The sequence below is a fragment of the Tachypleus tridentatus genome, chromosome 11 (assembly GCF_004210375.1).
Source record: "Tachypleus tridentatus isolate NWPU-2018 chromosome 11, ASM421037v1, whole genome shotgun sequence".
In the NCBI taxonomy this organism is placed as follows: domain Eukaryota; kingdom Metazoa; phylum Arthropoda; class Merostomata; order Xiphosura; family Limulidae; genus Tachypleus; species Tachypleus tridentatus.
This window is the reverse complement of record NC_134835.1, coordinates 34,688,914-34,761,002: the sequence shown is the minus strand read 5'-3', so window position 1 is coordinate 34,761,002 and position 72,089 is coordinate 34,688,914. Positions and strand designations below refer to the sequence as shown.

General features: G+C 34.2%; 1 protein-coding gene across 1 annotated transcript; it reads right to left on the bottom strand.

Annotated features, from left to right (window-relative positions):
- Positions 1-32,248: 32,248 nt before the first annotated feature.
- On the bottom strand, positions 32,249-70,473 carry LOC143231910 (retinal homeobox protein Rx3-like). Its single transcript, XM_076466736.1, has 3 exons — positions 70,011-70,473; positions 47,578-47,870; positions 32,249-34,252 (listed from the first exon to the last, which is right to left on the bottom strand). Exons 1-3 carry the CDS (start codon positions 70,348-70,350, stop codon positions 33,683-33,685), a joined length of 1,203 nt encoding a protein of 400 aa, XP_076322851.1. The 5' UTR covers positions 70,351-70,473; the 3' UTR covers positions 32,249-33,682.
- Between the last annotated feature and the right edge of the window lie 1,616 nt (positions 70,474-72,089).

Sequence of the window (72,089 nt, the reverse complement as noted above, 5' to 3'; positions counted from 1 at the left end):
TGTATTAGTAGAGTAACGGTATTATTATATTAGTAGAGTAACGGTATTATTGTATTAGTAGAGCAACGGTATTATTATATTAGTAGAGTAACGGTATTATTGTATTAGTAGAGTAACGGTGTTATTATATTAGTAGAGTAACGGTATGATTATATTAGTAGAGTAACGGTATTATTATATTAGTAGAGTAACGGTATTATTGTATTAGTAGAGTAACGGTATTATTATATTAGTAGAGTAACGGTATTATTATATTAGTAGAGTAACGGTATTATTGTATTAGTAGAGTAACGGTATTATTGTATTAGTAGAGTAACGGTATTATTATATTAGTAGAGTAACGGTATTATTGTGTCAGTAGAGTAACGGTATGATTATATTAGTAGAGTAACGGTATTATTGTATTAGTAGAGTAACGGTATTATTATATTAGTAGAGTAACGGTATTATTGTATTAGTAGAGTAACGGTATTATTGTATTAGTAGAGTAACGTTATGATTATATTAGTAGAGTAACGGTATTATTGTATTAGTAGAGTAACGGTATTATTGTATAAGTAGAGTAACGGTATTATTGTATTAGTAGAGTAACGGTATTATTATATTAGTAGAGATAACGGTATTATTATATTAGTAGAGTAACGGTATTATTGTATTGGTAGAGTAACGGTATTATTGTATTGGTAGAGTAACGGTATGATTATATTAGTAGAGTAACGGTATTATTGTATTAGTAGAGTAACGGTATTATTGTATTAGTAGAGTAACGGTATTATTATATTAGTAGAGTAACGGTATTATTGTATTAGTAGAGCAACGGTATTATTGTATAAGTAGAGTAACGGTATTATTGTATTAGTAGAGTAACGGTATTATTATATTAGTAGAGATAACGGTATTATTATATTAGTAGAGTAACGGTATTATTGTATTAGTAGAGTAACGGTATTATTGTATTGGTAGAGTAACGGTATGATTATATTAGTAGAGTAACGGTATTATTGTATTAGTAGAGTAACGGTATTATTGTATTAGTAGAGTAACGGTATTATTATATTAGTAGAGTAACGGTATTATTGTATTAGTAGAGTAACGGTATTATTATATTAGTAGAGTAACGGTATTATTGTATTAGTAGAGTAACGGTATGATTATATTAGTAGAGTAACGGTATTATTATATTAGTAGAGTAACGGTATTATTGTAGTAGAGTAACGGTATTATAGTAGAGTAACGGTATTATTGTATCAGTAGAGTAGCGGTATTATTATATCAGTAGAGTAACGGTATTATTGTATTAGTAGAGTAACGGTATTATTGTATCAGTAGAGTAACGTTATGATTGTATTTACAAAGGTTTGTTTGTAGTAACAGAATAAACGTATAATTGTATTAACAGAGTAACGGTATGATTGCATAAACAGAATAAAGGTATTATTGTATTAGTAGAGTAACGGTATTATTGTATTAGTAGAGTAACGGTATGATTATATTAGTAGAGGAACGGTATTATTGTATTAGTAGAGTAACGGTATTATTATATTAGTAGAGTAACGGTATTATTGTATTAGTAGAGTAACGGTATTATTATATTAGTAGAGTAACGGTATTATTGTATTAGTAGAGCAACGGTATTATTGTATTAGTAGAGTAACGGTATTATTATATTAGTAGAGTAACGGTATTATTGTATTAGTAGAGTAACGGTATGATTATATTAGTAGAGTAACGGTATTATTATATTAGTAGAGTAACGGTATTATTGTATTAGTAGAGTAACGGTATTATTGTATCAGTAGAGTAACGGTATTATTATATCAGTAGAGTAACGGTATTATTGTATTAGTAGAGTAACGGTATTATTGTATCAGTAGAGTAACGTTATGATTGTATTTACAAAGGTTTGTTTGTAGTAACAGAATAAACGTATAATTGTATTAACAGAGTAGTGGTATGATTGCATTAACAGAATAAAGGTATTATTGTATTAGTAGAGTGACGGTATTATTGTATCAGTAGAGTAACGGTATGATTATATTACTAGAGGAACGGTATTATTGTATTAGTAGAATAACGGTATTATTATATTAGTAGAGTAACGGTATTATTGTATTAGTAGAGTAACGGTATGATTATATTAGTAGAGTAGCGGTATTATTATATTAGTAGAGTAACGGTATTATTGTATTAGTAGAGTAACGGTATTATTATATTAGTAGAGTAACGGTATTATTATATTAGTAGAGTAACGGTATTATTGTATTAGTAGAGTAACGGTATGATTATATTAGTAGAGTAACGGTATTATTGTATTAGTAGAGTAACGGAATTATTGTATCAGTAGAGTAACGGTATTATTATATTAGTAGAGTAACGGTATGATTATATTAGCAGAGCAACGGCATTATTGAGTAACGGCAATTATTGTATCAGTAGAGTAACGGTATTATTATATTAGTAGAGTAACGGTATGATTATATAGCAGAGTAACGGTATGATTATATTTAGTTAGCGAGTAACGGCATTATTGTATTAGTAGAGTAACGGTATGATTATATTAGTAGAGTAACGGTATTATTATATTAGTAGAGTAGCGGTATTATTGTATTAGTAGAGTAACGGTATTATTGTATTAGTAGAGTAACGGTATTATTGTATTAGTAGAGTAACGGTATTATTGTATTAGTAGAGTAACGGTATTATTGTATTAGTAGAGTAACGGTATTATTATATTAGTAGAGTAACGGTATTATTATATTAGTAGAGTAACGGTATTATTATATTAGTAGAGTAACGGTATTATTGTATTAGTAGAGTAACGGTATTATTGTATTAGTAGAGTAACGGTATTATTATATTAGTAGAGTAACGGTATTATTGTATTAGTAGAGTAACGGTATTATTATATTAGTAGAGTAACGGTATTATTGTATTAGTAGAGTAACGGTATGATTATATTAGTAGAGTAACGGTATTATTGTATTAGTAAAGTAACTGTATGATTGTATTAGTAGAGTAACGGTATTATTGTATTAGTAGAGTAACGGTATTATTATATTAGTAGAGTAACGTTATTATTGTATTAGTAGAGTAACGGTATGATTGTATTAGTAGAGTAACGGTATTATTGTATTAGTAGAGTAACTGTATGATTGTATTAGTAGAGTAACGGTATGATTATATTAGTAGAGTAACGGTATGATTATATTAGTAGAGTAACGGTATCATTGCATTAACAGAGTAAAGATATGATTGTATTAACAGAGTAATGGTATGATAGTATCAGTAGAGCAACGGTACGATTGCATTAACACAATAACGGTAAACTATTATTTATATCTTTCATATTCACTGAAACACAAATCGAAACGCTCCTGAAGAAGCTGTAAAGCGAAACGTTGAGTGTCTAATTAAATAAAACACCATAGTGGTGTTATGAGATCGTTTGTGTCAATATATGACCTCTACACACCAATATGTCTTCTCCAGACCAACATGTCTTCTGCAAACCAACATGTCTTCTCCAGGCCAATATGCAGAGCAGGAATTAAACAATAAGATACAAGTTTCATATCCACACTTGGCATTAAATAACTTGGAAACTCTGTGATCGTTTGTCATGAAGCATTTTAGAAAACCCAGAACTTTACATAAAAATCTAGTTTAATTATTCGTCACGTGAGCCACGTTAATGATGATTTTTGTTTTTGTAAGATTAAACATTTAAATGTTTCTCCGTATTATCGAAACACGTCACTTTTACACGTCAAAAGTTGCGGATTCTGTTTAAATAGTCTTCATATAAAACATGCAATGTTCAACCTAAAGAATTTGGTATCCTGTTTAGCAACTTGTTACAAATCTATAAGGATGTTTGTCATGTGACACAAGGTAGATATCCGATGCTTATCATGTGACATGATTTGGAGCTCCGATATATGTCACATGACACAAGGTTAAAAGCCAATGCTGTTACGTGATAAAATTTGGAAATACAATATATGTCACGTGATACAAGGCGGAAAATCCTTATATATTACGTGATCTTATATGTATCATATGACACAATATGGATATCTTATACTTCTCTAGTAACACAAAGTGGATATCCGATATCTATCACTCAACACAAGGTGGAGACACGATATCTCTCATGTGACGCAGAGTGGAAATCATATATATGTCATGTGACAAAAGGTAGAGATCCTATAACTGTTATTTGGAACAAGTTAAAATTTAGTCCAATGATTGTGAAAGATACAAAAATCAAACTTTGTAATTTTACGTTGACCAACAATTAAATTTTTTTCATAAGACACCGCAACATGTCTATATATTTTCATAATACACAACTAGGTCTCTATATTTGTTTTGTTTTTTTTCAGTTTCGCGCAAAGTTAAACGAGGGCTATCTGCGCTAACCGTCCCTAATTTAGCAGTGTAAGACTAGAGGGAAGGGAGCGAGTCATCACCACCCACCGCCAACTCTTTGGCTACTCTTTTACCAACGAACAGTGGGATTGACTGTAACTTTTAATGTCCCCACAGCTGAAAGGGCGAGCACTGAAACATATTTGATTTCTTGAGTCAAAATTTCGATGTTTTAATTTCAAACAAATTAAATATTTTTATATAAACGCCTTTTATGTCGCGAACTATGTTATTACACGCGCTTTAAAAGTTGCCGTCACTTTTGAAATACGAAGAGTACTGTCGCCCACCAACAAGTTTGAAACCGAAACTTTAATAAGAATGTAAATAGTGTAAAAACGGCTCGTTTGAGTTGAGAAATTGTTTTTTACGTAGAGGAGTGAACAACGTTTCGATCTTCTTCGGTCATCGTCAAGTTCACAAAGAAAGAAAGAGGAAACTGACCGGAAGCTGACCACATGTTTGAAAGGGGTTGTGTAACTGAGTGTCATAATGTAGAGGGCGTGCTTAGATGTTTGAATATATAATTTTATATTATTTATTTTTATTATTTATATTATTTTTTAATATAGGTATAAAGGCGTTCCTTTATATTGGTTTATTTTGGGTTTAAGTTGTTGTATAAGTAAGGCTTCTTTAATTTTGCGTTTGTTTATGTTTGTTTCTTTATTTAGTATTTGGGTGTTTTCTATGGTTATGTTGTGTTTATTTGACTTGCAGTGTTCGAAAACGCGTGAAGCTGACTTTTTATGTTTTTTAAATCTGGTTTCCATTTTTCTACTTGTTTCTCCAATATAGAAATCGTGGCAGTTATCACATTGTATTTTATAAATAATGTTAGTGTTGTGTTTGTCAGCGTAGTTTTTACATAGTATAGACCTCAGTTTTGTGCCTGGTTTTTAAATAAATTTGGTATTAACTGGAATGTCATATTTTGTTACTAATTTTTGCCAAATGTTGGTTATTTTTCTGCTGATGTTTGGAATATATGGTATGCAGCAGTATATGGTTTCGTGATTTTTTGATTCGTGAGATATATTTACTTTTATTGGTTGATTTTGCTTTCTGTCTAGGTGTGTGCGTATAATGTTTTCTACGGTTTGTGGAGAAAACTTACTGATGTTGATAAAGTATTGTTTTATTTTGTCTAATTCATCGTTAATTTCATCCTGTGAGCACAGTTTATGGTTGTGTTTATTTGGTTTCTTAGTATGTTGAGTTTTGTTTTGTTTCATGTGCTGAGTCCCAAGAATGTATAGTCTAGTATGGGTGATTTTTCGGTGGATTTCTGTTTTGAATTGTATATCGGTTCTTGTAATCTGGAGGTTAAGAAATGATATTTGATTGCTTTCTTCCTGTTCACATGTAAAGTTAATGTTGATCTTCTCAACCTAAACCAGCTGTTTTTACATATATATTTCTCTACATATTTTTTTTTTTCGACATCACTGATTTAATAAGAATTCATAAAGTACTTTAGAAGTGTTCGTTGCATACGTATTGTTAAGTTATAGATATATATGTTGTGGACCATAAAATTATCCTTGGTTTTACTTATTGAACTGGAATCTTCAGGTAAACGCACGTTACTCTTAATTCAGTGAAAACCAGTGACAAGGAAATGTCTATTAATTGATTCGTCATCTGTCATTAAATTAGAGACATTTCATTCGTCGTCAATAATACTGAATTGGAGCAAATGAGAAAAAAAAAACTATGGAAAATAGTATATTATGTAGGCCTTTTATAATGTAATGAATATGGAACAAGGGTGTTTTAGTAGGTCGTCACTCGCCACAGTAAACCTACTTTTATATAAGTGTTTAAATAATATCCGACGCACTCGCTAGTAAAGCGGTAAGTCTGGGGAATTACAACGCTACAATCAGGTGTTCGATTCCCCTTGGTGGGCTTAGTAGATAGCCAAATGTAGTTTTTGCTATAAGAAAACACACATTAAGTATTAATGCTCCTAATTTTTCCTTTTACAAATATCTACCTCTTTAAAAATAATGTATTTTCCTCATTACCAAAACTGTGAATTTCAATGAGAAGGTAATAAGCGAAGAACATCGCTGAAATTCGTCATCAAAATGATGATAGAGAACTAGAATATAACACGTTATCTTTAAACAGCTTAATCTGCTATGAGATATATGCACTGTGTCCACAGCAGATATTGAACCCCAATGTTTAACGTTATGAGCTTCCATGCTTGCCGTAGAACCACTAGGAGGTAATATGACGTCTGAGTAAATTAATAATACCAGTGCAACATATTACTTAAATGCATATGGTCAATCCAGCATAACTAAACAGAATAAACAAAAGTTAACAGCCAAGATGGACCAATAAGTCAATTGTTGTCCCTAAACATCATGTTAAGTGTACTAACAAACAAATATGAAGATAAAAAATGCATATATGACCAGTTTTGTTTTCATGTAGGTTATAAATACATTAACTTGTTTAACCGTATATATGACCAGTTTTGTTTTCATGTAGGTTATAAATACATTAACTTGTTTAACCGTATATATGACCAGTTTTGTTTTCATGTAGGGTATAAATATATTAACTTGTTTAACCGTATATATGACCAGTTTTGTTTTCATGTAGGTTATAAATACATTAACATTGATGTTCTAACGCATTTTAGCGGGATTTGTTCTCATGGCCATATTTTATTCTGTATATGTTTAACAAATACTGACATAAAAATGTTAAATATTTATTCTGACTTTCCAAGAACAAATATTTAAAAATATAATTTAATCACTAAAACTTCTCTTCTTTCTATATTGTAAAAACCACGGGGATCGAAAACCGATTTTTAGCATTATTATCCCACTGTATTACGCTGAGCCTTCTGAAAGGGGTCCTGGTAATATAATGTGTACTTTACCATAACATTCATTCATACCTTTGTTACTGGTGTGATAACGTTTTATTTTTTATTCATAGTGCATTCATTCAGTACAATATTCATGAAAACATGAGCACTTCTCTGTTGTATTAATTCATGCAAAATAAGATTTGGTTTTCCTTGAGTTTCCTTGTTTCAGTTGGATTCTCATGTTAAAACACAACAATACAACATAATGTTTCAGTTGGATTCTCATGTTAAAACACAACAATACAACATAATGTTTCAGTTGGATTCTCATGTTAAAACACAACAATACAACATAATGTTTCAGTTGGATTCTGATGTTAAAACACAACAACACATAAAACAAAAAAACGTATCGTAAATGAAACATTTTTACTTTCCTATTTTTAGTCTATTCTGTGAGAAGTATTTACGTTTGAAACAACAAGGAGTATAATTTTTAGTCGTATTTTATGAAAAGTAGTTACGTTTGAAACAACATAAAGTCTTGTTTTAGTCATGTTTGTTCCCTACTGGTACAGCTGTAAGTCTACGAATTTACAACGCTAAAATTAGGGGTTCGATTCCCCTTGATGGACTCAGCAGATAGCCCGATGTTGCTTTGCAATAAGGAAAACACAATTTAGTCATGTTTAATGAAAAGTGTTTACTCATGAAACAACATGAAGTGTCATTTTAGTTTCGTTTTATGAGGTATCTATTTTAAGTTATAAGAACTTATCAGGACTAGGCTAGGCTTTTAACATTATTAATTTAAAAATAATATTCGCTTTTTATTTTTTTGATATGTCCATATGATAACTACGTTTGCGATTACTTTTTGTTGTTTTTAGTAAATAGGTATTCTTAAAAAGCTCTGATATTTGACGTTATACACTTTTCTCCATGAAACTCGGAATATATATACATATTTGTTTATATTGTACCTTCCCCATTGAGAGGAATCGAACTATTGATTTTAGTGTAATAAGTCAGTAAACTTACTACTAAACAATTGGGGGCCAGTATATGCGTGTTATGTTGCTTTGTTAAGTTTATTCTAATGTTGGCCTTTTTTCATCGCTAAAATCAGAAGTTCGATTCCCCTCAGTAAGCTCAACAGATAGCCCGATGTGGCTTTGCTATAAGAAAACGCAAACAATTGTTTTTTTATCAGTAACCCTGCATGATCGAGATATATTCTGGTAACTCTGCTTAGCTGTCTTATTGTAAGGCAAAGCTTCAAATGTGATCGTGATAGATCCTACTGCCATGAAGATAGATCCTACTACCATGAAGAATTCTTCCATTGACAACAATATATACTCCTGACAGATGGACTACTATAAACGTTTTCCGAATATTACAATATCTGTTGATAAACCTGAATTTTAAAATTAACTATAAACTTTGTCTACACTTCCTAAATAATTGGGAAATATAATTACATCGTTTTGTTGTTTTTATTACATGTTTTAACTTCCTACGATTCAGTTTCTAGGACATCAGCGTTTCGGTACAACTTTTGTTTCACTCTATATAAGCCATAAGAATTTAAGAAAATCACGTCCTACTTATATTCTTCAATCTAAATATTTTATGATCTCTGTACGTTCCACGGATAAGGATAGACAATATTTGCAGTAAAAACAAACAAACTGATATTGATATAAATTCGATGTTTAATAGTTGTTTACCCGCCAAAAAACAACAGAGAATAATGAACTAACTCTACGGATTACACAAAAATGACAGTGAAACACTGTTAGCCCTTCAGGAAACTTATACTAAAACGATAATATAGTTTGAGAAATAATCTTAATATGACTATTTGTTTGTTTGTTTTGAATTTCGCGCAAAGCTACTCGAGGGCTATCTGCGCCAGCCGTCCTTAATTTAATAGCGTAAGACCAGAGGGAAGGCAGCTAGTCATCACCACCCACCGCCAACTCTTGGGCTACTCTTTTACCAACGAATAGTGGGATTGACCGTCACATTATAACGCCCCCACGGCTGAAAGGGCGAGCATGTTTGGTGCGACCGGGATTCGAACCCGCGCCCCTCGGATTACGAGTCGAACGCCTTAACACGCTTGGCCATGCGGGGCCCGTCTCAATATGAAACTTATCAAACACGTGATCTGATATGTGATAGAATGATAAACCTGAATATCTTGTATCTAATTATTAGATTTGTTCTAAATACGAGTGCAACAAATATATATCTATGATATTAAAGCACAGAAGATTTACACGTTCATTGAAATTTTAAAATAATTTATTTTACTTCACAAAATAATGTAAAAAGGGTATTATACCCTCTATGGCATCAAAGAGTTTATACTGAATTTAATAATGTAAAAAGGGTATTATACCCTCTATGGCATCAAAGAGTTTATATTGGATTTAATAATGTAAAAAGAGTTTGTTTTAAATATTTGTGTTTTATATTTATGACAAAGCTACATTGGAGCTACACTGCAAACGAGTAGAAACAGTCAGCAACATCATACCACCCTCTTCTACCCATGCGGAATTGATTGTCATACTTATAATACGCTAGGGGTATTGAAACCCAATTTTCCAGAGTTAAGAACCTTCAAACTTACCGGCCCCCACCTGGCTCGGAGGCATGTCTGTGGACTTACAACGCTAAAAGCCGGGTTTCGATACCATGGTGGGCAGAGCACAGATAGCTCAATGTGTAGCTTTGTGCTTGATTCAAAATAACATGAAACTTGCCGCTGTGCCACTGTGAACCGGATGCTCACAAGCAGTGCATACGTTTAATGTATAAAGAGACTAGCGAAAACAGCCAAATAAAAATACGTTTATTAAATGACCAGTGATGTGTAAGGTATTTTAAACTGTTAGCAAAACACTTTTGAGGCAAATTTACCAAATTTTGACCAAGACAAACTTAAATGTTTGGATTTTTCTGGCTTTAAAGTGAAGTTTAGTTGCAAAAGGAAAACGAAACATGGGATACAAATGTTATAGAAGTATATCACTGAGTTTTACAGTAGTTTTATACAAATGACCTTTCTTATGTATCGTAGTGTCTTCTCAGATAGCTTTTAGCTCGAGGAAATAAGATTAGAAAAAAACAACTCGGAATTACTCAGACTGGTATGAACCTGAAACACACCGTTTACTTTGTCTAAACTATAAATCTGAAACACATTGTTCACGTCCTCGTAACCATATATGCAGACTCATGAAAGCTGGTACCTTAAAATATATTGAGTATTTTATGAAATTACCCGAAAGATTCTCAAACTTTGTTTATGTACAATATTTTTATCTCTTGTTTGAATTAGCAATGGACTAAATGTGATCTGATGGTTAACGTGTCCGGACTGGTCACTCTCCACACTTTCATATTTGGGCGCATTATAGAAGTGACAGTTAGTTCCGTTATTTAGTTCAAAGAGTCAAACAAGAGCCGTGTAGCAGGCCCGGCATGGCCAGGTGGTTAAGGCACTCGACTCGTAATTCGCGGGTTCGAATCCGGTCGCACCAAACATCCTCGCCCTTTCAGCGGTGGGGGGGGAATTATAATGTGATGGTCAATCCCACTATTCGTTGGTAAAAGAGTAGCCCAAGAGTTGGCGGTGGGTGGTGATGACTAGCTGCCTTCTTTCTAGTCTTACACTGCAAAATTAAGGACGGCTAGTGCAGATAGTACTCGTGAAGCTTTGCGCGAAATTCAAAACAAACCAAACCCTTATAGCAATTTAATCTACCTGTTTTATGAGGTTCCGTTCAGATTGAAAATAAATACCCATGAATTTTAGTCATAAACTTGCCCCACAATTTCTTTATGTATTTCTCATTTTATGTATATTTTAATAAGAAACACACCACTAATTACATAGGTTTTATACTAATAGAAATATATTTTTGTTCGTGGATCTTACGAAACAACACCTTTTCCCCTAGAAATTAGAGAAACAAATATAAGATAAACGTTGTAGATCTTATAAAAATGAATATACCATATATTTTAGAGTTTATACTAATATCAAGCAACCTCCTTTGGTTCTTAGATTTAACAATAACAAACATACCCTTTATCTTCGGATATTAGATTAAAATATAATCCTTTCCTTGTTGGATGTTACAACGCAATTTTGTGCGCTCATTAGATGGTAATTGGTTTGCAGTAAATTCACTCTCCATTAAGGATGTTATTAAATATAAGTAAAGTAGTCACGTGTTTCACAAATTGGTAAGTTAATGCAATCATTGAAAGCGGAATGAGAGCTAGTTTAGGCTTAATTTCCGTCCAGAATGTCTTTGTTAAATTGTGAGACTCTCCATTAACCCACGTAAACATTAAATTTCCTGATTTTAAGTTCTTTAAATTAAATCTTAAGGTCATGGAGTTTTCAATCAAGGAAGACATGTGAGAACGTACAGTCAGGTTTTCAGCCTCACACAGCCTTAATTAAGCCTGCTTAAAAATCCCCTTGTTTTCTCAGTTTGAGGATTTCTCCTCTTTCATTTACGAGTACCAAGTCGATATTAACGTGTTAAATAGAACATCATAGTTGCATTTGCACACGTAATATTCTTAACCCTAGAGAGTTTACATCTTGTATTACATTGTAGGATTTCGGTAATAATGAAATTATTTCTTCTTAATACTAAGTATTTTTAAGGTCCAATACTGGTTCAAATAGAATACTATGGGCGGAGGGGAAGACTATTAATTTTATATCCAAAACCTATTGTATAAAATTACCTATTTCTATGTGTTTTGTCTAATTTACCTACAGGCCTGAAAATAAAATCTTTATTATCTTAATCGCTTAACAAATATTACTTATGGATTTTTTTCTCGGAAAAATCTGAAGTTATTCCAAGTTTCTTTTCCTTTATATTACGACTAAGAAACAGAATTTGTTTTGTTTCTTTTTAGAATTGAGCACAAAGCTACAAAATGGGCTATCTGTGACATGTCTACCACGGGTATCGAAACTCGCTTTCTACCGCTTTACCACTGAAGGAACAAGAAATATAATAAATATTCATTTTCAAATCAAAGGAGTCTTCTCTTTCAAATGACGTTTTTTATTATTATTATTGTTAAACAGATGCGTAATGTTCGTGTTTTGTATCGACTGGCTGAACTATCTTCTATAATCCGCCTGAAATATGCAATTACACCAGGATTTAAAGTCCGATTTCGTAAAAACGAGCCGAACTGCGCACGTTAAATATAAGGTATTAGCGAGTGCGTCGGCTATACTGAAAAATTCGTTTAATCAGCACATAAATTTTCATCGTGTCGAACAGAATAAAACTGTGGCAGTGTGCTGTTTTATTCTGCCCTTCGGCGAGGATTTTGCGAAAAAGAACTTCGATCAATCACATCAAAACCCGAATATTGTGTGTATAACCACTCTTCCATATAATATAAACACGGGCCTTTTATGTTTCCATCCCAGTCGTATGTTTGTCTCTTTTCATCGTATTTTATAAACTGGAGGAAAGACTAGATTAGTCGCCCAGATGGAGTAAGGTACACGTACTTCCAGAATGTTGTCGATGTTTTTACAAGAGGATTAACTAGTTTGATTGTTAGGCAAGCAGGTTGTATCCCAGGATTCAATAAGAGCCCCGTCGTTTTGGAAACGGGGCGACTTTCAAGTGGATTCTTTCATCGGGTACGTTTGTATCGTATTTTGGGAACTGTTGTTCGAATTTGCTGATCTTTCCTCTAGCGTGCGGAGTTCTTAAGTTGCAAAGCAAACAAATTTCAATTGGTTTTTCTGTTTGGCGTTGGCATTTTGTACTCGAGTACGACGTATACGACCCCTTCTTCCTTCTTGAATTAATATTTCAATGTTCCTCACGAATGTAAGAGCTTATAAAAAGGTGTTATTTGGAAGTCCCGGTTTGGCAACAAGAACGAACGTAAACTTGACACGTTCTTTAATCCATGACTAATGGTAGTGTGGTAATTCATTTTACCTGTGAGTAATAAGATTAAGGACTGTTACACATGAATCGTATGCATCATAATAATTAGATTCACAATAAACAACTAAAATATTTTTCCTAAACTTTATTAGTTTTGCTTTTATTTTGATTATTCGTTCGCCGTGTGTTCCAGGAAATTTATCAAAACTTTAAATATTTTTTTTAAGTAGCCTTAAAAGGCATATTTGTTATCTTGGACTATAAGAAAATATATAATCAACATCTAGCGAAACGCTAAATAACGTAAAACCATCAACACCTAACAAAACACCACATCACACAAAAAAAATCCAAGTTTAGTAAACTGGTAAAGCGTCAACGTTAATTTTTGAAATGTGTAATTTAATTTTGTGTATAATTCAAAAGGCGCATTGAAACTTAAACTATTTTTAAACTCACGGCCCGGCATAACCATGTGAGTTAAGGCGTTCGACTCGTAATCTGATGCTCGCAGGTTCGAATCCCCGTTGTGCTAAACATGATCGCCCTTTCGGCTGTGGGAGCTTTATAATGGTCAATCCCACTATTCGTTGGTAGGAAGTTGCCGGTTGGTGGTGAATGACTTCCCTCTAGCCCTGGCCCGGCATGGCCACGTGGGTTAAGGCGTTCGACTCGTAATCTGAGGATCGCGAGTTCGAATTCCCGTCACACCAAACATGCTCGCTGTTTCAGCCGTGGGAGCTGGTCTTACACTGCTAAATTAGGGACGACTAGCGCAGATAGCCCCTGTGTAGCTTTGCGCGAAATTCAGAAACAAACAGAAACAAATCCTCTAGTCTTACACTGCTAAATAAGGACGATTAGCGCAGCTAACCCTCGTGTAGCTTTACGCGAAATTAAAAAAAAAAAATTAAACTCATGTTTATAAAATGCAGTCAACGTAACGTAGGAAAGACGGAATTGCAAAAATTGTATATACATGTACAGATGAACTGAAAATATTTATTGAAGACTAACTATTATTGTTAACCTTTTTTTTTTTTGCCCTGTGAAATATTTAAAGCCCAGTTAATAAAACTTTGTTACTGAAAGGGCAGGGTAAACACTGAAAGTGTGTGTCAATTTATTATATTTTTATTCTTCATATAAAATAACCCCACTTGCCGTGATTCAAGTGATCACTGTACAACTAAAAATGTGACTCTTACAACCACAGTATAACGGAGAAATTTTCTGAAACTTAAAAGAAGAACAAAAACGCGATATAATTTTCCCCGTTTCTTTGTAACCATCCCAAGTGTTAGATATTTGTCTTTTATTCTTAGTTGGTACTTTTGTACACTCAATTCATCAACAATAACAAAAAGAAAGAAGAAAACCAACGAAGCTAAAGACAGGAGACCTTTTATATTGTGCTTGTTAGAACAAAGTTAGTGAATTACCTAGAAAACGTGCCAACCACTTAATGATTCGTGTTCTGTATTTTCTGATTAGAGTGTGGTTATTTAATTACACCCTGACGCTAACAATGTTTGACAGTGGTTTACTACCTATTCAAACTTTTTAATTCTCTATCTGAAGTGCATGCGCTTTTCAAAGGACTAAGAAGTGGAAGCGCACGTCATTATGCTCTTCTACTTTAGTCCACTTGTAATTCGCTCGCTCGAGGATCTTAAAGCTAGGATTGCCCGGACTGCCGGTTCTTCACTTGCCACATCACTTTCAATAAGAGTTTTTCCAGCCGGCGGCAGCATTCACCGAGAAACAGTCAGTTCTCTGGGCATGCTGTTCACCGCCACGGCGGATTAGGCAGTTGCTAACAGACCTCTCTCGTCCGGGCTGATTCGATTTTAATTTCGGAGCTCGTCACCATCCAAGCAGAAAATGACTTTAAATGGGCGCCATTATCGACGCTTAGTGTCCAATTGGAAAAGTGATGTGTAAATATCCATTCCATTAGGTGCGCTATGGAGCATGCGCTGTCCATCCGAGCGTTTTATGACTGCAGCTCGGGTCGGCTGCAGCAGCTTTCAGAACTTCCGGCTTAGGTCAATATTTGAGAAATCCTCTGACTTACTAGAGCGAACAGGAAGCAAAGCTGACAGGGATAGCTCTTCGCTACTCGATCTGAAACTTTCCAAAATTAATTAAAACGTCAAGTCAACAAGGGGGCGGCCGATTAGTGTGAGCCGAAGGAACAGAGGTTCGATGAGCCGTACTAACGTAGGTTCAGCTGATTCAGACCTACAAATAAGCACACGAGTTCAAGAACAGCGAGAAATCCTCGTATAATTTCTACTGTCTTAACACCAGCTTTTCACACGAACGAAAGGCAGACATCGGTGTGAAAAGTTTGTTCTATTTTAGAACGACAAATAAGAACAGGCGATAAGTATGAGAAAAGAACATGAAGGGTTACATTTCAAACTACTAATATTTAAGAGATATATTTAATGTCGTCATGATTTCTAAAACACATAGAAACAGGATTACATTTCAAAATAATAAACGTTTAATGGGTACATGTAATAACACCCTACAAAACACCAACTTTTATATACACGTCTAATCTAGATATGTAAAGGTTACATTTTCATATTAATAAAAAATTGATAGATCAAGATAAACTAACAGAGATTGCTTTGGTATTCAAATACCTCATTTCGTCTGTAAGAGAGAGGCTCAAACGTCTTCCTTAACCCTAATTACTTTTATAGCTACTCCATGGTAGAGAATGTTCCTATCCGAAACAAAGACGTTAAGACTCCAGTCCATGGGGTCGATCCTGCTAGCTTGTGGATGGAGACATAAACACATTTTCAAACATGATGCCTCAAAGAGGCGGCAGGAACATAACATTTGAAGCCAGATAAAAATTTAATGATTCAGAAAAACCTACTCTTTGGTCCTCGTCACATCTGGATGACCTTCCAAATACGTTTTAACCTCGTCCGGGTCACCCCGAGTCCGCATGTTAAGTTTGGTCCTGAACTATAGGAAAGGTTCGCGAAGAAACAAATAAATTTAATATAAAAGTCAAACCACACTAGTGCTGAGATGGTACATAGAACCCGGTGTTAAACTACGACTGAATTGACACCAGCAGGTGAGAAAGATCACATATTCCCTCTGGACGGAATCTCCGTCCATCGTAGGTCAACCCCTCAACTAGTAATGTGTCTCAGGACGGCTGGTGTGGGTATTAAACACTTTTAACAAAATAAAGCAGAGAACAAAGCTTCTCCCGTTTTAGGTCATCTTCAAGTTAAACTAAGAAGGTCAAAACGTTGTTCTCTGCTTTATTTTGGTGAAAATGTTATTACCCATACCAGCCGTCCTAAGTGGGTTTTACTTCAAGTGGGTCTCTCGTCACGAATTAGTCCCCAAACTAACAGCTAATAGACTGAAACAAGGACACAACAGCGTGTTGCAACCATATAAATACAGTCCAAAGCGTGAAACCGCTGAATCACACTGCCATCTCAATTATAATAATATAAGATATAAATTTATACCACTGTACAAAATATATGTTGTTGTTTTTTTTATAGCAGGTGTCTAAACTAGATACGGAAAAGGTTAACTTTCAGCGTACTAAAATTATATATTTATATTTGATATCACCGTACCAAATATGTAAATGTTTTTTAATACAGACATCTTACTTGAATTTTGAATACTAAACAATAAATCAATTTTTTTTAATTATATATATATATCTGGAGTGTAGAGGTCGTTTTTCTAAACTTTTTATCAGAAGTAATTAGTTATTGAGTTCAATAATAAGTTGTTAAATAATGATCGAAAACTAATATTAGTTTTGAGTAAGAAACTATTTTCTAGTGAAAAACTAGTGATTAAAATATAAATTAACATTATATTAATTGTAGTAACATAAATGTAATATTATTAGTGACAACTGTTATAATGGTAGACTGCTAAATTATGATTTAATACGTAGTTTATTTATTTACGTTTTACTTGTTTGTTTTTGAACTTCGTGCAAAGCTACACGAGGGCAATATGCGCTAGTCGTTCCTAATTTAGCAGTGTAAGATAGAGGGAAAGCAACTATTTATCACCAGTCACCGCCAACTCTTGGACAACTTTTTTACCAACGAATAGTTGGACTGACCGTCACATTATAACGTCCCCCACGACTTATCTGGTTTAGTATATTTCTGTCTCTATTTTTTGGTTTTCAATATGTTCTGTCCCCATTCTCAGGCCAGCATTGCGTCACATCCTTAGAAACTAAGTTCCATCATGCTAGTGGGATTGATTGTCACATTATAACGTCCCCCACAACTGATCTGGTCCAGTATATTTCTGTCTCTGTTCTTTGGTTTTCAATATGTTCTGTACCCATCCTCAGGTCAGCATTGTGTCACATCCTTAGAATCTAAGTTCCATCATGCTAGTAGGATTGACCGTCACATTATAACGCCCCCCCACGACTGATCTGGTTTAGTATATTTCTGTCCCTATTCTTTGGTTTTCAATATGTTCTGTCCCCGTCCTTAGGCCAGCATTGTGTCACATCCTTAGAAACTAAGTTCCATCATGCTAGTGGAATTGATAGTCACATTATAACGTCTTCACTGCTAAAAGTGCGAGCATATTTGGTGAGACGGGGATTCGAACCGCGACCCTCAGGTTACAATTCGAGTGCCTTAACCACCTCGCCTCACCTTTTACATTTGTATTACTACCGTCTGAATGTCCTTGAATTCATCTATTTCTTAAATAAAAAAACAGCCAACATTTTTTTTAAAACTTGCTTTCGTTGTTTAAACGCCAAAGCAGCGTAATGGGTAACCTGCGCTCTGTCCATCGCAAGACTCGAATCTCGGATTTTAGTGGTGGAGTTTTTTTCTAGTGAACTAAGCGGAACAAGAAACTACTTCCTTTTATTGTACACTGTCAATAATTATCTTAATTTTAAACAGATGGTGTAGAATAAAGGCGGTTAGTCAACAGCACCCACCGCCAACTGTTGAGTTACTAAAATTTAATAGTGGGCCTTTTCCATCGCTTTCTAGTGCACTCACGGCTCCATATCACGAAGGGCTTCATAAATTATTTTTTTGCTGGCAAGGAGCCTGAACCTTGGATCCACAGATCCACAATCAGTCATTTATTGTGTTATATGCAACGCTCGAAAAGATTGCATCCATTTTTATTTTCTTTTTCCTTGTTCATCCAGTCGCCGTTTGATTTTTATAACGTTTTATGTGATGAGTTTTATTAAAATCAAATAATATGTTTTGGTGCAATGAAAAAAAAAACGTACACAACTTAATTAGAATCTAACGATTTAATCATAAAAACCGTTGTTCACGTAACATGATAACGGGAACGGCATTTAATCATTAGTATGTCTGTTGTATCTCAGCTGGTCTAATGAGCTGAAGGAAAGACTTCGTCGACGCTGGATCTAACAATGTTGGTGTGTTTGATATAATATTATGCATTTTTCTTTAATTTCTCTCTTTAGCTCTTGGAATTATCCCTGCATACGTCTCGACATCTCCATGACGTGCACTCAACGTCTGACAAAATTAAACAACTATACAGTTGATATGTTCTCACTGTCACCGATTACTAATTTTTAGATAATCGTTTTCGAATTTCGCACAAAGCTACACGAGAACTAACTGCGCTAGCCGTCCCTAATTTTGCAGTGTAAGACTAGAGGAAAGGCAGCTAGTCATCACTACCCACCGCCGACTCTTGGGCTACTCTTTTACCAACGAATAGTGGGATTGATCGTAAATTATAACGCCCCCACGGCTGAAAGGGCGAGCATGTTTGGTGTGGCGGGGATTCGAACTTCCGACCCATAGATCACGAGTCGATCCATATAGTTACTAAGTAGTTGCCTTTATTCTAAAGTTACTCGACTTTAATATAAATTATTTTGCGCACGGTTTCCTTTTTTTTTCAGTGTGTTTCTTTCATACACCGTCTCACGTAGGACTTACAAAGTTAAAATATACAGCTCGTTTTCCCTCCAGATAGCTCAATGTGACTTTGCTCTAAAAAAGAATCAATAGGTACGTGAAACTTCACTGTTTTATAGCGTTTTAAAATACTTTGAGAATACTCTGGAAATTCTTTGTAGTGCAACAAATAGCTAGACAGTTTGTTCGTTTTGTTTTTGAATTTTGCACAAAACTACACGAGGGGTATCTGCGCTAGCCGTCCCTAATTTAGCACTGTAAGGGTAGAGGGAAGGCAGCTAGCCATCACCACCCACCGCCAACTCTTGAGCTACTCTTTTACCAACGAATAGTGGGATTGACCGTCACATTATAACGCCTCTACGGCTGAAAGAGCGAGCATGTTTGGTGCGACCGGGATGTGAACCCGCGACCCTCAGCTTACGAGTCGCACACCCTAACCACCCGGCCATGCCGGGTCCAGATATAGTATAAATGATAAACATATCATGCACTTACATATATTGTCAACTGAACGGTTTGGTTTGTTTTGCATTTCGCGCAAAGTTACTCGAGGGCTATCTGCGCTAGCCGTCCCTAATTGAGCAGTGTAAGACTAGATGGAAGGCAGCTAATTATCACCACCCACAGCTAACTCTTGGGCTACTCTTTTACCAACGAATAGTGGGATTGACCGTCACATTATAACGCCCCCACGGCTTGGAGGGCGAGAATGTTTAGCGCGACGCGGGCGCGAACCCGCGACCCTCGGATTACGAGTCGCACGCCTTACGCGCTAGGCCATGCCAGGCCGTCAGACGTACAATAAACCGCTTAGTGTTACGAGTAAAATAATATTCGTAGGATTGGGTTCTATCACGCCGTGGCGCCCTCTATTGAAAAGCTTATTGGTTAGTAAGAGTAAATAAAATGCTTAAACGATCTTTGGCATAGATATTGGGTTATATAATGCAAATACATTCCTTCAAAGTACATTGCGTGTGCTTACCATGTTCGCTTAAATTTTACTACACACAAACTATACCGATTCCAATAAATATCAAGCCCGACTGTGACCTGGTGGTTACCTTATCAGAGTTTGGGCTCGAGAGTTTCGAGTTCGAGACTTGATGCTAACAAACACGTTTTGCATTTGCTCTTGGAGACGGTTAAGCCTGAACCATAAATGTCTTTGATAGCCGTTTAGCTCATTGTTAAATATCAAGGAAAAACAAAACAAAAAGAAACACATTAAATCTTGACACTAGGCTTCATGAAAAGAAAATTAATGTTGTTAGTTATGCTGGAATTTGTAGATATTTTAAATGTGATCTGTAATGCCACAAGCTGATTTGACGAGCATGACAAAGTCCCATAAAATTGTTAATTACAAGTTTATTTTTAATATAAGAAACGTTAATAAACAAATAATTATAAATATATATATATTTACATAATACGTCTAAGTATGCAAATTAATTTAGAACAAAAATGAAGAACAATATGTAATTAACTAGTTGAAACTTTCCAAACATAGATACCCCAAAACATTTTCTGCTCGTCTTTCGGCCATATTTGTGTGTACAGTTAACGGAAAGTAACGTTAGAGCTTTGCGCAATGGACGTCTATTCACGTTTTTTGAAATGTGGCACTTCTCGGGTATATCTCCAAGTTCAGAATAGCTAAGGCTGCCCGCATCTTAGAAAGCTAGTTAATCTCCGGGCGGGCACTGAGAAGCAAAGAGGTCTAATCCTTGACAGGAGAAAAGAGCTGTCGATGTATATCTCCCTACGTTAAGACGAGGGACTGACGAGATTCGACAAGTCCAGATGGATTCGGCGCCTTTGCTAAATTTTCAATACTGATAAACGTGTGTTTATAAGAGACATAAAAACAAGCGATGAAATGTGTTTTACTGATAAACGTAACAAGGCTGAAATGTGACATAAGAAATTTTCATAAACTAAACGTATGGTAGTTAAACGAATCGAAATAAATATCTTAATTATGTTAATTCTGTTTCTTTAACGTAGCACTATTAATAAGTAACGATTATTTGTTTCATTTATCATAATGTTACTACCTTGTTATTGATAATGAAATCCATTTTGTTAAGTGAGTAATAATTACCTAGTTATCTATTTTATAAATAATATACTCGTTACCAGTGTTGAAATTGTGATGGTACTCTGTACCAGGTATTGTTTGTTTGATTTTGAATTTCGCACAAAGCTACACGAGGGCTATCTCCGCTAGCCGTACCTAATTTAGCAGTGTAAGACTAGAGAGAAGGCAGCTAGTCATGACCACCTACCCGCCAACGCTTGGGCTATTTTTTTTACCAACTAATAGTGGGATTAACCGTAACTTTATATGCCCCCACGGGTGAAAGGGCAAGCATGTATGGTGTGACAGAGATTCGAATCCGCAACCTTCGGATCACGAGTTCCATAACCAGCTGGCTATGCAGGGCCAATTTTTATATATGTGTTGTTGTCGTTTTCAAATTTCACTTAGATATTGTTAACTGTCAGAAAACTTGAATCTTAATTATAGAAAACAAAGCATTGGGAACTATGTTTTGGTTCTGTTTTACCCAAATAACGCTTAGAAGCTACGTTTTGTAATGTATAGAAAGTTATACATTACTGGCTTTGGTTTCTCTAAGTAAGAGTTGAGAACTATGTTTTGGTTCTGTTTTACCCAAATAACGCTTAGAAGCTACGTTTTGTAATGTATAGAAAGTTATACATTACTGGCTTTGGTTTCTCTAAGTGAGAGTTGAGAACTAAGTTTTGGTTCTGTTTTATCTAAATAAGGCTTAGGATCTAAGTTTTGCTCTATTATTCTTTAACTAAATAATGGTTCGAAGCTATATGTTTTTGCATTTGTTTTTTTAACTAAGAGTAAGAAAATAGTTTTTTTGTTTTATTTTAAACAAACATTGAAAACTAAGCCTTTCAGCTTTGTTTTCTTTAATTAAATACTGGGAGTTACGTTTTTGCCTTGTTCTCTAAATGAGGTTTAAAAACTACTTTCCTGGTTTTGTTTGCTCTAAATAAGGAAAGAAATCTACGTTTTAAGTTTTATCTAGAATGGATTGCGAACTACATATTTTGTTTTCTTTTAAATAAGGGTTGCGAACTACATTTCGGCTTTGTTCTTTAAATATATAAAACTTGGGAGCTACACTTTGGCTTTATTATTTTCATCATGTATAAAACTTGAGAGCTACGTTTTGGCTTTGTTCTCTAAGAATATATATTTTATATTTTACGTTTATAAGTAACGTTTTGTTTTTCTCTTCTTTAATTGGAACTTAAGAGATATATTTTTACTATTTACCAAATAAGTGTTGCACGTCTTAAGAGTCATACTTGATTTTTGTTTTTGTTAATTAATGCTAAGGATTACAACTAACTTGTTCGGTCACTTTTTTCCACTAATAATAATGCTGGGGAGTTAGTATGAAGTTTCTTTATTACTTATAAGCATGATTTTAGCGTGAGAGGATTTCAAGTTTAGAATTTGTCACGTAAATTTCCAGTAAAGTTAAAGACTGTAAACTTTACTATAAGCATGTCTTTATACTTTAATAATATCGTAAAATAAATTATTACTTATGAAATACATTACATTAGGAGAGCAGCAACGTATAAAAATATAATTCCCCTTTAATAACGAGATTTTAACGATTACCACATAGAAACTCAGAGCATACTTTGATTACAAGTGCAACTGTTTTAAGTTTATACACGTGGCACGTGGAACAAATAGCGGTACTTCTAGCTGTTGTTCATATTTATTTCTTTTCTATAAGCACAAAAGCTCAACACAAAAAGCAAATGAAAACTGTGTTTTGAGAATAACTGAGAACAGAAATGGTTATTTTTTATACTTTTTCTATAACACTAAGTGAATGTCTCTTAAGACAGAAAATTAGCTAAGCGGTGAAACCTGGTAACTAAATATCGCATAAACAGTTTGTTTGTTTGTTTTTCTTATAGCAAAGCCACATCTGGCTATCTGCTGAGCCCACCGAGGGGAATCGAACCCCTGATTTTAGCGTTGTAAATCCGTAGACATACCGCTGTACTAGCGGGGGGCCGCATAAACAGATATTCTGAATTCTGTCTTCTTATTTTTCTTCAGAATAATTTGAGAGAGACACACGGTTAAATGGTTAATATTAAGAGTTAATAGGAACCACAGCTTTCTGCACAAAAAACCGTAGACCTAATTCTTCGATAAAACATATAAAACACGTTATTGTTTTTCCGTTTCTCTAGGACTTCAGCCTTCACCAGCACTCAAGCAACTCCGTACACGTACGTCATCAACTGTATTGGAATATAGCTCCGAACACTAACCAGCCCGCTCCAAACCTCTGGCGTGCTCTGCACCGCGCAGTGTCACCGAATTACGGCGTTTCATAATTGAATTTGTAGCTAAAGCAAGCAACACAACATGCCATTACTCCTTTCAAAACATCTATTAAAATCACTGTGAGGAACTTAAATTAAGTTTGCTAACGTCAAACGTCGTCCCGGTGGAGCGATTAATAGCTAAACGTGCAACCAAATAACGGTCCCTTGCAGTCCATTCGTTGCTTAATGGATTCGATAAAAATACCCCAGGGTGACCATTCGAAATAGATTGACTAGGAGTAAATTAATCTTTGTAGCTAGTAGCTTACGTCGAGTGTTCATTATTGGTATGGAAAGGACATCTCACGAGGCGGATTGACCCTTAATTGGATGAGAAATAAGCCGAGAAGTTATTATGAATGTAACGGCGAATTTATATCATTTCTGCATACATAACGTGTATGTTTGTGTGTGTATACATATATACAAACATATCTAACAAACGTTAAGTATATCATTGTTTTTTAAATTTACATTCCTTACATACTGATTCGTGCCCCGGCATGGCCAGGTGGGTTAAGGCGTGCGACTCGTAATCCGAGGGTCGCGAGTTCGCTTCTCCGTCGCACCAAACATGCTCGCCCTTTCAGCCATGGGGGCGTTATAATGTGATGGCCAATCCCACTATTCGTTGGTAATAGTGTAACCCAAGAGTTAGCTGTGGGTGGTGATAATTAGCTGCCTTCCATCTAGTTTTACGCTGCTAAATTAGTGACGGCTAGCGCAGATAGCCCTCGAGTAGCTTTGCGCGAAATTCAAAAAACAAACAAACAACTTACTGATCCTCTATAGAAGATAAACTATCATCAGTGTTACTCTGAGCATTTTGTTCTGTATTTTATCTGTTTAAATACTCTTGTAATTTTAGTAACATCCTCTCTTAAACTGCTTCTTAAGAATATGCTCCAACATTATCAGTACAAAAGACACAATGCTTATTATGGTTTGCCATCGGAAGCGTTCTTATAATTTTTTATTCTATTACCAACTGATATTTTACAAACCAAGAACAGAGCATGAAAATGTCTAAAAGTTCGAGCAACATGTTTTCGGATTATGCTTTAAATCAGATTGATAAAATTATTTCAAACTTACGTTTAAATCGGTGATATACTTAGTGCCATATTAAAAGTATATAAAATGTGAAATGTGAAATAAAACCTTTTTTTTTTAACAAAGTGAGAACTGTAGTTATTTATTGATTTCACACACTGAAAACACAAAAAAGGTTGTTTTAGCGCATTTTGAAGAGCGAAGCTGGACAAATTAGATACCGGAGAAAGAATTATTTTACAAAGCAGAAAAAGCAGTCGTTTCGTATCTCCTGTCGAGAACAATTGCATGTACTGTTTGTTGTTGGTTGCCCGTAAGTCTTTGTGCGTTTATTTATTTACCAAAACAGACTCGTAATATTTTACACTAAACAAGCTAATAATTGTAATTACTTATCAAACAAGATGTAGTGTATTGTTTCTATATTTATATCGCAAAGCGAGCACCGTAGTGTTTATTTGCACACTGAAGACATTAATCGTTGTTTAACAAAACGAACGCTGTGCATGGTTGTTCGAAGTGACCGAAGTTTTTTTATATCACAAATTTGGAAAGAGTAAATAACGGTTTTTAGTTGTTTATATCATAGGTTAAAGACAAAATTGCTCAAATTTTCAACGACAAGGTCATTAGTTTATTAAATAAAGTAAAGATACATTTATTTACTGAATGACAATTTTGTCCTTTATGTCACTCAGCGTAAAGTGTAGACAATTTTGATAGTTTGAAAGCACGATAGCTGCTTTAGTACAAAATGATGATCCAGTATTGCGTGCTTTTATTTCGAACTAGCTTGTTTTGAATTTCGAGCAAAGCTACTCAAGAGCTATCTGCGCTAGCCGTCCCTAATTTAGTAAGGAAGGCAGCTAACCATCGCCACCCACCGTCAACTCTTGGGCTACTCTTTTACCAACGTATAGTGGGATTGACAGTCACAATATAACTTTTCTACGGCTGAAAGGGCGAGCATGTTTGGTACGGCCGGGATTCGAACCCACAACCCTCATATTACGAGTCGAGTGCCTTAACCGCCTGGCCGTGCCGATTTGTATTACGAAATCTTACGACTTTAATTGTTTAAAAAATTTAGCGCTAGGTGGTTTTGTTGTTGTTACACACATACCTTTTAATATGTGCACACTGTCTTGAAATTGGTAGTGTATAAAAAAAAATAGTAGTTCAGATCTACCCATCATCTCACAGAAGTCACTGTCCACTCAGCTTCTGTGTCAATACCAGAACTTATCAGTTAGGTTGAACAATAACAGAAGAAGAAAGAAACGATTCATTGAAACGTTGTTCATATCTGTATTGTAATACTTTAAATTATAACTTAAACTGTTTAATTCACAAGCGAAAATTTATGTTTTTTACATTAGAAAATTAAGAACGAAGTTGCTTTTTAAGACGTTTCGATTTAACTTATGAAGAGATAGAGGTTCTGAAACAGTTATTCGTGGGTTAGTTGATTCATTTATGTACAGCGTTTCGTCTCTAACACTGAGGCATGGTCACGTACTGCATTTTAGATGCAAGCACAGTCAAATTGCAAATATATGTATTTTAATATACGTGACTGCGTCTTACTGTTGGAGACGAAACGTTGTAAAGATATAAATCCACTATTTCACAGATAACCGTTTCGAAATTTCGTTTTGCTAGTAAGAATGTAATTCATTTAGCAGTGTGAGGGTTATGCATTTAAAAAAAAGGTTTTTTTATTTAACAAAATTATGAGGGTATTTTTTTTAAAAACTTTGAATTGCAACTGTTTGTACGATAAAATACACATCGAAATACTAAATTGTGCAGAAAATGTATTTCTGTTGTTTCTTTTACCAAGTGAGAACTGTAGTTTTATATCACAGAATGATTTGTTTGTTTGGAAATTTCGCACAAAGCTACTCGAGGGCTATCTGTGCTAGCCGTCCCTAATTTAGCAGTTTAAGACTAGAGGGAAGGCAGCTAGTCATCACCACCCACCGCCAACTCTTGGACTACTCTTTACCAACGAATAGTGGGATTGACCGTCACATTATACACCCCCACGGCTGGGAGGGCGAGCATGTTTAGCGCGACGCGGGCGCGAACCCGCGACCCTCGGATTACGAGTCACACGCCTTACGCGCTAGGCCATGCCGGGCCATGAATGAATGAAGTACACAGTTGTGGGTTTAACAAAACACAAGCCATATTTTTAGTTCGCGTATGCTTAAGTTTGTTTAAAATTAAGCAGAAAGCTACGCAATGGACCGTCTGTGATCTGCTCACCACGAGTATCGAAACCCGGTTTTTAGCGTTGTAAGACCACAGACATACCGCTGTGTCCTTGGGGGGGGCATATGTTTAAATCTGTAGTCATTGATTTAATAAAATTAAAATTGAAATCGTTTAAATGATAACATAGAGATTGTAGCTGTTTCATTAGCATGGTGGAAGTTGTAACTGTTTACGTAGCAAACTGGTCATTGTAACTGTTTATTTGACAAAGTGTATCTTGCAAATTTTTTATTGATGATGTACAAAATTGTAACTGTTTAACTAGTAACGTGAAGCCAAAATGAAATTGGCAAACAAAGTGAGCGTTCTGTCTGTGAACTTTCACAAAATTAAGGGTTATGTTTTTACGTCAGCCAGAGAAGACAATAAAGTTATTTGTAAGAAATATTTTTATCACAATGTCAACATCTAAAAGAGAAGTCAATAACGTTTTCTGTATGACATATTGTTTATTACAATATCAAAGTCATTAAGAAAAGACAATAAAGTTTCTGTACAACATGTTGTTTATCAAAATTTCAACACATTCAAAGCTTTAGTACGGTACAGTTGCAACGTTCATGTCACACTATGTTAACACAACTCGATGGGAAAACATTGAGGTGAAATACACGCATGAATAACATTGACACAATTGATCCAGCAGGGATCGTTAAGCACTATTGTTAAACTAAAACATGAGATAAAACAAATATTGAGCAAGCAACTAAACTTACCTGAGAAATTAACACGTGGTAAGTGATTGGTGGGGCAAAAGTTATACCTTGACCAAGCCAGACGCTGCGCTCCAGTGTCACAACGGTAACTCTTAATGTTTCTAACACTAAAGATCGTATTTCGATACCCGTGGTGGGTACAGCACACATAACCCATGGGGTAGTTTTGTGATTAACTACAAACATATGAGCTTAGCACTAACCTTAAACCTGAAGGTTCGAATACCTTTAAATCACTCTGTCTAGTGAAGAATCGAGAAGAAAGAAGAAACCAGATCGAATCACCAATATTTTATTTCAACTCAAATAACATACAGTTTGTAAAAGCGTATTTTTATTTAATTGTGTATTACTGTTGTATACTGTTTACTAAATGATGTGAGAAATATAATCGATATTATCCTTTTATAGGTGGTATTAACAGTATATGTTCTTTGAATTACACTGTTGAAATAGAGGGCGCTGTGTAGGGGTTTTCATACAGTATAAAAAAAGAACAAAAATGACGTCACGAAGGAAAGAAGTGTGAAAACCTAGGATCTTTCTCTCTATTATTGTGGTCGTCTAACTTATCGGAGCACGATTACCCTCTCTCCAGTGCTTGGTTGTTGTTGTTTTTTATTTGGTGGTGCCCCTGGGGTTTTAAAATTAATACCATCAAATTTATGCATATGATTTGTATACACGATAGAATTTTATTTGTGAATACAAGAGCAAGGCTTTGTTCAATGAAATTTCATAACTTTATATATATATATATGCTTTTGACAAGAGTTGATCTCTCGTTGTTAAATGCTCAGAGTTGCCTTGCATCAGCTTAGAAACGAGAGACATTATCCAAGTAATAACCAACCTTATAAGACTGAATTTACTATTTTACTTCTTTAATTGGACTCTCAACGTTTCGCTTTATATCTTCTTCAGAGCCGTATCACTAAAACACAAACCATAAACGACAGTACAAGTGATTTAAATGATAACCTGACTGACGTTTTGCAGTATAAGTTGTCCCTCGTTTAGTTGAAACGGTTCTGAAGAAGTTTTGCAGTACAAGTTGTCCCTCGTTTAGTTGAAACGGTTCTGAAGAAGTTTTGCAGTACAAGTTGTCCCTCGTTTAGTTGAAACGGTTCTGAAGAAGTTTTGCAGTACAAGTTGTCCCTTGTTTAGTTGAAACGGTTCTGAAGCAGATGTGAAGCAAAGGTTGTTTGTTTGTTTGTTTCTGAATTTCGCGCAAAGCTACACGAGGGCTATCTGCGCTAGCCGTCCCTAATTTAACAGTGTAAGACTAGAGGGAGGACAGCTACTCATCACCACCCACCGCCAACACTTGGGCTACTTTTTTATTAACGAATAATGGGATTGACTGTAACTTTATAATGCCCCCACGGCTGAAAGGGCGAGAATGTTTGGTGCGACCGGGATTCGAACCCGCGACCATCGGACTAACTTGTGGGAATACTCGGATTATTTAGTAATATGCTTTAGAGATAATATATAGATATGTAAAAAACATATAAAACAGCTCTGACAGACCTCGTATTAAACAGCCATGTTGTATATGACGGAGTGGCAGCACTGTAGACATGTTACTGTAATGAGTTGTACACAATTTAAAACAAAGGGGGCTCTAACCCACTTCTTGGTATTCAGATACGTCATTTTCTTCTCTTTCTTCCATTATAATTAAAATCCTTTAGGAATCAATCCGAAATTCTGGCACCGTGTGAAATGAACAACGAACATGCACAAATAAATTTTTCAACGTTCATAATATGTATTGTATACAACATTTGCCCGGCATGGCCAGGTGGTTAAGGCGCTCGACTCGTAATCCCAGGGTCGCGGGTTCGAATCCCCGTCACACCAAACATGCTCGCCCTTTCAGCCGTGGGGGCGTTATAAAGTTACGGTCAATCCTATTATTCGTTGGTAAAAAAATAGGCCAAGAGTTGGCGGTGGGTGGTGATGACTAGCTGTCCTCCCTCTAGTCTTACACTGCTAAATTATGGAGGGCAAGCACAGATAGTCCTCGTGTTGCTTTGCGAGAAATTCAAAAACGAACAAACAATATACAACATTCACGCATAATTCTGATACTCTCTTGACGATACAGTATTAATAATTACAAAAGCTGTCCAAGAAAAAATATATATATTATAATATTTAGCATCAATGATATTAACGTCTCGATGTTTCGGTCTCGAAATTTCAATTATTAAACAGTTTTGGGTCTTTATTATTGTTGGGTTTTTTCCTATTAATTCATATGTATTGATAGTTATTAAGTTGTTGAGTTTTGTGTGTTAGAAAATACATTTTTATGCGTACAAGAATGAATAATATTTTTTTCAACTTAACTGTACTTAACATGTAGTTTCCGAGTGATATTTATAACCAGAATTATTCGATGCACGTGAATCGCCCTTTGCAAAACCGTTTGAACACTGATTCGAAAGTACTTGTTACACATCACTTATTTTAATTAACAGAGACCTCACGCAATCACAGCATTAAGCTTTACTATATAGAGCTCAAATAAAATGTGTCACTAATGCACCATACAGCTCAGAATAAGTAAGTGAAAAATTAGCCAGTTTCACAACAGATATACATAAACACTGTTGTGTAATATATAGAAACTTCGAAACAATGTTTATTATCATTTTAAGTTTTTTAGATGTACCCACGTTATCCCAATCCACGTTTATCATAAGATCCTTTATGTACCGAGTTACACGTGTCGATTTCACTCACACACTCTCGTTCACAACGAACAACGAGTTACGAATATTTGTAACTCTCTTTGGTCTGAACCGCAACTATCGAGAGAAAACTTTTCGACTCAGGACAGGAAGACTGATTAATCAGCAAACCAAAGTCATCAAATTTAAGGCCATGCATGCCATTCCTAGTCTGGGTGCTTTATAGTGCTGTAAGTAATAAAGATGGCTGCACCTATAAATGTGCACCCACTACTTCGTAATTTAATCAAATAAAAAAATAATTCAAAGAAAACTATTTCCCGCCATTTTGGCTTTTGAGAGCCAACGATATTTCTGGGATCTTCAATCAACACTTTTCTCAGAACTCTTTTAAAGGTGCGTAGTGTTGTTAGGTAGTTATCACCATTAGATTCCATCAAGGAACATCGGGCCGCAATCGCTTGCGGATTCTTCAACAGGTATTTAAGTGAGCCCGCTGCACCGAGCCGTCCCTAATTTAGTAGTGTAAAACTAGAGGGAAGACAGCTAGTCATCACCACCCACCGCCAACTCTTGGGCTACTCTTTTACCAACGATTGACCGTAACATTATAACGCCCCCGCGGCTGGGAGGGCGAGCATGTTTGGCGCGACGCGAGCGCGAACCCGCGACCCTCGGATTACGCCTTACGCGCTTGGCCATGCCGGGCCGCGTAGTGTTATGAAACATTTTATTTATTAACATAAATCTTCCACTCTACCTTGGTCTCATCACAACCCAACCCAACCCCGAGTGTTATGCTGCACTCATTGTAACAAGACATCCACATAAACGGATGACAGTAAGCTTATAACAATATTTTTATTTAGGAAAATTCTAGTGATTTTGTTGATATTATTTGTTGAAACAGGAGATGTCCACAATAAATACCAAACAACTGTTCTTCAGTACAATACGATGCATGTTTGCGAAAGTAACAGCGCTGATGCTATGTTAGGCCTCCTCCAGCGAACTTTGAAATCAGAAACAGTTCAAAACTTCCTTAGCATTTTGTTTGTGACTATGAAGTTGTACTTTTAGAAAACCCTGTTTATGTACCACTGAACAAATAAAGTAAATAATGCGTAATATGAAACGCGTAAACAGGATCAAGATATGTTAATAATAAAATATATATATATATATTAATGAAATTAAATAATGACATTGAAATGAAGTTAAATAAGTAAACAGACAAAATCACGAGGAAGGACTGCGTCAAAACCGGCAAATACCAATCTCTGCTCGCTGGTACAGCGGTAAATCTAGGGATTTACAACTCTGAAATCAGCGGTTCGATACCCCATGTGTAGGCCCGGCATGGCCAAGCGTGTTAAGGCGTGCGACTCGTAATCTAAGGGTCGCGGGTTCGAATCCGAGTCGCACCAAACATGCTCGCCCTTTCATCCGTGGGGGCGTTATAATGTTTCGGTCAATCCCACTATTCGTTGGTAAAAGAGTAGCCCAACAGTTGGCGGTGGGTGGTGATGACTAGCTGCTTTCTCTCTAGCCTTACACTTCTAAATTAGTGACGGCTAGCACAGATAGCTCTCGAGTAGCTTTGTGCGAAATTCAAAAACAAACAAACAAACGATACCCCATGTGACTTTGCTATTCGAAAAAAACACAAACACAAGCTCCAATTAAAACTAATTTTTTCTAAAATGCACGTAATTTGTTTAATTTGAATGTTTTGTTTATGGCTTAAAAATTATAGTTATAATATTTTTACCTTTATATATTTAAAGGACCATTTTCCCGTGACATGTTTCTCATCCCTAGTGGCAAAAGGTGTAAATTTTTCTAAACGTATTTAAATTGAGGTTTCGAAACGAAAAACTTCTGAAGAGGTCGAAACTTTAATATACAAAATACATATGGATATACAATATAATGAACCAAATATTATTACAGAGAAAAATCATTACTTCAAAGACAACGAATACCGAACAAAAGTAGAACTAAGAACTCTGAGAACTCACATTTGTTGGAAACTTATTCGTACATGTTTTTTTTCATTCCCTTGCAATTTCTCAGGAGTATATCATACTCTTATAATTTCTCAGGGGTATATCATACCCTTATATTTCTCAGGGGTATATCATACCCTTATATATCTCAGTGGTACATCATACTCTTATAATTTCCCAGGGGTATATCATACCCTTATATATCTCAGGGGTATATCATACCCTTATATTTCTCAGGGGTGTATCATACTCTTATATATCTCAGGGATATATAATACTCTTATAATTTCTCAGGGGTATATCATACTCTTATAATTTATCAGGGGTATATAATACTCTTATAATTTCTCAGGGGTATATCATATCCTTATATTTCTCAGGGGTACATCATACCCTTATATTTCTAAGGGGTATATTATACTCTTATAATTTCTCAGGGGTATATCATACTCTTATAATTTCTCAGGGGTTTATAATACTCTTATAACTTCTCAGGGGTGTATTATACTCTTATAACGTCTCAGGGGTATATCATACTCTTATAATTTCTCAGGGGTTTATAATACTCTTATAACTTCTCAGGGGTGTATTATACTCTTATAACGTCTCAGGGGTATATCATACTCTTATAATTTATCAGGGGTATATCATACCTTTATATTTCTCAGAGGTATATCATATTTCTCAAGAGTATACTGTTTTTGAAACATTTTCGTAGGTAATGACATTATCACTAATTTTAAGAAACTTTGTACATTAACATAATCTTTGTCTCTCACACACACATACAATACACAGTAATAAAAACAAACTCAGTAGTACAATACACAATTCCCTCAATGCACAATATTTCCATTTCTTAATTATTGTTTTTGTTCACTTCTCAGATCACTAGTAATTTACCACTAAGTGTTGTTTTTTATCTGTTTGCATTTTTTCTTTTGATGGTGATATTCTAGTGTTAGCAGCATTATTAAAAACAGTACCTGAATAAATTAAAATCAGTCATAGGCAACTTAAGCGTTTTCTTACATGTGTTGCAGGAAATAACCCAGATATATGTATGAAAACTTTCACTGTATGTGTTCTGTGTTTAGTTCTGTGTCGAAAGCGTCACACAGACACACACAATAACCAGCTTTACGACATGGTACAATAACACAATAATTATTGTGGACAATGAATTGTCAGTTGGGAAAGAAAAATTTGAACGGAAACATGGACAAACATTTTCACTATGTACACTGACGTTTGTCGTCCTGTGGTGATACAACTTTTAAATAAGTTCTGAAGTACTCTTTCACTGATTGATGTGCAAGGTTTCAAACAGACGTTAACCTCTTACTTATTAGATCAACGTGCTCTTTTGCTCTTATTCTTAGAGCCACAATGCTGGAACTCCTTGGATCTACTGGATTAGAGTCAGTGACCTTCAGGTCCGCACAACTAACGGACAAGTTCAAAGGACTAGGAGTAGCTCCCAGGGTTCCTGCAGAGATGGATATGTTCCCTGTAGGCAGGCCGCTTATGGCCGCTGAACATGGAACCGTCACAGCCGTCGGCACAGAAGGCGTCAGATAGCTAGGATACATGGATTGAGAATGAGCCAGAATTCCTTGTAGTGAGTGAGAAAAAGGCGGGCCCATTAAAGGTGGGCTCAACCAAGTATCCAATGACATCGGCTGCAGATTCGCTCCTGTCAACACAGAGGAGGAGTTTATCCCGAGAGATGACGACAGGCCAGAAACGCAGCTCGGAGATGTAGCACAAGTCATTCCGATCCCGGAGTGAGGGCAGTCCGGCGAACTGGAGTGTCGTAGAGACCTAAGAGCATTTTCACTCTCCAGTTTTTCCTGGCGTCTCCACTTTGCTCTTCGGTTTTGGAACCAAACCTGAAATGAATACCAAACAGAATAATCGCTCTGTATTGGTACGGCTTTATATTTCGTAATTTTCACATTTTATGTCAAACTCTGTAGCCTTCAACCACTAAAAAATTCTGGCTGGTTTGATTTACGTTAAAACAAACAATTGACTTAAGCATGTCCTAAAAGAAGTGTATAAGATTTTAAGTGTTTTCCCACTTAAGATGTTTCCACGAATATTTCTTATACCAAGTAAACAAATATATCAAGTTCGTTATCTTCAGTTAAAGTATCTTTATATTAATTTTTCTATAAAGTATTTATTACTATAATAAAGCCTTATAGGCCTGACATAGCCTGGTAGCTAAGGCACTCGACTCACAACCTGCGGGTACGAATCATATCACCGAGCATGCTTGCCCTTTTAGCCATTATGACATTATAATGTTACGGTCAATCCCACTATTCATTGGTAAAGAGTAGATCAATAGTTAGCGGTAGGTGATGTTGAGTAGTTGCTTTACTTCTAATCTTTTGCTTCAAAGTTAGGGACGGTTAGCGCAGATAGCCCTAGAGTAGCCTCCATAATTTTCAACAACAAATAAAGCATCCTAAAGCTTCAGTTACAACACAAAAAGAAAAAAAGCTTTATATGTATAAGGCAGACTTGGTTATACATTATATATATATATATATGAGGCAGACTTTAATATACATTATATATATAAGGCAGACTTGGATATACATTATATATATAAGGCAGACTTTAATATACATTATATATATATATATATGAGGCAGACTTGGATATATATTACATATGTATAAGGCAGACTTGGATATACATTATATATATATATATATGAGGCAGACTTGGATATATATTACATATGTATAAGGCAGACTTGGATATACATTATATATATAAGGCAGACTTTAATATACATTATATATATAAGGCAGACTTTAATATACATTATATATATAAGGCAGACTTGGATATACATTATATATATAAGGCAGACTTTAATATACATTATATATATATATATATGAGGCAGACTTGGATATATATTACATATGTATAAGGCAGACTTGGATATACATTATATATATATATATATGAGGCAGACTTGGATATATATTACATATGTATAAGGCAGACTTGGATATACATTATATATATAAGGCAGACTTTAATATACATTATATATATAAGGCAGACTTTAATATACATTATATATATAAGGCAGACTTGAAGATTCTTTCATGATTTTGTACATTCAGATGTATTTAAAATACTTCATACATAATTATTAAGGTACTGAATCAAGAACATGTGCAATATATAACTGTTAACTATAAATACTTTTGTTTCACACTGAACTACAGTCTTACTGCCGTGTTTATTACACAAAGAAACCTGGGTTATTTAGCATGACATCACTGTACACTTGCTGTACATTCGAATTTAAATCATTATCTGGACTACATTTCAGGACACGGGGTGGGTAGCTAAGTAATCAACGCCCTCAACTCGGGCTACATTTGTGCCATAAAATAGTTGTGTTTCACTATCCCTTTTATAATGTAGCCACGGGTTAAAAGTCAAGAGTGTGTGTCTTTTCTGTTTCTTTTTTTTTTTTTTAATCAACAGGTCAAGAAGCTGAACTACTTGGACTTACAATTCAGGCACATTAACCCCTTGACCACGCCCAGTCGTTTTTGAGAAACATTTGAATGATGGCGAACAATAACATAACACATGTTCTTGGGGTCAACATGGGACCTATTGGTCAATCTCGGCTGTCCAATTTTTAAACTAAACTAAAAGTATATATTATTATTATTATTAAGCTTTATCTTAAATTCACTTAAATTACTGGCTCCTCTGTATCCAAAAGCCAACTACCCTGTTAGAAAAATAAAACTGTCTCAGCTGAAGATGACTACTACTCTGCCAAAAGTTATCTACTACTACTCTTGCTGTTAAGTATGAAAAAAAAAAAAACAGCAAAGATGATGGCCGACATTGGATGTTTTTAAAACATTCAATAACACAATAATAGATAAGCCTTAAATTAAAAATATATCTATATTGTATATACTTTTAAGAAGATTTAAATAAATACTCCCAAACACCATTTCACGTTGAATTATTTAAGTTAAAAATCGCCCTTAGTTTTATTCAAGTAAATACTTGAATTAACATCAAACTCTTTTCTACTCGCGTATTTTTTCGATTTTGGAAATTTCTCCACAAATCATTTTTTTTAAATAAACTCTTGTGTTTTTCCAACTCATTTTGTTTTCCAGTCACATTTGAATAAAGAAAGTGCAAAGTTTGTTTCGGATTGTTACGCAAAGCTAAACAAACGATCAACTTGTCATCGCTGTTCTAATTTTATGATGATATACACTGTAAGGAATAATTAATTTTTTTTAATAATTACTCTCAGAGATATAGTCCTAATGTTTGACAGTTTATCATTTTCAAATTGCTACTATTAATTATTTATATGAACATTTATGCTGTTAGCTGGTTGGATTTCGCTCAAAGCTCCTCCAGATGTTATAAGCGCTAATTATCCCTAATTTTCAAGTGATAAACTATAAAGAAAAGGCAACACCACCCACCATAAACTCCTAGTGTTCTTGACAGACCTATTAGTAGGGGCCCGACATGGCCAAGCGTGTTAAGGCGTGCGACTCGTAATCTGAGAGTCGCGGGTTCGCATCCCGGTAGCGCCAAACATGCCCGCCCTTTCAGCCGTGGGGGCGTTATAATGTGACGGTCAATCCCACTATTCGTTGGTAAAAGAGTAGCCCAAGAGTTGGCGGTGGGTGGTGGTGACTAGCTGCCTTCCCTCTAGTCTTACACTACTAAATTGGGGACGACTAGCACAGATACCCCTCGAGTAGCTTTGTGCGAAATTCCAAAACAAACAAACAAACAAATAGTAGGATTTGCCCGTCACTCTTATAAAGCACCCTTGGCCCCGGAGTATGCGTTTTTTTATTACTATTTTATTAATTAGAATAATTCTTCAACAACACGTGAGCGTGCATTTAGTATACCACGAGAGTGTTATTGTTTCAATGCGCAATAACATAAATGTACCTGAAAACTATATCTGGCTTACCTCACCTGTCTATACAAACTTGTTTCGACAATCTAACACTAACGTAATTGTCTCTGACATTTGATAATAAAGCTCTCAATACAATATGAGAAAGGCCCCGGCATGACCAAGTGGTTAAGGAGCTTGACTCGTAATCCGAGGGTCCCGGGTTCGAATCCCCCGTCGCACCAAACATGCTCGCCCTCTCAGCCGTGGGGGCGTTATAATATCCGATCAATCTCACTATTCGTTAGTAAAAAGTAGCCTAAGAGTTGGTGGTGGGTGGTTATGACTAGCTGTCTTCCCTCTAGTCTTACACTGCTGAATTATGGACAGCTAGCGCAGACAGTCCTGGTGTAGCTTTGCGCGAAATTCAAAAACAAACAAATAAAAATATAAGAACATTTTAGCCCCCAAGTGGCATGTTTGTGGGCTTAAAATGCTAGAAATCGAGTTTTAATACTTATGGGGGACACAGTGCAGATAGCCCATTATTTGAGAGCTCTGTGCTTAACTTCAAATAAACAGTACGAACATTTTAAATGTAGGTAATAAATAGACACTTTGTGAAAGTAACGAGCACCATCTTTAGTATAATTGATATTGTTCTCATAAATATAACTACAATTTATATTTATCTAAATACACTGTACCACACTGTTGCAAGTAAATAAACATCACTATTTAATGTTTTGTGACTCCAATTATTTCCACCCATAATAGACGTATTATAATTCTCTTATAATAGATAGAGATATAACATTGCTCAACAATAGACGAAAAAGTAAGGTGTGTTTGTTTATTTCTGAATTTGACTCAAAGCTACACGAGGGTTATCTGCGCTAGCCGTTCCTAATTTTGCAGTGTGAGACTAGAGAGAAGGCAGCTAGTCATCACCACCCACCGCCAACTCTTGGGCTACTTTTACTAACGAATAACGGGATTGATCGTAACATTATAACGCTCCCACGGCTGAAAGGACGAGCATGTTTGGTGCGACGAGGATTCGAACCCGCGATCCTCGGAGTACGAGTCGAACGCCTTAATTCATTGGACCACGCCTGGCCGAAGTAAGGTATGCGGATAAATATGCAATCAGTCGTAGAAGAAAAGACGGAGAAGATAAGATAAAAGACAGACGAGACAAATGAGTTAAACACTCGTTCGTATAATATGATTTGTTTGTAATTACGCACAAAACTACACAACGGGCTATCTGTATTCGGTGCACCACGGGTATCGAAGCCTGGATTCTAGTGTTGTAATTCTGCAGACATACAACTGTGCTACTGGGAGGCCTGTATAATACGGACAGTTATACAGACAGAGAGTCAAAGTTTAAACATAAGCACATATACGCAAAACTTCGATGGCCGGATTGATGCAAATTGTTAATTTGTGTGCACGTGTGGAATCATATTGTTGTTTAAAAAGTTGACTCATTCTATGAAATAAACAGAGCGTATTCTATAAAAAGGCAATCTGGCGAAAGGCAGTCATGAGTCATCTAGTACCATTAATTAATACAAAAGTTAGGAGTCTGAAAGTACATTTCGTTAAAAATTAGTAATTTCTTTTATGCAGTGGAAATTTCTTCCTTTAGAAAGATATGCGAGGTGTGTGACTTAGTCTTGAAATTCAGAACGTCGTAGTTATAAGTGCATCTGCATTTTAGTTAGAAACTTAATAAGTGGCCCCCAAAGAAATCCATCTTTTTTTTTTTTCTCCAACCTCTTCGTTCGTCTTTGTACCTCTAAAAGCAACGTGTCTGGTGTAGATTCGTATGAACAAATGGATTCTAATCGTCCATATACATCCAATCAGCAGTCCAAAATCAAATCAGTGACTGACAATTTACTTCAATATTGAATCACAACTTGCTCCGAGCACCGTCTCTAACGGCACTTTTACCTTCTTTCTATTGTCTTTTTTATTGAATCAACGCGGGCCGTTATACGCGGAACGGTCGCTCGCGGCAAATAGAATGCCCACCATCTTCCCGTATTCTGCTTCTCTTGTCGTAATGGGCGGCATGTTAGAGCCCACAGATTAAATTATTTGACGTTTAGAAGCTTTTTGACTAGGCAATAACTCCTGGAAACCAGAGTAGCTCTTAAACACCCTGAAGCAAGAATCCAACGTAGACACAGTCAGAGCTTGAAAAGGTACCGTGTATGTACATTTATCTATCTGTTTACCTATCTATCTATCTACTTATATATTTGTATGTCTATCTACCTATCTGTCTATGTACGTATCTATCTAATTAAATATCTAATTAGTCACTTGTATATGTATGTACAAATGTATTTACATATTTACTTACCTACCTGTGTACTGTACATGGTTGTCCTATAATATATATTTATTTACATCGGCATTTGTGTCTAATGTTAAACTATATAACGTCAAACTCAATATACAATTGATATAATTTCATAATAATGACTACACGTTTCAACGTGTCACACGTGATCTTCACGAGTAAAGTTGCACGCGATGAATTTCACATTCTTAAATATCACGTGACCTGTCCGTAATTCCTTCCATTTGTACATACCGTGTTTCTCCGAAAATAAGACAGGGCTTATATTAATTTTCACTCCAAAATATGACACTAGGGCTTATTTTCGGGGGATGTCTTATTTTGATATATTAAAAAAATGAAGTTACAAAGTAAAACTATTAACCTAACCATTTAAAAGAAACTATTATTAAACTATTAAACTAACTGATTAATACTTAAACAAACTAATTAACTAACTATTAAACTAATTAATAAATTTTTTTTTTTATTTCTCTCCTCTTCCTGCCACTCTTAACTAGGGCTTATTTTAAGGGTAGGGCTTATATTAAAACTATCCCCAAAAATCACACTAGGTCTTATTTTATGGGTAGGTCTTATTATCGGAGAAACACGGTAAATACCAGAACAGGTCTTGTCACGTTCTGCGGCAGATATTCGCCAGATCTTCTTCTCTATTTAATAATTTATAATTATCTTTAAATTTCATTATTTCCAGTGATTCTCAACTATTAGCTACTGTAATATCTCTAGGTTATGCCAATACAATTGTTTTTTGCCACGATAAATATGTTGAGTTTTATTTACATGTTCTGCTATAACTAAGTTTTCTGTTTTTTTTTGTTTTTTTTTACAAATTCCAAATTTATCCATAAATTGTACACAATTTCCACTACTGCATAAACTTTATCTCAATTATTGGTTTAAATATAGAGCAAAACATTTGCTTTAAAAAAACAAAACAGTAGTTAGTCTTGGAACATATGGCAATACAAAACATTCCTTTTAATTTGGCCCGGCATCGCCAGGTGGGTTAAGGTGTTCGACTCGTAATCTGAGGGACGCGGGTTCGAATCCCCGTCATATCAAACATTCTCGCCCTTTCAGCCGTGGAGGCGTTATAATGTGACGGTCAATCCCATTATTCATTGGTAAAAGAGTAGCCCAAGGGTTGGCGGGGGGTAGTGAGGACTAGCTGCCTTTTCTCTAGTCTTACACTACTAAATTAGGGACGGCTAGCGCAGATAGCCCTCGTGTAGCTTTGCGCGAAATTCAAAACAAAACAAAAAACAATCCTTTTAATTTTTTCATAACTCGGTTTCAACGCGATACTTTTAGGTATTGTTGTCACTTTATATTATATTCACTATGATAAAATTAAAAGCCCTAAAACCAAATTTTTTATATATGTATAACTAAAATGTCTGTCTTTCTGCCAAGTTAATCGTCATGTGTTTTTAACAGTCTATTACTGTATTTTACTAAGTCGTCATGTGTTGTTAACAGTCTATTACTGTATTTTACTAAGTCGTCATGTGTTGTTAACAGTCTATTACTGTATTTTACTAAGTCGTCATGTGTTGTTAACAGTCTATTACTGTATTTTACAAAGTCGTCATGTGTTGTTAACAGTCTATTACTGTATTTTACTAAGTAATTTATTTCCTATAAATAATATCGAACAGATGACACACACACACACACATATATATATATTTGCCACAACTGTTTTTTTACCAAAAGGAAATTTCAAAATATTCTCTTCATACTACCAAATAACAAATTAGGTGTGAAAGTACAATATTATTCACACAATGAAATTAATTTAGGTTACAACATAGTGAATTAAAAGAAATCAAACCCCCCTAATGCACTCAGAAATCTCGTGGTATTTGTGCATAACAATATATTCCAAGTATTAATGGCTTATACTTGTATATCTCTTTTATTTCCAGGTGCCCATCAGTAGCATAGCGGTATGTCTGCAGACTTACAACACTAAAAACCTGGTTTTGACATCCGTGTTGTGCAGAACACTGATATCCCACTGTGTATCTTTGTGCTTAGCTTCAAACAAATAAGTTTATTTCTAGGAATGACTATCATGTCATAATTTTATTTTCATTAATGAAAAATAATTAATTTTAAAACATCAGATGTAAGATTTGGTGGTTGTTTTCTAACTTCCAAGCTACACGTTGTAATCTGCACTCCAGTAGTAAATAGAAACAACAAAGCAAGTCCGTAAACTAGTCGTTGGCTAAATGTGAGATTACTGTCTTGAGTTCACGAAAATAACAAATGTGTCATCATTTTAACACACATTTCTGCGATTCCAGTTAATTAAAGAAGATATCTTATTTATCATTTTAAATTATCATTGATACTATTTCAAGCTCCCATATATATATATATACATATATACATATAAATCAATATTTAAATAACTGTGTTTGACATTTTCAGATGTATACGTATGCCTACCAGGTATATGCTGCCATCTATTGGTAAGATGCGTATTTGTATCAAGCAAAGTAAAATTAAATTTCGGTGTTAACTGTTACAAATTCGAGTAAACCTTGAGCATTTCTACCACGGGAAAAATATTTAACTACAATTAATAGAAGGAAATAACAGAATTAAATTTTTAATGTTTTCACCAACTGAGACTCGATTAAAATAGAGATAATTCATCCGTCATTGATATAGCTGAAACTTCTACAAACGTGCGCTTTAGAATAAGTGTTACCAAATCCTATGACGTTCACCGTAATACGCATGTGTGTGTGACGTAAAAGAAATCTACGCGTTCATTTTCTAAAATAATGAGGAGTCCTGACACTGGGCGAAAAGGTTCGTCGCCATTGCATATGACAGAAGTAGTGTTGTTTACGTATCATATGTTATATGATCATTATACCTTCGCTCACAAGTTCTAAATATAGAACAATTTTAATGAAGTGTGTAGTGAACTAGTTTAACAAAAGAGGAAAACAGGAATAGCATTTTAAACACAAATGTTGAAAAGAAGAGAATTTGAACTGGTTTGGTTTGAATTTCGCGCAAAGCTTCACGAGGACTATCTTCGCTAGCCGTACCTAATTTAGCAGTGTCAGACTAAAGGGAAGGCAGCTAGTCATCACCACCCACCGCCAACTCTTGGGCTAATCTTTTACCAACGAATAGTGGGATTGACCGTCCCATTATAACACCCCCACAGCTGAAAGGACGAGTATGTTTCGTGTGATGTGTATTCGAATCCGCGACCCTCAGATTACGAGTCGATTGCTTTAACCACCTGGAAATTTGGATTGAACGAAGTAGACTTCAATAATCATCTCATTTCCAAGTGTAACTTGATCTCTGTTATACCCGTAACGTTCTGACACACATACTTACAATAAACATAATAATACTGGGTTACAGAAGTCAATAAATATCTTAGGTTCTCTCATTCTACTGTTTAGTTAGCGTTTTGTGTGTGCATTCATATACAAAGACAAGGGGTAAGCGATTTTTGTTTCTTATCGCATACGCTGATTCCCCCCCTTATAAAAACGACATCGGAGCCGTTGCCTCCAGATCACTCACGCAAAAATCGGTTCACGCATTTAATTTAATGTCACTTTTGTTTCGCGAAAAAAAAAATGTTAACCTTTGTCGCGTGGTGACATGTCAACATCAACGTGTGTTTGTACTAACACTCTACAAGTAACACTTGTAGCCCAACAATGTTTTCGTGACTTTGGATTTTGGCCGACGTGTAGTTGTCTTAAAAGTAAACTTGAGAACATTAAAATAATTTATTTTTACAACCTTACGACATATATTCATTCAACTATATATTTATAGTACTTTTCGTTAAGAGTACAGCTACGTAACTGGATATCTGCGCTGTGCCCACTATGGGTATCGAAACCCGGACTCTAGCATTGTAAACCTGCAGACATATCGCAGAGCAATTAGGGGACACCCACCATGGGTATCGAAACCCAATTTTTAAAATTATAATTCAACAAACTTGCTGCTGGAAAGCCATTTATATTGTAAGAGTTTATTAGGGCAGTAGCGTATATCTTCGAACTATCTTATCTAAGCACATAGAACACTTAGTATCTTTAATTTAGAGCATTGGTTACAATTTTTAATATAAATATATACATACTGTATTTAGTTTTATTATTTTCAGCTTTTATTATGTATTATTTTGCACTATTAGCTTAGTGTTCGGATTTAGGGCTAACATGATATTTTTAATATAACCAAAATTCGTGACATATTATTAAATTTTCGTTTGAAAGTATCGCTAATATCGAAGGTAATCACCTGGCGGATCAATTCAGTCCATAATAAAGAAAAATGATAAATTAAATTACGCATATCAAATTACTGGATTAACTTTTAAAGTTAATGATAATTTATTTGATTTACTGATCACGTTGAAGTATTTTTAATACCTTTACATTATCGCTAAATTTTGATAAGCAATGCATGACTGAAATACCTATTTTTTTTACTAGTTATTTTTTCCTTTACTCACCGTGATTTTTTTAAAGATTAAAAACGTCATGTGATGCACATATTTTCGAAGCTATGTAGTGGTTTGGGCTTAACATAATTCTTCTATTCATCTCTTTAATAACTGGCTAAGATTTTAAAATAATTCGCTTGTCAAATGTGACAAATAGATTATTACGTCAATCAACTGGTGACACTACACTTACTGTATAGAAGACAAAAAGTAACTGTCTTCAAAGTGGCATTTAATGCATTTTTCGTAAAGCCACGCAAGACTACAGGGGGAAAATGAAAATAATTGATTTATAATGGTAATTAATTGGAAGCAAAAGAAAAAAATAATAGAAACGACGTTTAGGGTCTTTGCTCTTCAAAATGTGCTGGGACGCAGGACATTGAAGTATGCATTCCTGTGTCAACCACTACTCGTTTGTCCGATCTCGTGGTTTTGAGAATTTGCTCATTACTGACTGTTTGGTTGGCTATCTAAATGATGAACTAATATATTTTAGTCATTATAAGTAAGAACCTTATAATAAATTGGCTATATTTATTACTTGATAAATTCTTATTGTGTTCTGTGGTTTGATTAGAAGTTGATAATATTATTTTACTATTCTGCATCAAAGTTCTTCAAACGTATGACGAAAAAAACAAGTTTACAATATCTGTGAAGTGTGTGCACGTAGCTGCTGAAATACAATTAAGCTGAAACTGGTCGTGAAGTAGTTACCCAAAATATGTAGTTTGCTCATTGAATCTGCCCAAAAGATCCTCTTCAAAAAGAAGACTTAGTTTGTTAATCGAGTCTGCCCAAAAGATCCTTTTCAAAGAGAACACAAAAAGAAAACTCAGTTTGTTAATCGAATCTGCCCAGAAGACTCTTTTCAAAAGGAACACGAAAAGAAGACTTAGTTTGTTAATCGAATTTGCCCAAGAAATCCTTTTTCAAAGAGAACTAAAAAAAAAGACTTAATTTGTTAATCGATTCTGCTCAGAAGATCCTATATAAATGGAACGCAAAAAGAAAACTTAGTTTGTTAATCTAATCTGCCCAAAAGATCCTTTATAAATGGAACAAAAAAGAAAACTTAGTTTGGTAATCGAATCTGCCCAAAAGGTTTGCTTCAAAGGGAACACAGAAAGAAGACCATGAAAATATATAAAGATATGAAGTTATCATTTATTTTAAAATCACAAATATATAAATATCCATTTGTCTGTTTTCAAACATGTTTGTGTGGAAGTATGTTAAGAGATTATTTTATGAAGACATAAGAAATATTCTGTAGAATGGAATAAAAATAAAAATTTGGAAAATCAATATCATAAAATAAGCCAAAAATGTAAAGAGAGGTATTTTCACCCCAAAAGTTAGACGCTGCACACTCTTTGTATTATAATAGTATAAAGGTACTCCACTGACAGGATAAAAATATGGCACTTTGTAAACTAAGGTTTGGGAACTAAACACTCTGCAAAAAAAAAAAGGTTAAAATGGAAACTTTTTTTTACAAAACAAAGTTAGAGACGGGACATATTTCATACTAAAGATAAGAGAAGGAACAAATCAGATCCTAAAGGTGGGACACTCCACAAACCAAACGTTACAGAAGGGGTATGATGGAACTTAGTTTCTAAGGATGTGACACAATGTTGACCTGAGGATGGGTACAGAACATATTGAAAACCAAAGAACAGAGACGGAAATATACTGGACCAGATCAGTCGTGGGGGGCGTTATAATGTGACGGTCAATCCTACTAGCATGATGGAACTTAGATTCTAAAGATGTGACACAATGCTGACCTGAGGATGGGTACAGAACATATTGAAAACCAAAGAACAGAGACAGAAATATACTAGACCAGATCAGTCGTGGGGGGCGTTATAATGTGACGGTCAATCCTACTAGCATGATGGAACTTAGATTCTAAGGATGTGACACAATGCTGGCCTGAGAATGGGGACAGAACATATTGAAAACCAAAGAACAGAGACAGAAATATACTAGACCAGATCAGTCGTGGGGGCGTTATAATGTGACGGTCAATCCTACTAGCATGATGGAACTTAGATTCTAAGGATGTGACACAATGCTGGCCTGAGAATGGGGACAGAACATATTGAAAACCAAAGAACAGAGACAGAAATATACTAGACCAGATCAGTCGTGGGGGGCGTTATAATGTGACGGTCAATCCTACTAGCATGATGGAACTTAGATTCTAAGGATGTGACACAATGCTGACCTGAGGATGGGTACAGAACATATTGAAAACCAAAGAACAGAGACAGAAATATACTAGACCAGATCATTCGTGGGGGGCGTTATAATGTGATGGTCAATCCTACTAGCATGATGGAACTTAGATTCTAAGGATGTGACACAATGCTGACCTGAGGATGGGTACAGAACATATTGAAAACCAAAGAACAGAGACAGAAATATACTAGACCAGATCAGTCGTGGGGTGCGTTATAATGTGACGGTCAATCCTACTAGCATGATGGAACTTAGATTCTAAGGATGTGACACAATGCTGACCTGAGGATGGGTACAGAACATATTGAAAACCAAAGAACAGAGACAGAAATATACAAGACCAGATCAGTCGTGGGGGACGTTATAATGTGACGGTCAATCCTACTAGCATGATGGAACTTAGATTCTAAGGATGTGACACAATGCTGACCTGAGGATGGGTACAGAACATATTGAAAACCAAAGAACAGAGACAGAAATATACTGGACCAGATCAGTTGTGGGGGACGTTATAATGTGACGGTCAATCCTACTAGCATGATGGAACTTAGATTCTAAGGATGTGACACAATGCTGGCCTGAGAATGGGGACAGAACATATTGAAAACCAAAGATCAGAGACAGAAATATACTAAACCAGATCAGTCGTGGGGGACGTTACAATGTGATGTTCAATACCAATATTCGTTGGAAAAAGAGTAGCCTAAGAATTGACGGTGGGTGTTGATGACTAGTTGCCTTCCCTCTAGTCTTTCGCTACTAAATTACCCCTCGTGTAGCTTTGCAAGAAATTCAAAACAAACAAATTTATATTTCTATAAATTCTATTTCGTGGTATATATTACTGTATTGCATATGGAATTTTATGTGAATATTGAAATATATCTATCAACAAACACCAGTGGTGTATTAACCGAGTTTCCTCTGTAAGACTCTGGTTTGTTAATGAGAACTGAAATATGCAAACTAAATGTGTGTAACTGTTTCTGTAAAATATAGAAGACAATAATCTATAATCTATAGAAGACAAAGGTTATATTGTCGTTATTGTTTGCAACAACAATAATAACAAACACCACTTGATTAGTCTGCGCCTACATGTACTTCAGGTTTTGTTTCGTCTGATCACAACGCCACCTACCTGCACTCGGACCTCTGGTAGGTTCACTTTCATGGCCAGTTCTTCTCTGCTGTAAACGTCAGGATAATGCGATTTCTCAAAGGCACGTTCAAGCTCGTGCAGTTGGTATGTTGTAAAAGTGGTCCTGTTCCTGCGATGTTTCTTTTTCGGACCTTCCTCATAAGCCGGACCACTGGTATCTATGTCGTCCTCTAATCCATTATTGGCTATAATTGCTACTTCCGCAGAGAGAGAGTTGTTGGGGTAAACGTTTGGAACAGAGACCGGCGGTTCTTTAGACTTGTCATCCGCACCTGGAAAGAGAGAAAACACGTTCTTAGTGTTGTAACAACTGTATACTGCGTAATTACTGAGAAACACGGAAGCCGCTACATCGGACGTGTGTTTGTATTTGTATTGTGGCCCACGGCACCGTAGCATAGACCAAAGAAGGAGGGTTTGTTATCGGCGAGTTATCCTGAATAGAATGCTTTTCTTTTGGTAACAAGATGGTACAGTAACACAAACTTGTTTCTTCAAACGTAGCCATCATACAGCTGCCCTTATACTAGCCCCCTCATTTCGAATGAACCAACCTATCACGACAAGGTTAACCAAGATTTTGGTATAAACCTTTTGAACCATGCTTATGTTGTCTCAGTAGGAGGTAAAATTAGCGTAAGCGTCGCCTCGCGCATTCAGCATCCCTGAACAGTGTATTTACCGATTAGCTTTGCTAAAAGACCCGAATAAAGAGAGCACAACCGACAATATATTGAAGGCCCCGGGCTCTATTTTTCTAACGCATTCACTGCGGATTGGACTAAGTGTTATTAACATGACAAGGTCTTTTTTCAACTCCGAGCGTCTGTCTCGGACTCGGGAAGCAGCGCCTGTCACGAGAACTAGACAGGCTAATTTTAAGTAGTTGGTTCTCGGGTTTCAACATCCCGTGACAAGTCCATGGACATCATGCTTTTGTGACCGGTGTTTTGGAAATCCACACGAATTTGGTACGCTTCGCGACACACACAAGCGAATAGAACTAAACTAACAAGCCCTGTTCTATGTACACCGTCGGTGACAACAAAAGAGCACCTTATAGACCTTACTATGTGGGCTAAGCTCCACTTACAGTATATGGTACTTCTACCGGTTTTTTATGTTTGTTTTTTGTACAAAGCTCGCATCCAATACTGTCCAAAACTTCAGGAGGAATTAAAGGGATAAATGGTTTGTAAAAGTTACAATACAGAACTTCTCCAGCTCGTCTTGTAAAAGAAAGTACTCATCTGTTGTATATATATATGTATAGACAGACATATATAATTCTAAACACGCGAGTAGACTTTCTTTTTGCACTATATAAACAAGTCAACCATTTGTTTATTTTTCAGCTTCAATGTTTGTTAGGAAACTATGACATACGACCAACGTACTGGAACTCATAGTTTGATATCCAATAACCTTATATCATTGTGCCTGATTTACACAGACATCATAAGTTCTCCACAGATTAAATGTCTACGTATAACAACCAGCTTTGTTTGTCAGTCTACAAGCTTAGTAAATATGGGTTTTAGAAGAGTGGATAAAAAATGTTTCGTAGAATTTACCTTCGTGCAGCCAAGTTCCAGTTGAATTTGTGAAAGGATTATATACACTCTAACTTACAATTTCATAATCGTATTAACCCGTGATTCGATATTTTTTAGGTAACTTTTCAGTGTGGAAGACCGTGTGCGAATTCACGTATACTAGTTTATACGAGAACAAAGAAATGAATAAGTGAGTAGTATATTACGAGAACAATGAAATGAATAAGTGGCTGGTATATATCATCATTCAATAGGATATTACCTGGTAACGATACGTGTAGAAATTCCACATATATTTATTTCCATAATAAATTATATCTGTCCTGATAAACTTTCTTTAACAAATAGAAATGGTTCAGTTATTTTTCTAGACATTCAGGCATAACATATTGATTCTTTATGAATTGTATAATTTTATAGAAGTATTTCATTTAGTTGAACGGTATTACTTCGAATTACCTATTTAGAGAAAATAAAATTTAAAGGAAAATTTCGGTACTAGTTAATTCGCTTCATTGAGTAACTTTAAATCAATATAAAAAGTTTTATTTATTTCTTTGACACAAATAACTTTATTTTTTTCATCAACCATAATGTAAATGACACTTTAATCTAGTAGTTTAGATGTAAGTAAATCTAACATTCTACAAACTGTAAACACTCGTTTCTGTGAGAGAAATAGTAATAACAAAGTAGTTACAATAATGAGTACATTTTAGTTACAATGATGAGTACATTTTAGTTACAATGATGAGTACATTTTAGTTACAATGATGAGTACATTTTAGTTACAATGATGAGTACATTTTAGTTACAATGATGAGTACATTTTAGTTACAATGATGAGTACATTTTAGTTACAATGATGAGTACATTTTAGTTACAATGGTGAGTACATTTTAGTTACAATAATGAGTACATTTTAGTTACAATGATGAGTACATTTTAGTTACAATGATGAGTACATTTTAGTTACAATGATGAGTACATTTTAGTTACAATGATGAGTACATTTTAGTTACAATAATGAGTACATTTTAGTTACAATAATGAGTACATTTTAGTTACAATGATGAGTACATTTTAGTTACAATGGTGAGTACATTTTAGTTACAATAATGAGTACATTTTAGTTACAATGGTCAGTACATTTTAGTTACAATAATGAGTACATTTTAGTTACAATGATGAGTACATTTTAGTTACAATGATGAGTACATTTTAGTTACAATGATGAGTACATTTTAGTTACAATAATGAGTACATTTTAGTTGAAACTCAAACATTTTTAAATCAATCTAGTTTTACATTGCTGGAAGAATCTGAAACATCAAAATACTTTTGTTTAAAAGTTGAGATATGGAATATTACATTATATATACAGTACAATTATCCAACATATAACAATATGTAATATTACATTACGTATACAGTACAATTATCCAACATAAAACAATATGTAATATTACATTATATATACAGTACAATTATCCAACATATAACAATATGTAATATTACATTACGTATACAGTACAATTATCCAACATATAACAATATGTAATATTACATTACGTATACAGTACAATTATCCAACATATAACAATATGTAATATTACATTATATGTATGGTACAATGATCCAACAGATAACAACAAACAATATGTAATATTCCATTATATGTGTGGTACAATGATCCAACAGATAACAATAAACAATATGTAATATTCCATTATATGTTTGGTACAATGATCCAACATATAACAATAAACAATATGTAATATTCCATTATACGTACAGTACAATTATCCAACATATAACAATAAACAATATGGAATATTCCATTATATGTGTGGTACAATTATCCAACATATAACAATAAACTATATGTAATATTCCATTATATGTGCAGTATAATTATCCACACATATAACAATAAACAATATGGAATATTCCATTATATGTGTGGTACAATTATCCAACATATAACAATAAACTATGTGTAATATTCCATTATATGTGCAGTATAATTATCCAACATATAACAATAAACAATATGTAATATTCCATTATATGTAGAGTACAATTATCCAACATATAACGAGAAGCGATATGGAATATTTCATTATATGTACAGTACAATTAACCAACATATAACAATAAACAATATGTAATATTCCATTATATGTGTGGTACAATTGTCCAACATATAATAATAAACAATATGTAATATTCCATTATATGTGTGGTACAATTATCCAACATATAACAATAAACAATATGTAATATTCCATTATATGTACAGTACAATTATCCAACATATAACGAAAAGCGATATGGAATATTCCATTATATGTACAGTACAATTATCCAACATATAACAATAAGCAATATGTAATATTCCATTATATGTGTGGTACAATTATCCAACATATAACAATAAACAATATATAATATTCCATTATATGTACAGTACAATTATCCAACATATAACGAAAAGCGATATGGAATATTCCATTATATGTACAGTACAATTATCCAACATATAACAATAGACAATATGTAATATTCCATTATATGTACAGTACAGTTATCCAACATATAACAATAAACAATATGTAATATTCCATTATATGTATGGTACAATTATCCAACATATAACAATAAACAATATGGAATATTCCATTATATGTACAGTACAATTATCCAACATATAACAATAAACAATATGTAATATTCCATTATATGTACAGTACAATTATCCAACATATAACGAGAAGCGATATGGAATATTTCATTATATGTACAGTACAATTAACCAACATATAACAATAAACAATATGTAATATTCCATTATATGTGTGGTACAATTATCCAACATATAACAATAAACAATGTGTAATATTAAATTGTGTGTATGGTACAATGATCCAACATATAACAATAAACAATGTGTAATATTCCATTATATGTACAGTGCAATTATCCAACGTATAACAATAAACAATATGTAATATTCCATTATATGTACAGTACAATTATCCAACATATAACGATAAGCGATATGGAATATTCCATTATATGTACAGTACAAGTATCAAATATATAACAATAAACAATGTGTAATATTCCATTATATGTACAGTACAATTATCCAACATATAACAATAAACAATATGTAATATTCCATTATATGTACAGTACAATTATCCAACATATAACAATAAACAATATGTAATATTCCATTATATGTATGGTACAATTATCCAACATATAACAATAAACAATATGGAATATTCCATTATATGTACAGTACAATTATCCAACATATAACAATAAACAATATGTAATATTCCATTATATGTACAGTACAATTATCCAACATATAACAATAAACAATATGTAATATTTCCATTATATGTACAGTACAATTATCCAACATATAACAATAAACAATGTGTAATATTCCATTATATGTACAGTACAATTATCCAACATATAACAATAAACAATATGTAATATTCCATTATATGTACAGTACAATTATCCAACATATAACAATAAACAATATGTAATATTCCATTATATGTACAGTACAATTATCCAACATATAACGATAAGCGATATGGAATATTCCATTATATGTACAGTACAAGTATCAAACATATAACAATAAACAATGTGTAATATTCCATTATATGTACAGTACAATTATCCAACATATAACAATAAACAATATGTAATATTCCATTATATGTGTGGTACAATTATCCAACATATAACAATAAACAATATGTAATATTCCATTATATGTACAGTACAATTATCCAACATATAACGAAAAGCGATATGGAATATTCCATTATATGTACAGTACAATTATCCAACATATAACAATAAACAATATGTAATATTCCATTTATGTACAGTACAATTATCCAACATATAACGAAAAGCGATATGGAATATTCCATTATATGTACAGTACAATTATCCAACATATAACAATAAACAATATGGAATATTCCATTATATGTACAGTACAATTATCCAACATATAACAATAAACAATATGTAATATTCCATTATATGTACAGTACAATTATCCAACATATAACAATAAACAATATGGAATATTCCATTATATGTACAGTACAATTATCCAACATATAACAATAAACAATATGTAATATTCCATTATATGTACAGTACAATTATCCAACATATAACAATAAACAATATGTAATATTCCATTATATGTACAGTACAATTATCCAACATATAACAATAAACAATATGGAATATTCCATTATATGTACAGTACAATTATCCAACATATAACAATAAACAATATGTAATATTCCATTATATGTGTGGTACAATTATCCAACATATAACAATAAACAATATGTAATATTCCATTATATGTACAGTACAATTATCCAACATATAACAATAAACAATATGTAATATTCCATTATATGTACAGTACAATTATCCAACATATAACAATAAACAATATGTAATATTCCATTATATGTGTGGTACAATTATCCAACATATAACAATAAACAATATGTAATATTCCATTATATGTACAGTACAATTATCCAACATGTAACGAAAAGCGATATGGAATATTCCATTATATGTACAGTACAATTATCCAACATATAACAATAAACAATATGTAATATTCCATTATATGTACAGTACAATTATCCAACATATAACAATAAACAATATGTAATATTCCATTATATGTATGGTACAATTATCCAACATATAACAATAAACAATATGGAATATTTCATTATATGTACAGTACAATTATCCAACATATAACAATAAACAATATGGAATATTCCATTATATGTACAGTACAATTATCCAACATATAACAATAAACAATATGGAATATTCCATTATATGTACAGTACAATTATCCAACATATAACAATAAACAATATGGAATATTCCATTATATGTACAGTACAATTAACCAACATATAACAATAAACAATATGTAATATTCCATTATATGTGTGGTACAATTATCCAACATATAACAATAAACAATATGTAATATTCCATGATATGTGTGGTACAATTATCCAACGTATAACAATAAACAATATGTAATATTCCATTATATGTACAGTACAATTATCCAACATATAACGATAAGCGATATGGAATATTCCATTATATGTACAGTACAAGTATCAAACATATAACAATAAACAATGTGTAATATTCCATTATATGTACAGTACAATTATCCAACATATAACAATAAACAATATGTAATATTCCATTATATGTACAGTACAATTATCCAACATATAACAATAAACAATATGGAATATTCCATTATATTTACAGTACAATTATCCAACATATAACAATAAACAATATGTAATATTCCATTATATGTATAGTACAATTAACCAACATATAACAATAAACTATATGTAATATTCCATTATATGTACAGTACAATTATCCAATATATAACGAAAAGCGATATGGAATATTCCATTATATGTACAGTACAAATATCCAACATATAACAATAAACAATATGGAATATTCCATTATATGTACAGTACAATTATCCAACATATAACAATAAACAATATGTAATATTCCATTATATGTAGAGTACGATTATCCAACATATAACGAAAAGCGATATGGAATATTCCATTATATGTACAGTACAATTATCCAACATATAACAATAAACAATATGTAATATTCCATTATATGTAGAGTACAATTATCCAACATATAACGAAAAGCGATATGGAATATTCCATTATATGTAGAGTACAATTAACCAACATATAACAATAAACAATATGTAATATTCCATTATACGTACAGTACAATTAACCAACATATAACAATAAACAATATGTAATATTCCATTATATGTACAGTACAATTACCCAACATATAACAATAAACAATATGTAATATTCCATTATATGTATGGTACAATGATCCAACATATAACAATAAACAATATGTAGTATTCATTTATATGTATGGTACAATGATCCAACATATAACAATAAACAATATGTAGTATTCATTTATATGTATGGTACAATGATCCAACATATAACAATAAACAATGTATAATATTCCATTATATATATATGGTACAATGATTCTATAAACGTTTAGATAGTATATAATAAATGAATAAATATATAAACCATCACGAAATATCATGATTATTAAATTTTCAAATAACTTCTTTATAAATACTTCCCTTATGATACTCTATGTATTCCAATATGTCTTCTTCTTCTGACAAGTTTGGGACAATAATTTACATATGAATGACAAACGTTTTTTTGTGTGTGAAAATGGAACATAATTTATCTCTCAACTTTTGCATCAAACGTAAGTAGAATTAATGAAATATTGTAAAGGGGCTAAAAGAAACGGATAAACGATATTATGGTTTTATTTAGCAGGTGTTCCGTTTTGATCAGTGATAAGCTCAAGGGTATCATTACGCTGTAATTCTGGGTTTGATTATCTTGGGACAGATTGTGTAGCTTTGTTATAAAACGCGCCATTATTTAACAGATTAAAAACATCAGCCGTGAATAGAGTTCAAAGAAAGACAATTTATTATTGTTACCTTGTTTTTTGGGCTGTGAAGCTGAATTTTAGTAGTAACATACGAGTGATGTATATACTACAATGAAACTAACAGTTATTTAAATTATAGCATGCATTACCGTTACATTATCTAAAAATAATTTTAAAATGTAGTGTTTAATATTTACTGTATAACCGGTTTATTTAAATTTTATGTACGCTTTATTTTATATTTTCTGTTGCTATTTATAGGGCCCGGCATGGCCAAGTGGTCAAGGCACTCGACTTGTAATCCTTTCAGCCGTGCGGGTATTGTAATGTTACGGTCAATCACACTATTCGTTGGTAAAAGCCCAAGAGTTGGCGGTGGGTGGTAGTGAATAGTTACTTTCCCTCTACTGAATTAGGGACGCCAGCGCAGATAGCCCTCGTGTAGCTTGGCGCGAAATTCAAAATAAATAAAACAAGCTATTTATCGTCCCTATAAACATGTATATAATTTCTTCATTCGTATCAATTAAAACGATAAAAAAAAAAACTTGTAACTGTTTACCCCTGAAGAAGAAGGGTCCACCTTTCGAAAGCGCCTGGTTTATAGGATTTTTATCTTTTCGTGTTAAGCCTTCTTGAACCTACGCGTTTTCTGACATCTTATTACAACAATCTGTTATAAATCTATATAAATCCTTGAAAGAACTCTCGATTACAAGTCGCGTTATTGTTAAAATTTTTAACTCATATTTAAGATTGAAATTAATAAAAATAAGCTATCTGTCCACTTCTTTCTTTGTATACTTCAGCACATATATCTAACTATCAGCAATTACTCACATTCTTCAACAGTTATGTAACTTTAATCATTTGTCTTCCACTTTTTGGTTTATAATATATCATCACACTACTATATCTGTTTCCGTTTTCACAAAGAAAGGCTGGAGCAGCTGATTTCATGACTTATAAGCATGACTGTCATTCTGTATGCGTCGGTTATTTGTAAATTATTTTACAAACTATCACTCTAAGTAATTAAATTTATAATTTTCGTGAAACAAACTTAACCCACACAAAAGATTGGCTAACTCCAGTGAAACTCTTGTCGAACTCACTGAGACATCTTCCAAAGATCACGTGGTTTACACCGCCATATTAGACGTTAAATTCGTACACTAGCCTTACGTAATAAATTATTCGTTTGGTTTCTAATATCGTATGATCTGAAGTTGTAAACCGATTTGTACAGAGAAAGCTAAGTCAAGAAACCGAGTCGCCGAATGGTTTCGGGTTCGTATATTTTGCCAAAACCGATGTTTACGCCATTGACAGTATACAAAAATATTTCAAATCTTATATTAACAATGACTGGTATGTTTGACCTCCAATATGGCGGCGTTGAAAGAAACGGGAAGTTCTAAACCTCTATTGAACTTTCATCGAATAGTGGATCGGGTTTTCAAACACAAAAACAAGAAAATTAGTTAGAATATGGAGAAGCAAAAATTCATAGAAAATCCAAAGCCTATGTTGTAACATTCGCAGTGTAAGAACTACTGATGAAATGTTTTTTTTAATATTTTAATATATTTCGTTTCACCTTTTTATGAAAATGTTACCTTCCATTTTTCTTAGGCCTACTAGTTTAATTTATTTTGAAGAAAAAACAATTTATCTTCTAATTAATTAATTTTTATTGCAAGAGATGAAGGCGCTGTCGCGTGTAACGTCGTCTCTGCATACCATCTAATTCTTCATTCACCAATTACGTGTTTCTCGCCAAGAAATATTATTTCTTGTACGAAGACAGTGAAAATGTTCATATAATTTATATACCTTAATTAGAGATACGACATTTGTCTTCTTCTGTACCCGATTAACACTATACACGAACGTCTAAAGGTAGAGTTTTATTGAATATAATTTTTCATGTCGTGTTTTGAATCAAGGATATATATATATAGTGTTGTCTGTCACGTTGGGTTTGGTAGCACACAGCACTGTTGATGTAAATGAGTAAATGAGGGTACAAAACGTTGTATTGAAGTGTAAAACGTTGGGTTTTGTAGCACACAGCACTGTTGATGTAAATGAGGGTAAAAAACGTTGTATTGAAGTGTAAAACGTTGGGTTTGGTAGCACACAGCACTGTTGATGTAAATGAGTGAATGAGGATAAAAAACGTTGTATTGAAGTGTAAAACGTTGGGTTTGGTAGCACACAGCACTGTTGATGTAAATGAGTGAATGAGGGTAAAAAACGTTGTATTGAAGTGTAAAACGTTGGGTTTGTAACAACCCACCCCGTATTAAAAATGTACTTGATATATATATAAACAAAATGTACTTCAAATTACAAAATTATTAGATACGATTAATCTCGAAATATATGTGGAAAACTAGCATAAACGAATTAATTCGCTGTGTTACACAGTTGTACCCTGAATAAAAACAAAAAATCTCACAGGATAACAAAAGAAAACAAAACAAAAAAACTCGGAATTCGTTTAATTTGACACAGTTTTTAATTTACCATTCAACACATATATAATGACCGATGAGAACCTCCAAAACTTAAGAAACATTTTATAATCCCACGTTGTAACTCGTATCGTGGGAGCCTTTTGTAAAAATACGCAGCGTACTTTATTTCATGTTAATGTGTTTTGGTTTATGGCTTGAATATTTTATGGTTATAATATAATTAACTAGAGGTCGGGATTTGCTGTTTTTAACGTAGTCCTTCCTCGTGATTTTGTTTATTAATTTAGCTTCATTTGGATATAAATTATTTAATTTCACTATATATATATAAATAAATATACATATATAAAGGGGACCTGAATTTTAAATAAATCTTTCTAATATTAATAATGGGCTTGGCATGGCCAAGCGCGTGACGCGTGCGCTTTGTAATCTGAGGGTCCCGGGTTCGCGCCCGAGTCGCGCCAAACATGCTCGCCCTCCCAGCCGTGGGGGCGTTATAATGTAACTGTCAATCCCACTATTCGTTGGTACCAAGCGTTGGCGGTGAATGGTGATGACTTAGCTGCCTTCCCTCTAGTCTTACACTACTAAGTTAGGGACGGCTCGGTGCAGTGGGCTAACAACCTGCTCACTTAAATACTTGTTCATGAAACCGCAAGAGATTGCGGCCCTATGTTCCCTGATGGAATCGAGTGGTAAATACAAAATATTAATAATAACACCTTTTTACAGAAAACGTTGCCCAAAATCATCTCGACAAAACTAAGATTGGTAACGAGGAACAAAACATGCCAACTTTTGTTAAAGTCAGGGGATCTGTGAGTAAGTTCCGTTATTAGAGTGATGCAAGTGTCGTTGTTTGTTTTTGAATTTCGCACAAAGCTACTCGAGGGCTATCTGTGCTAGCCGTCCCTAATTTAGCAGTGTAAAACTAGAGGGAAGGCAGCTAGTCATCACCACCCACCGCCAACTCTTGGGCTACTCTTTTACCATCGAATAGTGGGATTGACCGTAATATTATAACGCCTCCACGGCTGAAAGGGCGAGCAGGTTTGGCGCGACGGGAATGCGAACCCGCGACCCTCAGATTACGAGTCCACGCCTTAACTCGCTTGGCCATGCCGGGCTTGATGTGTCGTTGAAATGGAACATTCGATAAGCTGTTGTACAAGAATAATCAATGGACTATCTGCGGTGTGCCTACCGCGAGTATCGAAACCCGGTTTTTAGCGTTATGATTCTTCAGTCTTACAGCTGATCCAATGGAGAAGAGAAACAAAAGTCAACTTGAAGTTTCGTTGATACATCTCAAAAATCGTGCTTGTAGAACACTTCACTTTTGTATGTGGTAAGCCATCCTTCGTTATCTTTACTAAGTTTTAACAATTTATTATTAGTCATACGTATTTAAGACAGACAGCTGTTTAGTCCCAGTAGAGATGTCCACAATATAGAAGGAACTTGAAGCTCTAACAAGATTTAAGAAGATTAAGATGGTGGTAGAGAAAAGAAATTTCTCTATGTCAACTTTTATCTGACATGTAAAGAATTTATCAATGTCAAAGAACGTCCCTAATATCGATTATTTTAAACTCTGTATGTATTCTCAGTATAGTCTCCGTTGGATTAACACTACCCAGTTCAAGCTCTATGTTATCACGAGTGAAAGCAAGGTATTTATATGAATGTAAATTATACGTACATATATATATATATATATAACCAGGGGGAAAATCAGGGGCTCTAATTGTACAATCTAAGCAGAGGTGTGGATCTGTAATGATTTTTGTTTTGTTTTTTACACTACGTAACTTTGTTGTAGACATGCATCAGAAGCTCAGGTAATTAGTTTCCGAGAATTTAGGTAGTGGGGCATGGCTTATGAAAGGTTCATATTATTAACAATACATAAATCCGTGTATGAACAATTATTGTGAGATTAAGCGATTGAATCGAATTTTACGTCATGTTTAAAACCGCGTTACGATTAGCTGAAAGCTGTGTATAGGTGCCTTTGAGATTCTTTCCACCTACTAATTAGTCTACGACTAATAGTACAGCAATTAAACAAAATTACAAGTTTTACCTTACAAAACCTCGTTAAAATACGTGTGGATTTTTCTTTTTATAAAGTGAAATAAATGTAGAAAAAGTACTTAAAGTTACGACTTTCTGAAAATCAAATTATTTGTTTTATTTTACAAAATACAAACCAAGAAACCACATGGAAATTAAATTACGTAGACAAAATAAACAAAAATCTGAACAGCATATTTTCTCTTGTTTAATCATTCGGGTTTATTCTAAAAGAAAACTCTTGTTAAATGTTGGTTATCTCTCAAGTAGAATAAATATTAATTTCACCAGCTCAGATATAAGCAAACAGTTTGTCAATTTCACAGCAAAAATACTTGAAAAATAACAGTAACTCGTGGAAAGCAACAATATAGATATTTAGAGTATAATACCGTGTTTATCACACATTTTATTAGCCTCACAACTTTACTCTTTATCTAGATACGTGTGTTTGTTATTAAATACAAAACTACACGAAAGGCCAACTGTGTCTGTGCACATCACAGTTTTTAGCGTTATAAGCCTTCAGATTTACCGCTGAATTAAGATACGTCAAGGATGCAATCTATAGATCTTTGTGTCAATTTATTTTCATGTTGCTAATTGCAACTGAGAACGATAATCTTAATTAATTTTCGAAATACCATTGGAATGATTTTAATTAGTGAATACTTTAATTGCATAAATAAGATCCGAAGTCATAGGTTTGTTAAATGTTTAGGTTGTACAAAACTCTCAATAAAATAAATGCTTTTAAAAAAACTATAAACATTATAAAATTAAAAATTAAACTTTGTGGAAATAGTTCATGTTATTTCTTTAAACAGAAGCTTATAATGTAACCAGTTGCACCAGAACACATGACCTTGTATAATCAGTTTTATTAAGATTCGTAATGGTATTGTATAAAATTGTTCATAATTTTGTTTTGTCATTTATACCATGAACATGTCATCTCACATACATATAACATATTGTTGTGGGGTCACTGTGATCAGAAGTTATTATTATATTGTGTTATCATTCATGTTATAGTGTTATTTATGTCTTGAATTTATTATGTCGTTTATACCATATACCATGATCTTGCGGGCTCAGTTATAATGCGATTGGTAACAAAAATAGTGTCAGTTATACTACGAAATTGTAATGTAACTTATAACACGATTATGCGATGTCAGTTACGACTCGTTGGCTTCAGTTTTGTTTTAAAACCTAAGTATAGAAGACGGAAAATCTTTTTTCTTTCAACACGCAGTTGCAGTTATTAAAGGTTTAAAACCTATTACTTGTACTCTTCATAAAGTTTCACTGAATCGAGATGAAAAAGATATATATATATCATGATGCCATTATTGACGATATAAAGATATATATATCATGATGCTATTATTGACGATATAAAGATATATATATCATGATGCCATTATTGACGATATAAAGATATATATATCATGATGCCATTATTGACGATATAAAGATGTATATATCATGATGCCATTATTGACGATATAAAGATATATATATATATATATATCATGATGCCATTATTGACGATATAAAGATATATATATATCATGATGCCATTATTGACGATATAAAGATATATATATTATGATGCCATTATTGACGATATAAAGATATATATATTATGATGCCATTATTGACGATATAAAGATATATATATATATCATGATGCCATTATTGACGATATAAAAATATATATATCATGATGCCATTATTGATGATATAAAGATATATATGTCATGACGTCATTATTGACGATATAAAAATATACATATCATGATGCCATTATTGATGATATAAAGATATATATGTCATGATGCCATTATTGACTATATAAATTGCAGACCTGAATCATAACATATTTGACTGAATTATATAATAAAACATTGACTATATCATCAGTTTTCAAACTACTGATGAAAGATGTGGACAAAAACATTAATAATTCAACTAGTAACAACATGGTTGGTGGTTGAGACATTACTTTCGAATTACTAAAAGGTGTGAATAATTACATCAGAGATTCAACTAATGAAAAAGTTAGTTGAGACATTCTTTTTAAATTACTAGAAACATGAATAATGACATGAGAAAATGAACTAACAGAAACATGATTCAACTAATGGTTGTTGTTTTTTTTAATTTCGCGCAAAGCTACACGAGGGCTACCTGCGCTAGTCGTCCCTAATTTAGCAGTGTAAGACTAGAGGGTTTGTTTGTTTTTGAATTTCGCACAAAGCTACACGAGGGCTACCTGTGCTAGCCGTCCCTAATTTAGCAGTATAAGAATAGAGGGAAGGCAGCTAGTCATCACCACCCACCGCCGACTCTTGGGCTACTCTTTGACCAACGAATAGTGGGATTGACCGTCACATTATATCGTTCCCACGGCTGAAAGGGCGAGCATGTTTGGCGCGACGAAGATGCGAACCCGCGACCCTCAGATTACGAGTCGCACGCCTTAACACGCTTGGTCATGCCGGGCCAAGATTAGAGGGAAGGCAGCTAGTCATCACCACCCACCGCCAACTCTTGAGCTACTCTTTTACCAACGAATAGTGGGATTGACCGTCACATTATAACGCTCCTACGGCTGAAAGGGCGAACATGTTTGGTGCGACCAGGATGTGAACTCGCGACCCTCGGATTACGAGTCGAACGCCTTAACCCACCTGGTCATGCCGGGCATCAACTAATGGAAACTTGGTTGTGGTATTATTTTTGTACTATTAAAAGACATGAACAATTTCAAAATGAAACAGCTTATGTTTAGAATCTCGAAATATTATTCAAGGTTAGTTTCGTCACATGACCACATTATGGATACCATATTTTTCTTTGATATCTTATTCCAGAATTTTAGCATATTCATTTTTGCATTACAAAAAAATGTTTTTCTTAAATATAAAGTGTAGTAAAGAAAAGCGATTATAAACCTTGAAAGTAGAAGTTTACGACTTAAAGTCCCGAGTTTATTTTTCGGCAAAAGCTTTACAAATAAAAAAATATTATTGGAAAGTTCTTGACTTTGATACTAATGAAATTAATTTTCTATTATGTTTCCAAAGTTCCAGAATATTAACCAAACATGCTCGCCGTTTTAGCCGTGGGGCGTTATAATGTGACGGTCAATCCCACTATTTGTTGGTAAAAGAGTAGCCCAAGAGTTGGGGGTGGGTGGTGATGACTAGCTGCCTTCCCTCTAGTCTTACACTGCAAAATTAGGGACGGCTAGCGCAGATAGCCCTCGTGTAGCTTTGCGCGAAATTTCAAAAACAAAAACAAACATTTTCGTTTTCCGAATAAAATCCTTTACGAAGAACAAAAACTGATACCCATAATTCCAGAATGGACTGTTCCTTCATGTTGTGGGTAGCAATGTGAATGACGTGAGCTGCTTTTCTAAAAAAAAAAAAAATGTTTTGTATTCGATTAGGACGAACAGCAAGAAATAATTATTGAAAGGTGCGCTTTGGAAAAAAAAATGTGATCAAACGAAACATCGACTGCACGAGGAAAGTGAAATAGATAATTTCCTTCAAGTCAACTTTCTGAAGGGAAACAAACGCCAACTAGATCCTGTAGAATAAAGTGGTTGAATTTTTTATTGTTTTGTTACTGTGCTACATACGCTGTAAGCTGTGTGAAATAAAACGGAAAGTGTCATCTCCGATGTTCCTTCTCGATTCAGACTGGAAGATCTTTTATCGATAAAGTGGGTTATTCGTCTTATTTGTTAGTTTCGTTAAGCACAACGCTACTCGATGAACTATTTGTGCTGTTTTCACCACGAGTATCGAAAGTCGAGTTTTAGCATTATGAACCTTCAAACATACCATTACTCTATTGGGAAGGTACAACTTGTATTAAAATTAGAACTTGATAAAACGTTATTTTAAAATTTGTAAACTTGGTACAATGACAAAATCACGTGTGTCAACTGATATTCAAGGTTTTTCTGTTGTAAATAACTAAAATATTGAGAAACCTGAGAAATAATATCAATGTAAAAGCTAAATAAAAAATAATTTATAAGAATTGAATTCAGTTTAGTAGCCCCCTGGTGGCTCAGCTTCAAGTCTGCGTACTTATGAAAGTGAAAGAAAAACACGTTTCGGGCTGGGTATGGCTGAGCACGGCTAATCCACTGTGTAGGTTTATGATTAAATACAAACAAACAAATGAATTTAGTATTCTTTTAAAATATATAATATTGATTGCTATGTTAAATTTCGAACGTTGTAACTTGAAAATGTATCTTAAACTAATTCAGAATATACGTTATCTGTTAATTATAATTATATTATTATAAGGCACGACCTATATAATATAATTATAACGTGTGTTACTTTATTTAAGTGAGTTACGGATTTCAAATATATATATACACACAGTTCATAAATATACATTTTTGTACATAATTATATACATATTTGATAAACATATGTATTTGTATTTGTTTTTTGAATTTCGCTCAAAGCTACGCGAGGGAAATCTGAGCTAGCCGTCCCTAATTTAACAGTGTAAGACTAGAGAGAAAGCAGCTAGTCATCACAACCCACCGCCAACTCTTGGGCTACTCTTTTATCAACGATTAGTGGGATTTACCGTCACATTATAACGCCCCCACGGCTGAAAGGGCGAGCATGTTTGGTGCGATCGGGATTTGAAGCCGCGACTCTCAAATTACGAGTCGAACGCCTTAACCCACCTGGCCATGCCGGAGTCCCATATCTACAAAGAAATAAAACGTTACTTTAGTAACTCTAGAATCTTGTTAATTGTTATAAATTTTGCTGCATTGTTTTTTAAAATGTTTAACTCTTCTTTCATTTAACAGTAAGATTGAATATTAGAGTGTAGGCTTTGAGCACCGTAGACTCATTTTATCTTTCCAAACCATATACATGATGAGCCATATTTAAAACAAAAATAGTATACCTTCAATGAACAGTGACTTCGTCATCAGACAATGTCTCGTAGGATGTGAAAGCTCTAGTCAAGAACAAATGAAGCCCACCATGGCCAGGTGGTTAAAGCGCTCGACTCGTAATCCGAGGATCACGAGTTCGAATCCTCGTCACACTAAACATGTCCGCCATTTCAGCCGTGAGGACGTTATAATGTTACGGTCAATCCCACTATTCATTGTTAAAAGAGTATCCCAAGAGTTGGCGGTGGGTGGTGATGATTAGCTGCCTTCCCTCTAGTCTTACACAGCTAAATTAGATATGGCTAGCACATATAGCCTTCGTGTAGCTTTGCGCGAAATTCAAAACAAACCAAACCGACTATTCGTTGGTAAAAGAGGAGCCCAAGAGTTGGCGGTGGGTGGTGATGACTAGCTGCCTTCCCTCTAGTCTTACACTGCTAAATTAGAGATGGTAGCACATTTCGCCTTCGTGTAGCTTTGCGCAAAATTTAGAAACAAACGAACAAACAAGAACAATGTTATATACATATTTTCCTTTTTTAATTGTTAGATATGAATATAGCACGTTTCATAACATCTGATGACAGTCAATAAATGGAAAAAAATAGGGGTATGGACCTTGGAAAAATATGTATAACAAGCTGACTACAGTCATTAATAGTGTAGCACCATGGGATGGATCAGAAAAATGTGATAAAAGGGAACAAACCTTGTAAAAACACTTACTACAATCATTAGCAGAGAAACACCAAGGGAATGGGCCTTGGGAAAATCTAATATAAACTCATTAATCTTAATAAAATTTGTACTCTGTTTCTTGAATTTAAATTCAATAAAGAAACAGTTTAATAGGAAACAAGACGATAAATAATTCATATTTACTGTGCAGTAAAAATCAATAGTTTATTGATTGGATAAAATAGAGGTAATTAACACACACTATGTCGGAATGCTATATTAAACACCACACTTCTGTAGTAGTTTCATAATGCAATATGTGATACGTATAGATTTACAAAATTTATTTTAACGTCTTGGAGCGGGTTTAACCTAAGATCAAAGTCTGGATTTTAGAGCTGACAAGTCGGGCTCGAACCTGTGCAAAATGATAATACATTATCTACATTTTAAAGCGGGGGTGCGTTATAAGAGTAATAGTTAATCCCTTAGTATGGATGCAAACCCTCTTTGTTAACCCAAAGACGACCAAAGAAGGTCGAAAAGTTGTTCTGTTCTTTATTTTAATTAAAGTTTTAATACTCTTACCCGCCATCTTGAAAATACAGGGGTAAGGGGATAAGATTCTGCTGACCGGCTGTTTTCCCTTGGGTCAGAATACATTAAATAAAATCCAGAAACATAGCTTATTTTCACCCATAATTATACTGCCGTTTTAACGTTTTGTCTAAACTATTTATGTGCTAAATTACTTGTCAGTACATGATTTTTGTTGGTTGCAACGCTTCCTAAATAACTCGTTAGTCACTTATGAAACATTAACCAACCAGAGCGGTAATCAGTTGAGCGAATACTTCAGCCACGGAGGGTCGATCATTTTCGGCCCTCAAAACACAAAAGAGGAAATAAAAATGTGTCATATGTTCGCAGTTATAAACAAACACAGAAATGTTTTGAAACAATAACGAGGTATAATATGTCCATCACGTTTAAACAACACCAGTCATTTTGCCTTAGTTTTAGAGCAAAAATAACTGAAAAATCGGTCCCTACATTAACAAATAGGTTGGTTTTTTTTTTTTACTTTCGTGACCTTTCTGTGACCTTGATCCTCAAGAAAACTAAGTTGGGTCATTATCCAGCTACACACCAACTTCTGTCCAAATCCATACCAGCCGTTTTCGAGAAATTCCAAATCCATACCAGCCGTTTTCGAGAAATATTACTGCCAAACACACACACACACACACAAATGTATCTCAGAACGGCTGGTATGGGTCTTAAAACTTTTATTGAAAAGCAGAGAACAACGTTTCTATCTTCCACAAGAGTGAAAACATAACCTCCACCACCTGAAATGACGGAGGTAAAATCACAACTATTACTGTAGTTGTCTCCACCAGTTAATACTGAGATTTCCTGAGGACGTTCCATAAAAAGGAGAAATTTCATCCAGTTATTTTAAATAGTTCTTAACACTGATTGTTCTAACCTAAATTATGTAATATAACAGTGTAAACAAGTTGATCGTTTGACTATCACTGAATGATTGATAGACTTATTTCAGTAGATATTACTGATCTATCATATAAGATGTATCTAATGTTTTTATTTTATATTTATATCATATATATATCTCATGTAAGAATTTTCTGATTTTACTACAAACTTTTGCACATCTAAAGCTACTTCAATTCTTAACACTTTTTTAGATATTAGTTAACGGTATTTTAATCCCATATTTTAAACTACCAACTATATTAATTTTAACTTTTAACAAGTGTTTCAATTACCAGCTAAAGTTGTTTTAACATTAAGGTATTATTTAGTCATTAGTTTAAAATATTTTAACTGTTAAAAACTTTTGATTATTAGATAAAGGTATATATATTTTATTTGCAATGTGTGCGTGTGTGTTTTCTCATAGCAAAGCCACATCGGGCTATCTGCTGAGCCGACCGAGGGGAATCGAACCCCTGATTTTAGTGTTATAAATCACTAGACTTTAGGCTGTACTAGCAGGGGACAGTAATAAAAAGAATTTTAATATCATAATTGTTTAGTTACTCATGTCATTATATGTACCTCAAAATATATTTTTGGATACTTATTAAAGAGTTCCGCTAAAATCAGCCTACTGTGGCTTTACTATAAGAAAACACACAATAATTAAAGTTGCTTTAACGTTAAACCTTTCTTTTTAAATTAGCAACAGTTCCTTGAATCGAAGGAGAGAATTTATTTATTAAGTTTAAATAATAAGTTTTATATGACATTTATTTAGTTGCCAATTTAAATTATAAAAAAAGAGCAAATTATTTCTTTTAAAAATAATATTAGGTATTAAGTTTAGAAAATAAAACAGCAATTAGCCATCAAGCTAAAAATTGATTTGTACAAATAAATAAAACAAACTTAGAGGTCGCTGCTACATTTTGTTCTAAGATCCTTCTTATGCTATTTTTGTATCTCAGGACAGCTGGTATGGGTATTAACACTTTCACTAATAAAGCAGAGAACAACGTCTTGACCTTCTTAGATCATCTTCAGGTCGTAATGTTGTTCTTTGCTTTATTAATAAAAACGTTAATGCCCATACCAGCCGTTCTAATATATATTTTTACTTCAAGTGTTTCTCGTCTTTATGGAATGTGCTATTTTTTTGATTAAGTTGTTTTAGTTCAAGTGTGAAAGCTTAAAATTTGCTATTCCAAACTGCTAATCACTTTCCTTGTTGTATTTTATGTCATAGCACCTATTGTCCCATAAATTTTCCATAGGTAGACGATATCTAAAGACTAAAAGAGGAAACATCTCGTGTGTTAAACCGTAACTTGTTCGTATGTTATCTGTTGTGTCTACCGTGGGAAATTGAACCCCGGATTTTGACGTTGTATATTAATAAACTGACGACGGTGCAACTAGAGAACTAAAGCATAACCATCATTCCGTGTACATGGACGGTTTTGCTCCTGAGTAAAGTATCAGTAATTAATAGTCCTACATCCTGTTTTGTGAATAGAAATCGAGTATCTATATTTCATAGATAAAAATTACTGACGCCAAAACGCTCCTCACTGACATAGCGGCATGTCTGCGGACAGTTATACTGCTAGAAACTGGATTTCGATAGCCGTGGTAAGCAAAGAAAAGATGGCCCTTTGTGTAGCTTTGTGTTTGATAAATAAACAACGACAACAAAAATATAATAGATGGACGTTCACAAATGTACCCCGGTGGGACAGCGGTAAGTCTACTGACTTACAACGCTAAAATCCGGGGTTCTTTTCTCCTCAGTGGACACAGAAGATAGCCTAACATGGCTTTGCTTTAATACAAACAAATGCTCACAAATAAAGAATGCAAATAACTTGATACAGATTAAGTTCAGTGGGTCGATAGGAGCACAGATATGACAAGACCGAGAATAAATAATATTAACATATGACCAGATGAAGAGTCTAGCAGCAAAATACGTCAGAGACAGTTATATATTTCCTACCTTTGTGGTTTTGGTTGGTTTTAGAGGAGAAAATAAAAAGACGATAACCAGCTAATAAATGAAACCGTATTCTTCAAGCACTACACGCACGCTGGTTAAATTTTGAGTGCACTCGCGCGTGTAATATGCGTATATGTGCACGTGCTGTCGTGAGTTGATCACGCTCCCTTGTTGCACATGACCAATGTCAATTTCCTTCTTCGCTGAGGTCGCACTAATTAATAATTTTGCCATCAAGCGTCAGGCATTATTAAGGAAGCTCTGTATATGAACAAAAGGATTAGTATTATTTGAAGCCCACACTTTCAGCCCAAGCCCCCTCCCCTCCCCATACTATTTAATATACTTGGTTTCAACTGTAATTACGTATTCTATTCGCGATTCTTCGGGTCCATGTAGGAAAACCGAGTAGCATCGGGATTAGGTTTTAATATATTTGACAAGCAGTCTAAGTGGCAGTCTTCTAATTAATCTATAAAACTCTCACTCGTATCACTATCACTTCTATATATATAACCCTTATATAGGATATGTGTGTGACATACCTGTGTACTCAGCAACCCAGTACGGGTATGAGGCACGATCTTCAACCGAATTCAGATGGGGGTAGGATCGTACTTGTAGTAAATTCTTCTGATTTTGTTGTTGTCTTTCAGATAGGTTAAGGCCTTCCTCTGAAGACTTATGGTGTCGAAGTCCTAAGATGGCGTCTATTGAATATGCGTGAGCTGGCAGCTGTTGGTTATTATTATCACATTTCGACACGCTGACCAGTACATTGCTGGACCGCAAAGATCCTTTGTGACCTTCGATGACCTTGACCGATGTCACTTTGACCTCGTTGCTTTCACTGACCTGTTCAGAGGCTCTGTCGGCCTTGTTCATGGCTGCGTGTCGTCGGTTGTGGCAAACGTTTAGCACAAGCTTTGTGTTTACCTATAGTGCTCTTGTTTAAGCAAGAGTGTTAAGCCGATTCGGACCGCAGAGGTTATGTACACAGAAAGCTACGATCTCTCCCTCGAGCCAGCCGGATGAATCGGTTATCGCCGCGGGCAGCAATAAGCCCTCCACATTTTAGCGGCAGGAGCATGCACGCGTTTGCTTTCTCGTGATTGGTTGCTTCTTGTTATGATGACAGCAAGCATAATGACAACATTGACTTCGCCGCCAATCATGCTGCGTTGATTAAAAAAGCAACTTTTCCCCAAAAAAGTCTGCGGACCAACCATTTAGTGCCTAGTATTAACACCTTTAGAAATTAAACTGTGCACTCACGAAACCACACAAACCATTTGTTTATTACCCTTTAAGTTGATGCAGATAGCGTCGAAACAAGGAAATCAAAATGCGGAAATGCTCGTTTACTTTTGTTTTGTTCTTTCTTTCTCGCATCACTTGTAAAAAAAAAAAAATTCTAGTCATTTTATATTCCATAGTGATAAACAAAAAACACTTGCGACTTAAGTTTATAAATGTATAATGATTTATTAACATAATAATATCTTTACAGATGAGCCCTTTGTATTACATAGCCACTAATTTATTTAGTGAATCAAAATAAGCTGCCTTTCCTAGAAAAACATGCCATAGTAAGTTAATTACTGATAACAAAACACATAAGATTTTATAATATAATAAATCGAAAAAACAACAACAAACTTTATGGTGAATTAGAGACTAAAATATTTATATCAGTTACTAGGTCGTGTTCTGTTTTTCTACAGCCAGTATGTATATTTACCTCGCATAAACAAATAAATAAACGTGTATGTTTCGACATATAATTCACTCAGACATCATGATTCAAAACATTTAGTATTGCAAATACAACTGAAGAATGGGAACAATAGAAAATACCTCAGTAAGAGAGGCATCTGAAAATGTAAAACTCACAGCACAACAATCGGGATACACTGTTTATTAGAGTTAGCCTTTATTATTAAATAAAATAGATAGCCTGTTCAATCAAGTGAATGTTAAGCAAGCTGCAGTTCAGGGTTAACAGAAAATAATATTATTTGTTACGTTTCGCTGAATTACCTCTGTATAATAAATAAATAACAATAGAATGTTACCTTCCAATTGTGCTAAAGAAAACAAAAACAAATCACGGGAGACAACAATACGTGAAATAATGTCGTTTGAAAGAAAAGAGTACTGCAAGTTATTTATTGTAAATAACATAGTTGTGAAATATAACATCAGGGTTCGCTGAGCTCAAAATTAATATGGTGACTTTGGCATCATATTACGTTATCAAAGTAGCCAAACATTCTGAATTAATAACGAATCTAGTCTACACAAAATCTAGTGTGTGTCACGTCATGCTTTATTACTCGAAATAGGAATCATGAAAGCTAAAATGAATTTATCTAAATAGAACAGTTGCCTCCATTAGGCAGGAATGTGCAAGGAGACCGTGAAGGGGGTAGGCGTGAAACCTTATAAGTGTAGTAAATGTTGGTATAACAAGCCTAAAGTAAAGATGTAGTACAGGGCCAGTTGCCATAGAGGCAAGTGCATAAACTTTAATACTAAAGTAAAAATATCGATTCAGTTTTAAACTTAAATCATTTCTGAATTAAACTATTTTCTGCTTTTAATACACTCTTTAATCAACAGAG

Coding starts and splice junctions, on each gene's coding strand:
- LOC143231910 (XM_076466736.1), bottom strand. CDS start 70,350: ATGAACAAGGCCGACAGAGCCTCTGAACAGGTCAGTGAAAGCAACGAG. Junction 47,871..70,010: donor CTGGGTTGCTGAGTACACAG/GTATGTCACACA, acceptor CTCTCTTTCCAG/GTGCGGATGACAAGTCTAAA. Junction 34,253..47,577: donor TACCAGAGGTCCGAGTGCAG/GTAGGTGGCGTT, acceptor TATTCATTTCAG/GTTTGGTTCCAAAACCGAAG.